This window comes from Psammomys obesus, unplaced genomic scaffold (genome assembly GCF_907164565.1).
Source record: "Psammomys obesus unplaced genomic scaffold, mPsaObe1.curated_primary_1811, whole genome shotgun sequence".
NCBI classification, from domain to species: Eukaryota; Metazoa; Chordata; class Mammalia; order Rodentia; family Muridae; genus Psammomys; species Psammomys obesus.
Genome location: NW_026596256.1, coordinates 12,958,952 through 13,013,881, shown reverse-complemented (window position 1 = coordinate 13,013,881; position 54,930 = coordinate 12,958,952). Strand labels below are relative to the sequence as shown.

Here is a 54,930-nt window from a genome sequence, read left to right as displayed (position 1 = left end):
CCTATCAGGGTCACAGTGATTGCATCCTCCAAGTGCCATAGAAGACAACAAAGATATAGCAAAGGTGACAAAAGTCACCTCTGTTCTCTCGCTTGGGAGTCTCATGAAATGCAGTGATGGATGTTCAATGACTCATTTCCCAGCACACCATCTCAGGCAACTGTTTTTGTTTTCTTCATTTCACAACTGAACAGACATGAGCTCACATGGCAAATGCAGGCTGAGATGTAGGCACCAAAGGCCATGATCTACTTTCGACCTTGTGCAAAGGAAACATGTCAGGTCCAGGAAGTAGATTACTGCAGCCTTCTTCTCAGAAACTGAAGGCCTAATGAACCAGCAATGTTCTGATTGTAGGTGAACTTTTCTAAGGCTCAAACTGAATGACACTTTAATAGTAATGTTGCCATTACTTACAGTGGTAGAGTTGTTTCTTTTATGGTTATTTGAGCCTACACTTAGTTGCCACAGAATTCTGACTCCAAGAACGCTTAGTTCAGAAAAGTTTTGGTGGAAAAATGACCTTGGGTGTTTGATCACATCTGCACAGCCCAGACTCGTGGGTCAAGAGAGTAGCTGTTTTCCCCTCCCAGCCTTGTTTGATCCTTGAAGTTCTGAGGCAGTCAGGCCTCTTTCAAGAATAGTAACAGATTTTGTCTAGACTTGTCTTTGCCTCCAAGCAAAGAAAACACCTGAGCCCATTAAGGCTCTGAAAAACCAACCACATTACCAGCTCAAGTGTGAGTTTGCATGTGAAATGTCCCGTATAAACTCGTACCTCTTCCCCAGCTGGTGGTACTGAGTAAGGTTATAGAACCTTGGGAAGTGAGACCCCAGCTACAGGAGTGGGTAACCAGGGGAGGGTCTCATATCCTGACCCCATTTTCTGTTCTCCTTTGCTTCCTGTCTGCTGTCACAATGTAGCTAACCCTAAGGCTACAAACTCTAGCCACTGGAGTTCTAGGTCAAGAGCTCCAGCCACTGTTTCTCCACCAGGACATTGAACTTTCACCTCTGCCACCATTACAGTCAGCCATTTGTTCCTTTGAGATATGTATAGTTTTGGATAGTCTGAAACTCGCGATATAGGCCTACTCACTAAGTAGCTCTTGATGTTCTTGTACACGCAAAGGTTCATCTACCTTTGACTCCCGAGTGCCTGGACCAAAAGCATGCACTATGACACCAGACTCATAATGGACTCTGAAACTGTAAGCCCAAATAAATTCTTTCTTCTCTATGTTATTTCTGGTCATGGTATTTTTATCGTAAAAGAAGGAAAGTAATTAATATGATAAAGTAAAAAGTTGAAAAACTATCTGGAGATTGCAGTGGTTAAACTTTGCTTCTACAAGGGAATAGATCAGAAGGCATACAGGAATATGAAAATTTTCAGTTAAGAATTACGGCTAGCCATTTTTTTTTTCATTTTTTTTAAATGTTATTCCAAGCCAAGCACTGTAGCACACGCCTTTATTCCCAGCACTAGGGAGACAGAGGCAGGCAGATCTCTGAGGTTTGAAACCAGCCTGGCCTATAAAAGGAGTCCAGGACAGCCAGAGCTACACAGAGAAACCTTGTCACAAAATACAAAACAAAAAAATGTTATTCCAATTATTAAAATGGGAGGGTCATGAATTTGAAAGAGAGCAGAGTATGGGGGGAGAGCTGAGGGGATAAATGTTATAATCTCCAAAGTAACAAGTATGTTATTCTCCACTGGGCTGGATATTAGTAGTTTCCTAGCTTTAATCAGTTATTTACTATGTAACTTTGCACTGGTGGCTCTTGCAAAGTTTGGTTCTCAGTACCCTCACTGGTGGCTCACAACTCCCTGTAACTCTAGCTCAAGGGTCTGACTAACTCCAAGGGCACCCACACTCACACACACATACTTCACAGACAGCCACACATATATTTGCAGCTCTAAAAATATTAAATAACCGTCACAAAAAGAAATTTTGTACTTTCACTCAAAAAAGGGAAATATTTAGGAATCAATCTTCCCAGAACATTTCCCAGTGATTTACACCATTCACCATCTTAGCTCCGCCCCCCCCCTTATATTGCACTGTTCTAAATCTTCTATTTGCTTAAAATTTTTTCAGATTTTTAGAGAAGCTTGTTGAACACTCACTAAATATGTGTGATGTGTGTATATAATCTTTGGTACTTCCCCAATAAAATGCTATAAAAACTAGGTCAATTTATTATGTCTTCACTACTTACAAACAGAAGCTGCATTAGAACAAATCACAACATGGAAATCTCTCGCACTTTGCAATACTTTATTTCACAAACATTTTTCTTAGAGTAAAATGACAGCCATTATAATGCAATTACACAAAGACATCTTGACAAAGGGCTCTTGTGTTTTCTACTACTTCACATAGGCACGTGAAGTGGGAATTTTAAAATGTTTTTCACTAACACTATTTAATTTAAAAAAAAATTTGTACATTTGGCAGTGATGTGTTGTCTAAAAGAACAGTAATGCAGGCAAAGTACTCTAATTTAAAGACAAAATTACTAAGGATTTAACTTAAGATCAAGTTTAGAGAAGGATCCCTAGCTTCCCTTCTTAGGATTTAATCTACATAAACTCTTTAATATAAGTCAAAAATAACTTAAGCAATGAACAACAGCAACAAAACTTGCCCCATGTTAAACAGTATTTTTTATGGAGAAGAGCAGCTTTGATTTATAAACTCTTCAAATTCAAACTCAAAAACATTTTTCACTTTAAGCTGTGGTAAAATAGTAAAAAAAAAAAAAAAAAAAAAAGTTAAAAAGAAAGTTAAATTTGTTTTCTGAGTTAGCAGAAGGCCATCCCAAGTCACTGATTTGAGCACTAACAAGGCGGCACTCATGGTTGTCAATAAATACTGTGTCTCTGCTCATGGTTTCCTCTAGTCTTTTCTAACAGGAGATGGCTTTACTCTTCTTAACACTGTGCCAAAGTAATGAACCCAGTATGAATGTGGATGAATGCTTGCGCATCAGGCAAAACTCACAGCACTAAAAAATACAACCAATTAGTAAGGAAAAAAGCTGAATACTTACATAATATGAATATTCAGAACATCATGCTTGTGGCTAATTTTAGAAGCATACATGCATATACATAGATTTAGCTGATCATTTACTAAAAAGCAATGCGAAGATTCATGTCCACTGTTAACACTGGACACACCTAAGGGAAGTTCACTAAGCTTATTGTCCAGGACCCCTGATAATATATGCAGTTTCTCAAGAATCTGAACATATCCTGTCCTTTTTGCTCTTGCTTCCCTTTTTGATAAGCACCAAGATTTAATGACAATTTATGAAATAATTTCTTCCATTATGTTTACTGAAGACAGATTTTAGTCATTTCATGTTAATTTAGCAAAGCGATTTTACAGTCAAATATTATTGCAACATAAAAGACATGGCAGCATGTCACTAACAAATACACAATTCACAAAATCTAACTACTCATTTCACTTAACAAAGTAGTGCTTTATAAAAAGTATGTTCAGAGAATGTTTACACTTATTTTATTTAAATGTCAAGGCTGTAATAGCCATAGGCGATGTAAAGACAGAACTTACTTAAATGTTCAACGGCATGTGATTCCACTAGATTACTAGGTTTAGATTTCTCAACAATCCTTATTTTAGTGTTTCTGAATGTAGCACATGAAAGAAGCAATCAGCCTCCCTAAAGTGACTTTACTAACTCTAAAAAAGGCCCAAAGCTGCCACAGGCTCAAAGAAACAAAGGCCTTAGTAGGTAAATTACAAGGGTGCTGTTAAATGACTCTAGTTGAGAAGTTATCTCTAGTTTCAATAGCTAATAACAAAATGGCACAGCTCGTGAAGTTTCTTCAGTTGGTGTAGAAATAGCTCAGTCTTAGCTCATCACCTAGGCAATCTCAGAACTGCAGGTGGCTACAACACAGGTGTAGATTTCTCCTCAAGAATAAACAGGAGTAGGAAGAAAGAGGGGGAAATAAGTCCATGTGGCTATAATGATCTCAACATGGGGAGCAATGTTAATTGTCCTACAGATTCCCTACATGGGCTGGTATGTGTACCTTCTGTGGAGCATAAATGGATCCAAAAATCTGGTCCCAGGGTCTGAACTTATAATGAGGATCTCAGCAAGACTCTCCAGTTTATGTTCCTCACCTGTTTGACTAAGACTTTAATTCTAACAAGAGGCCAGGTATATCCCTTAATTATAATTTCTTCCTGCTGAGAAACTTAAAACTGCAAGTGCTAGGGCAGCCCCCACAACACACTAATTTAGTCACATCTGAGTTGTTTTTTTTAATTCCTCAGGAGAAAGCAACCAAGGTTGGGATCCAACTGAAGAGGTGAAGGTTTCCATGGGATATTATTCTTCCATATATACAGCATGTCTACTGTTGAAAGGTGACATCTTTATAATTTGGGAACTCATCTGGCTGTTAAATGTTCATAAATGCTAGAGCTTGGCTGGGAACATAATACAGTATGACCTAGGATGGAATCCCAATTATATCCCCCCACCAGGAAAAACGGAAATGCAGCCGCAGCAAAAGCTACTGCTGCTATGAAGACCTGATGTAGTAAAAGATAGTTTTCCTCTGCCATCTGGAACAGCTACTTCAATAGAGACAAGAGGGAATTCTGAAGTAAAAAACATTTAACCTATATCAGTTTCCAGTTAAATCCAGACTTGGGTCAATTAAAGGAATATCCACCACTGGGCTAAGAATGAAGGCTTGCCTTCCAACATCACTCTGCGGATTCTCAGAGATAGAGGGGGACATCATGCGGCAGAGCAGTGTAAAAGCAGAGTCAGAACAATGGGACTGAGAATGTTGGTACCATTTCTGGAAGGCAATGGGGCCTCCAGAAGTCCCGTAAGAAACAACTCTGGTACAGCATATTTATCCTCGATGAACACAGAGAACTTCAAAACCTACCTCTTCAAACCAGAAACAGGAAGCCTGAATCCAGCTCCTGCTCTGGCAATGGCTAACAGTTATGCATACATATTTGCTGTCAAGACTAAACATATTCTAGCAGCTCTTCCAAAAATACAGAGCAAAGAGTTCACCCTGCATATCTGTAATGAGCATGTTCAAGGATCTCAGATGAACAAATCTCGATGGTATGTTCTTCAGCGGAGGAGGGAGATGTGTACACTTAATATTTTTAAAGAAAAGGATATAAATTATACAGCTTTTCCAATGTCTCCTGCTATGCTTTTTCTTGTTTATAATTAAGAATGTACTTTGGCATGTGACTTGATTGGTAGTATTTGCCAAGCATACTCACGGAGTACAAATCTATAATCCCAGCACTAGGGAGATGGCAAGGGTCAGATGAACTTGAGGCGGGGCTACATATTCCCTGTTTCAAGGAGCTAGATAGAATGAGAGTGAATATTCAGTATTAGGTTTGATGTTGGAACTTCATAACATGAGGTAAATAGATCAAAGGCGACCTGCCCAGGTCCACACATGTACTTAACAGCAAGGCAAACCCCTAAGACACACAAGTGTTTCCTGTTTTACCTGAATACCCTCATTCTCTATATAGAATAGAATTCAGTTATTCCACTGAAAGTGGCCATCAGCAGCTAAGTACCAACACAGTAAGGAAATCAACTCTTATAATTTATGGTTGCATTTACTCCAAGAGTAAGGGAGAAAACAGTATAATTCTGTCACCAAGATGCATCTAAAAACTTGTCCTCAAAAATTATGTTGTTATATCCAGCAGAACTGAGCATCACTGATAGGTCTATTAAAACATGTCTATGATTTATTTATTTGGTTTTAAATATTTTCTGGTCTGCCAATTTTGAAATAAATTACATTTTTCACTAATCTCACTTCTTCTAATACTTACAAAGAAACAAAACACAATTACATAGACAAGTGTCCCCAGTAACAAACGGAGTAAGTCAAAACTGCCCTGGATATCAAGTAATAAATGTTACTGCGCATGAAGCCCAAGCAAAAAGCAAACAGCCTCTAAGGCCAGATGGTTTTAGGGTTGGCATACACAAAATGGAAGGATGACTTCCTCTAAGAAAATCTGGCAGTTGGCTCTTAAAGTCACTGGTAACCATTTCCAAGTTGAACTTGTCTCCTGTAACTCTTTTAGTGGCTCAGATGAACTCCTGTGACATTATCAAGTATACAGTACAAGGCAAAATGACCTCATAGGAAGCTAGACAGTAAACATGGAAATAATCTATGAACCCCTATATCATGTGCAGGTATGTTTTGGAGAGAATTTTTTTTCAGCATTAAGGACTACATAATGGACACTTAACATATTAGAAAAACACTACATCTTTAACTCCAATCTTTCTGAGATTTGATATACCATCAGTATCTAGAATGCAAAGATTACAAACAAGCAGCACTTCTAAAGGTACACAGTGACCTGACCAGTTTGACACTGCGCATGGCAGTGAGCAGTATGTACGCCACAAAACACACTTCAAGGTAAGAACACCTTATATTCTTCCCAGTTCCTGCTGTTTACAGCACAGACATGTTTTGCTTGAACAGGAAGAGTTCGTCATGTCAAGTATTTTCTGACGCCTTGGTAATAAGCACTGTGTACTTGTCAGTTCCTACTTAGAAATAACACAATTCTCAATCTGCTTAAATCTACCACATACTCCTTTTACAAGTCCATCAAGACAACTTTCTCACAAACAATGAGCACTTAACTTTTGGTAAAAAAAAAAAAATACTGTTTCAGATATGGGTATCTGTTGTTACAGGGAGATTTTTTTTCTTCTGGGTTCAGCCAGGAAGACAGTATAAGTCGTTTTGTTTTCATTTAACACACAATCCCAAACAGAAATTGGTACTTGAATAACAGAAAAAAAATTCGTCTCAACTAGGCAACAGACTGCAAGTTAAGGTAAAAGCAGGCGAGAAAAACGTGGTCGTACGTCTTAGAATTAAACTTTTTGGTGCCCGCTTCCTCAGGCTTGTGTGACTGTCATAAAGAACCTGAGGAACTGCAGTCAATGGCATCAAGTCCTGGTCTTAAACCTCCAGAAGTTAGGAGAAAGGGTCTTGGCAAATACCTTGTATCCGTCGAGACTTCTAAGAAAGGAGTGATAAGCCTATCTACAGACCTACGGTGTCCTTTTATAGCCCTTTCCTAAGGGACAGAAACATTTCCTTTCCCACTTGTAGGCTCTGGGCATGTGTAATGGCTTCTGTGACCTAGTCCTCTGACCAGGCAAACATAAATAATGAGTTCCCACCTTAACCTTTTCTGAGACAGCCTGTTTTGGAGAGGGAGTATCTGAGACAGCCTTGGAGAGAGAGTAAGAACTCTGCACAGAGCTGTAGGGACGATAAAGCTCCTTGTTTACAGTAACAAGATGACAGTGAAAAAAGCATGGCATCGGTGTGAAACAAGCTCAAAAGAATGACAGCACTCAGTTCTGCCATAGTTGTGTCTTCATAAAATTAAGTACTTCAATAAAAAATTCCTGGTATTTTACATCTTTGAAGTATCTTATATTTTACTTCTCTAGTATCCTGCCAAAAAATGTCTAAACAGCTTTCTTCTACCTTTCTATGGCATGAATAGGTCTTCCTCCACCTTTGGAGAAATAAATTACTTACAGGAAAATTCAGATTCTCCAAAAAGCACACATAGTGAGTCATACTGGTAATTAAAGGGTGTTTTGTTTCTAACAGTTCCTAGACATAGGCAAGCAGACAGAAGCCACAGTCACCCGTCATCACAGACAGACATCAAGGACTCATACATAATAAGTGAGGCAAAAGCAAAAGCAATCTGTCTGCATGTGGGCAATGGTGCCTTATTCAGCCACACATACTAATGCTTCATTCCCTTCTAACGATCCTCAGCTCTGCACTTACACCGTGTGCTGCTGCTATGAGAACTCAGATATGAATTAGCTGCTTTAGTAACATTTTTCACAGTATTGCATGTCATTAAAAAGTGGTTTCTAATGAGCCTCAACTGCACACAGTTCTTCAATAATAACACATTTATTACTCCCACTCAGTGGTTCCCGGGGGCTTTGATGTTAGGTCATACATAATTCTAGAAATTCCAGGAATCTTCTTTATCTCAGTGACCATCTTTAGCACCACCTGTTGACCAAAACAAGATTACAAGAAAAGTGAGAATCCACGTTCAATAACCTTAAAAGGCTTATGCTTACATTTTAAAACTAAAATATGATCTATTTTGGCTATTACTCTTCACATGAGAGATGTCTCTGATTGTATTTAGATTATCTCTCTCTACAGTGACTTAAGTCAGTATTCCTCAAAGTGTTTGACATTTGCTATAGCATCCAAGCATGTCACTTTATGTGTTAACACAATACTTCATAAATTATCTATGCTTTAATCATATAACCCCAACACTACCAAAACATCACAGGAAGTGCAGCTTGATCACTTGACCAAGGACAGCTTGACTACTGAATGGCCTTGATGATCTGACAAACTTGGCCATAAGGAAAAGATGCTAACCATTCCCACCAGCCAGCCAGCAGACCTTGCCAGAGCCTCACATTAGCACATTAGGAAAGAGCTCCACTAGCCAAAGTCTCAGTTCAACTTTTCACCTACTGCTGCTCAATAACTCCTTTGGCATTCCACTTTGGTGAAAGACAAGAACAGTGGTGGAAAAAAATGAAATTGTACGGTTCAATTGCTACAGTGTTTGCCTAGCATACCCTACTGAACAAGACCCTGGGATCAATTCCCAGCATGGTGGCACATACCTATAATCCCAGCCCTTAGGAGGAAAAGGCAGGAGGATCATAAGTTCAAGATCATTCTCAGCTGGAGGTTCAAGAACAGCCTAAGATACACAAGACTGCATCTTAAAAAAAAATAACTGTAATCGCTGATATATCAAATCTCATTCTTATTTCTTAAAAAACCCAATTCTTGTCCACTCCTAGGATTGTGTCCTTTATATGAGAAAACTAATATTAGTAAGTAAAAGTCAGCATGGTTATGTTCCATGTAGTAATCAGAATATGCAGGCACTTGGAAGTTGTATTAGATTTAAAATCTCTTTCAGCCACATTGTATTAAATAATAAGTGGAGACAGAAAGGGGGAAAAATGAGAGGATCTACCTTATAAACAAAGAACGAATCCTAGAATTATAAATTGTCAGAGCCTATTTCTGTCACTGCACTACATAATATGAGGGATTGGCACACTTGTATATTAGAAGAAGTAATATCAATCACCTCCACAGGAATCTCCTTTCCAGGTGTTGCAGGCACCCCAGTCATGAAGTCACTAGTAATAAATGTTCGAATAACCACAGATCTCTGGCAGGAAGGCTGCTTCTGAAGTGGATCTCGATCGAAATGTAATGGGGTCAAAATCACTGGCATCTGGCTGATTTTACCAGCATACCCTAGAGAAAATAATAATAATAATAATAATAATAATAATAATAATAATAATAATAATAATAATAATAATAATAATTTAGTGCTTATCAACACCACACAGTGGAAAGATACTCTAACGTAACTCAAGGAAATCCTAGCAAAGAATCTCTAGTATCTCTCCTTCTTCCTACCACCACTTTCACAGAGATACTTACTAATCATACTGAATTCAAATACTTCTTCAGCATCAAATGTGGATGCAGCAGAACTTTGTGCAGCTGTAGCAGTTCATACCTGCGCTCTCAGCACATGGAAGGCTGAGACTACAAGGTCTCAAATGTGAGAGCTATCCAGACTATATACTGACAGCCCACAAAAGAAAAGCAGCATCAAGGGAGAGTCAATTTCTGTTATTCGAAGTAGTCCGATTTTCTACACTATGAACACCGACTTAGTGATCAGCAGCCTACTTTTCCCAGGGTAAATACAAGAATAAGCTCCTATAAACCTCTGGTCAAATTTGCTCTTTGCAAAACCAAGCTTTAAATGTATGTCTTTTTAAAGACATCTAATTTAAGACTTATTTTAGATCCATCAACATCAAATCATTATCAGTGGAACCACACTTTTCTAACACCTGGATCTTCACATAAGGTATGCTACAGCTCAGGGGGTTAGCTAGCTTCAACATTAACTTCAGGGTGATTTTTCAATAGGAAATTCATCAATAATTAAAAAAACCAACCCTGAAAATGTTAAAAGTACAACAGCAAACACACTGTGACAAGAACACTTGCCCATAAGCTGAAATGAGAAGAGTGGTTCTGTGATCCACCTCATCTGCTGTGAACACAGCATGACTACGCCCATTTTTTTCTACTCTAAGTGTCTGTAAATGAATGCAAAGATTAAATTAATTTTATTTAAAAAGCAACATTATGGAACCTCCTATAATAAAAAGCAAAAGCTACATCCTACTGCTAAAAATTATTAACTCCAAACTTATAATAATAATAATAAAACAACCTTGCTATACAGAGTGCAGTGATGAACAGAATGAGCCACTTACCAGACTCCCTAAGAATGTTATGGGCCTCAAAATCAGCTTGGCGTAAAGTACTGAGCACCCCTGTTGTCAAAAAAGTTGGAGTAACATCTGTAGGAGGTTCTTTAACTGGTGGGCCAAAGATATAGACGACTCTAGGTGGAAACGGGCAGAGAAAACACGCTGCTCTGAGAAACTGTTTGCGGCTTTGGTTCATCTCAGTACAGTTCACGCTCCAAAGACTCGGAAGTCTGGCTTTCTCAACTCTCCTATGTTTAACACACCAGCTCCTACAGGTTAACACTAATAGGTGCATTTCAAGTATCTGAACTAAAGACAGAAGGAGTCTCAAGCAACTCTTGTTGGTTAAATAAGAAATATTCATTAAAAAAACTAGAAAGACACAATTATGAAACAACATTTAATTAGCAATTCTGGCACTAAACTGAATTTTTTGGTTAGAAGTGTTAAACATCCTTTATTTGACAACATATACCACAGCAAATATAATATTTAGTAATTAATTGATAGTATAAGCCACACTTAACTGCCTTTCTGTAAGTAAAAAGAAGCACTTTGAATTTAGGAAATTTTAACTAAATTGGCACAGTCAAGTACAATACAGACAGATGCTGTCTCGTCTTTAACTACTGCCTGTGACAAGCTAATGATCACATACAGAGGGGAATCCTGCTTAGTTCTGAGACAGTGAGACTTCCTCACTGTCATAACCAATGACATATAATCTATGTATTAATCCAATCTTTGAGGCAGCACTTTCCATCTTTGTGAAGAGGTGAGCACTGGTAGTTAAGTCTAGCCTTATATTGCAAAGCTTAGCAATGACAGTATTTGTGAAAGCAGAATTGCTATACTGAGAGATCATAGTCACCTTACTGTGAGCCAATATAACTTAAATCTGGACTGCCAAAAACTTTCTAGGAGCTTTTCATGATCTGAATTGATTCCTGGTATACAGCTTACATTATGGTAAACAGACATTCGATATTTGTTTTATAATAAACAGACAGCCTATAATAAACAGGCTATTACTCATAAACAGCCTTGTATGATAAGCTATTAAATCTGCATTTTCTCCTTCCTTAATTACAGCAGGATCATTTTTGGTCTCAGGATGCAATGGTGGGATTCTCAAAATTCTCTATTAGTATATCCTCCTTCTCCTGTGTCCCTGTCGGCATCTGCGTAGGAGAACCCAGTGGCCTGACATGTCTTCCTAACCAAACTATGCAGATTCAACGCAGCCTTTCACTTCTCTCCATTCCACACACTGCAGCACAATTCTGAACAAAACATCTTCTTGCCGTCCTCAACACTGGCCAGTTTTGGGAGGGTGAGATTGGGAGGGAAGGAGGGAGGGGGATACAGAGTTAATAAAATGTAACTAATAATAAAAATTTTTAAAAAAATTTGCTTTCCAGTAACTGGCACCACCACAAACATTACTGATCCTAAGCTATAGGACACACCAATCAACTGTTGTCTTAATTAGGATTTCTACTGCTGCAGTAAAACATCATGAGTAAAGGTAACTTAAGGAGGAAAGGGTCTGTTTATTATATTTCCAGGCAACAGTCCATAATCAAAGGAAGGCAAGGCAGGAACTCAAACATAGATAAGATGTACAGTGAATAAATGATGCAGAGGCCATGGAGGAATGCTACTTACTGACATAAGTAGCTCCATGAGGAACACCTCATGGCTTGCTCAGTCTTTCTTTTATCATCTCAGACCACGAGATCAAGGGTGGTACTGCCCTCAATGGGCTGGGACCTCCCACATCAATTAATTAATTAAGAAAATGCATTATAAGCTTGCCTACAGGCCAATCTTATGTAGGCATGTTCTCAGTTGAGACCCCCTCCTCCCAAATGATTCTAGCTTGTGTCATGTTGACATAAAACTAGCCAGCACAAATGTCTTTGACATTTTTGGATACATATGTGTCATATAACATGTGTGGAGATTATAGAGGACAGCTTGGGAAAGTTTCTTCTCTCCTTTTGCCATGAGGGTTCAAGGGATCACTCTGGTCATCAGATTTAGTGGCAATAACCTAGCCACCTAGCTGGCCCCCTAATTTATTTAAAATTATTTTTTCTTAAATAAGCAAAATAATTATACTGTGATAAGGATCAAAATATAGGATAATGTTAAGTATTCCTCTAACCATAAGCAAAGCTCAAAAAAAGAGACAAGTTATCCACAGTACATAATTACAAAGAGCTGTAACTACAGAATCATTCACTCTCACCTACTATCTCTTATTTACATGTACACATTAGTCTTCTGTTAACCACCTTAAAGCATATATCTTCCCTTTACACTTCATCCACACACCCCTCTTGTCCTCTGCCAACTGCAGAACATACCTGTTAATGTTATGACACATTCGAGGTATAAGTCTGGCAAGGAAAATAAGAGATTCCCAGTCAGGTTCATCTTTACTGGAGATTCCGCATACATAACTGTAAGAACGACAGTCACCCTGTAAAAATAAATGCAATCAACTCAACAGTTAAGTCAAAAGATAGGTTAGAAAATACTTTCCACACTGGCACTATTAGTAGTTAATTTGTTTTTTAAAATACATCTGAAAAATATATTCTTGGTATTCATCTGGTGATACAAGTAAGTCATCAATTAAAACAAGCCTCACTAACTAAATCCCACCTGGATCAATTCAGGAATAAAGGAACCATCATGGACATTTCAAAAATTTATATGAAGCATGCCAGTATTCCACTTGAATGCCATTCCAAATGGCTGCCCAACTATGGCAAACCAGCACATTTAGTTTGACAGGCAAGATTTATTAGCTGTAGTTATTGAGTAAAGAAGTCTTTTAGTTAAAAATAAATGAGCAGAAACAACTAGTATTCATTAACTGAACTGATTAAGAAAATGACTATATATACACAATGAAATGCTATTCACCACTCTGAAAATGAAATGCTTTCCTTTGCAACAGTAAGGATAAAGTGAGATCTTTACATGAGGTAAGATGGGCACCAAAAGGAAGTACCACATGATCACACTCATAGAATCTTAAAAAGTTTATCATATGGAAGTTCAGAGTACAATAGTGGTTACCAAAGGCTGGAGAAGAGTTAGGCATGAGGGAGGTACAAAAGATGAGGAAGGGTTGATCAAGAACATAATGTTACAAAGTAGAAGTTGAGCAGTTTGAATACATAGCAATAGCAAACACTTCAAGAGCAGACTTAATGTATACATGCATCACAACATCGAGGGAGCTGGTGTGGAGGCAGGAAGGCAGAGATCTTCATTTGAGAGAACCCCAAACAGAACAGAGAACACCCCAGGGGGTACAATCAGGAGTCTTAAGAGTGGTGGGAGGCCCCATCTAGACCAGGCTGCAAGGCTTAGCTGGTACTACAAAGGCTCTTGGAGGGCAGCAGCTCTGGCCAGCACATTTGCCTGCCAGACCTGTAAAAACAAGAGGCTTCACCAGTGCTCCATCTGTCACGTGCAACTGCCCATCTGCAAGCTGCAGGACCCAGAAAAAAGACAGACATCTATACATCATCTTTCTAAAATTATTTACGTGGGGGGAGGATTTACCCAGAGGCCACCAGAGGCCCTGGAGCTATACTTATAGGGTGTGAACAGCCTGACCCAGGACCTGCTCTGGAGGAGCAAATGTGCCCCCAGGGAACCAAAGCCACATGTGACTAACAACCATCTGTAACTCTAGTTCCAGGGACTCTAACACCCTCAACTGGCCTTTGAGGATAACGCATTCACACAGTGCAAACATAGGCAAGCAAAACATCCATACACATTAACAAATTTTTGAAAAGAAATCACTCATCAAGCAAATGCTTCAAACAAATATTTAACATTAAATTTTTCTTTGAAAAAGTAACCATAATGGGGAACTATTTGAACTCAACTCTGTATCTAGCAGGAGCTGCAAGTACACAAATTTTCTTAGTAGATTCTTAAGAGTTTAATTTTCAGCCTGCTGGTGGTGGCACAGGCCTTTAATCCCAGCACTCGGGAAGCAGAGGCAGGCGGATCTCTTGAATTTGAGGCCACCTTGGTGTACAGAGTAATTCCAGGACAGCCAGGGCTAAGCAGAAAAACCCTTTCTCAAAAAGCCACAAAAAAGTGTAATTTTTTTTTACTACTGTAACTGTGCTGAGACTGACCCCCATGTGTCACGTAAGAACTGAGAAGGGTTTAAAGAAAACCTGTCTATGCTTTTACTTTTATATTTACATACATCTGTCTGAAAATATCAGAGCAAACCCCCAAATAAGCCTAAGTATGATAAGTGAACTTATCCATACGCCACTGAAATAAAGTCCGTCACATAATTCCAAGAATACTTAGTCGTCATTTAAAACCAACATTAAGTTACAGGTGCAGCTTTTTAAAGGAAAGGAAACTAGACAAGTGATCTGTAACCAAAGCTTCTACCTGAGCCACCTTACTGAGCTGTTGTAGCTTAATTTAAAAAAAGAAAAATGTCATCTTAATATGAACACAAATATACATGAATTTTAATCAAGGAGGGATTTAAAATTCAGATCAATGTATTTAAGAGTATGTTTTACCATTAGGCAATCTCTAAACTAGTAAAGTTAATCTGTTCCTATAAATAATTCTACTATAACATTTTTACCTTTCTAAATTAAGAATGTAATTTCACATTTAATATTCCAAAGTAACTTCAAATTCAAGCCTTATGAAAACAAGTAGCAGTTAATCCAGTGAGTGAGCTCCCGTAACTCACCTGCACACCCACAGTCTTGATTGGCAGCAAGAAAGCATTCAGTGAATGAAGACTTGTAATTTGCATGAGCTTCTCCTGGTCCTCTTCTGTTGTGCAGGCTTTGACTCTCTGTAACAGTGTATGAGGCTGAGAAACCAAACAGACATTTTTTAAAATTAGTTTTTAAAAGCAGATGATGTGGAATGTGCTATTTGCTATATATACTAGACCAGAAATTCATTTCTAGGAGAGGAAATATAAATTAAATTTATATACTGAAATATTTACTTTCCTTTCACCTATTTTTTTTTTCTCATCTTATATTTTCCCTTTTTTGCTGTTTTTGAACTGGTGAATCTCCCAAACTCATTTATTTCTCCTTTACTGGTTTGAAGTTAAATCCTTGATTTCTACTCATATAGTTCCCTCTAAGTATAGTGTGGATACTAAGTATAGTGTGTAGAATCAGCCTTTCTGTCCTTTTGGCAACACAAGCATTTTTAATGCTTTGTATTTTATTAGTTTTTGAATAGTAATAAATGTATTGGTAGTTAACTATTTTATGCAGTCTGTTTGAGTCAGTTTTACTCATTTGTAACTAACTTTATTTGCTTACCAATCTCTCTTGTACATCTAAGATCTTCTGTCTCATTGCTATTCTTAAAGCCAGTTTAAGAGTTTCTAAATCACAGCTCCACATTCTAAACTAATGAAGTCAGAAATCCTAGAGGTGGGCAAGGATACACCTCAAAGGCTCCCTTACAGCCAGATGTAGCACACACCTGGAATCCTAGCACTATGGAAAATAAGGTACAAGATCATGACTCTGTCTCAAAAAACAATTACTAGTTATGTGTAGCCTTTCTTGTTCTCTTTGCTACAGAAAAGGCTAAACATTAGGAGATGAAGAAGGACTGAATGTAGGTAATGGACACAAGTAATGAAAGAAGATAAAAAGTTAACTGTTTTCCTAGTTATCCTGAACTTAATTTTTGGTGCTGGATATGTAGACTAAAATATATTCAATAGTGACAGTGTAAAATCCAATGTGAAGCTTCACAACCTTACAACGGCTATTACACTGCTCTAATTACACAGAAGTTCACTGAAGTGTACAGATGTTCGGTCTGGTTAATTTCAGTAGGTATTGTTCATTATTTGCAAATTTTTATAATAAAACTTATTTTTTAAAAAATAAAGAACAAAAAATAAATCACACCCAGTTTACTTCAAAACATTATGAAAAACAACTACCTTAAATTCCTCAAGTCAAGAACTGTTGGGAGAATGCTCTTTTCTAGGAATGACTTTATTTCTATATTTGCTCTAGTTCTTGGAGTGCATCCAGTCATCTTGCTAGGCATTTGAGCACCTGGAGTTTTTGTTTGTTCTGTTTTCATTGTTTAATTCTTCTCTCATATAATATATCCTGACTGCAGGTTTGTCTCCTGCAGTTTCTCCCAGCCATGCTGCTCCACATCTTCCCTCTCCTGCAGATCCACTGCTCCTCCATTTCCCTTCAGAAAAGGCCTCCCAGGGATAGCAACTGACCACTGCATTACAGGTCACAATAGACACAAACTCTCCTATCGGGGCTAGACAAGGCAACCCAGGAGGAGGAAAGGGGTCCTAAGAGCAGGTGAAAGAGTCAGAAACATCCCCCACTTCCACGGTGAATCAGAAACATCCCCCACTTCCACGGTAAAGAGACCCACAAAAACGCTAAGCTAAAAAACTATATTACTTGCAGGGCACCTTGGTTTTGCTATTACTTTTAACAGTCTTGGGTTTGCAGGTATGTTTTTCCCCCCTATGGCTGCTGCTGTTGTTGGCATTGTCTGTTTTCTTGAGTCACTCCCTACTAGGAGTCAAGCAATTTCACTTAGCCAGTGTAACATCTGTCATTTTGCTTAATCAATGCCATTATCTTTCACCAATTTGGAAAAGCTCTTGTCCACTCCTTGGGACATACCTAAAACTGAACTTCTCATTCCACCCTAACTTCTTCAATCCTTCTTTCTGGTAATTTATTCAATTTCTGGAAATTCTTAACGTCTATGCTCACATTCTCGTTTCATGTATATTTCAGTTACTTTCATTTTTAAAATTTAACTCTCTCAGTTTTTAAGTTTCATGAAGCAATTCTGTTAATAGCTTTTCTTACATCATGTTCTCACATATATTGTTTGCAAACTCCAATATCAAGAGTCACTGAAGATGTTCCCTAGTTATTTACATCTTCCTGGGCTTTATGGTTGTGTTTTGTTCTCTGTAAGCTCTTACTTTTTTGGAACTCTGGGAATTCTTTGGGAACAGGGTCAAGACTACTCAACAGAAAACCTATGGTGATACTTGCCTGACTTCTTGGAACCAGTAACAATCCTGGTCTACCTCAAATGAAACTTAATAACTTGCTATTTTAAAACACATAGGTTAAGAGATAACAGCCACAGCTGAAGGACTGGGAGATGGCTACACATTCTCAATTTGTAGCTGAAGTGCTGCTAACTAAGAAGACCTATGATCTAACTGCAGACCCTTCACCTCTCCAAGGTCTCACACTCAGACACCTATGTTCAAGAGGAACTAGCAGAATACTCCCTCAGGGGAGATTAGACTTCTCAACTTGACACCTCTACTTCAGTTAGGACTTACTTTCTTGCGGTAGTGATAAAGAGCATCTTTACCTGGACTTTTAAGGATAGGGAATACCCACTCATTTCCGGTTAGACAGACAGATCTACCTAGTAGTCTGTTTCATGATACTGTTTCTGTTACTTGAGTACTCTAAGAAACTACTGTTCTGAATTTTCAAATGAATGACATCATTTTAAAACAAAATAGCAACCTATTTTGTTTTTTGTATTGACCTCAAATCATTTATTACCTTCTTAACACTTGCAGAAAAATCAGCTACTATTTTCAAAATATTGTTGGTTTCAGGAAAGTCTTTACAAATATAAGGCTCTTCAGCACATATTACTCTGATTGCCAGTCCAGGACCTAAAAATTAACAATTTTTGAACATAAAATTTATAATTACAACTTTAATAGAAAACTGACACTATCTCTAAAACATAAAACCCTTATGAAATTAGGTTCTAACTGCCATCACATGGGGTTTTGTCTTCTTAATTTAGGCCCTAGGTGGTATAAAACTTGATATGTAGACCAGGTTAGCCTTCAACTCATAGAGATCTGCCTGCCTCTGCCTCCGAAGAGGTGGGATTGAAGGAATCCCACACCATGCTGGGGAATTACTATATTTTTAATTAATTAGACCAATGTTCCAACTACTCATCTATTACAGAAAACTAAAACAGGTTTACATTTTAAACCCTCTCAGAATAAAACAGATGAAATGTCAAGACATTACCTTTAAATATCACTATTTTTTTGTTCCAGCAAATAACTACTTAAAACTTTGTTGATATTCATGAATTAATTACATAAAACAAACAGTTCAAAAAGTGCTAAACATATGAAGTGCATATGAAAACTTAAAAGATTGGCAGAGGCTACATGAGAGGCTGAGGTAGAAGAACCACTTGACCCCTGGGCATCCAAGGCAATCTAGAGGTAGAGGTGAGGGGAAATCTAACCTTTATTCTTATCTTTAAAAACATAAATTTTTAAATATTTTTTCCATGAAATACATGACATACACACACACACACACACACACACACACAAACACACACACATACACACACATTTATAGCATAAAAATCCTAGATCTACAACTAAGAATTATGGAGAAATGTTATTAAAATATCTTTATATTTATATTTATATTCCATTTTCATCTGGCATCAACATTATGTCAAACTCCTGGGAATCATATAGCATGTAAATAAAAATGCAAAAGAGAACGAGTCACGTAATGGCATAAATACAATAGACATTTCAAAGAATTTGTTCCCTATCATTCTCTCTCTTCTGTCATGTCACATATTCCCTAAAAAGACAAATAAACTGTACACACACGAAGGTCAGTCTACAGACAAACAAAACCCAAGTGTATTTTTACCTGGAAAAGGATGCCTGGAAACCAATTCTTCTGGCAGGTCAAGCTCTCTGCCTAAAACCCTCACTTCATCTTTATGAAAATCTTTCAGAGGCTCTATTATTTTTCCCTATAAGGAAAAAAAGGGGCCAATTAAGAGTTTAGACTTTATAATTTAAAATATTTTCTTTGAGGCTCAAAATTAGATGAATATTCAGTGGTATTCGTATTCTTTGTTGAAATACATTTTACATATAATCCCTGTAAGTCCTGTAAGTAAAAACAAATGTGGGTGGGAGAGATGCTCACTGACTAGGAGCCCTGGCCACTCCCTCCTAGGAAGCACAATCAATTCCTAGCACACGTACAATTGTTCATAAGCTCTGCCCCAAGGGATCCAATACCTTCTTTCTAACCTCCACCGACACCAGGCACACACAGACCTACATGTAGGCAAAACACCAAACACATAAAGAAAATTAAAAAAAAAAAAAAACAAAAAAAAAACAAACCTGGGCCGACAAACCCACCAGGTCTCACCTGTTTCTCATAGGACACAAGGAAGGCAATTGGAAAAAATGTTAGTGCTCATTTTTCCAAATGAGCTAGGTGTGGGTGCAAACCTCTAATCAGAGCACATGGGAGGAGGAGTTGCGCAGATCTCTGTGAGTTCTGGCCTAGCCTGGTCTACACAGAGACCCTGTCTAAAAAGAAAACAAAACAATAACAACAACAAAAAACTGTTCCAAATGGTACCAAAAATAAAAGAATAAGTCACAAAATTTGAAGAAATAAAAACACTTTATTTTAAGTTAGGGTACTCTGTCCGCATGTATGTATGTGCGCCGCTGGCATGCACATCTGAAGCCTGGAACTGGAGTTCCAGTGGACTGTGACTGCGAACAACTTCAGCCTTCTGAAAGCAGCCAAGTTCTTAACTGCTGAGCCATTTCTCAGCCCCAGTAAAAATAATTCTAGCTCAAACTAAAGCTCAGATATAAACAAAGAATATGAGCAGACATTCTCTCTAAAATATACAAATGACCAATAAGTATTTGAAAAGATTCTAGATATTACTATAGTGAAATAAAAAAACCTCAACGAGCTTAGTGTGGCAGTGCACATTTGCAAGCACAGTGCGGGGAAGGTAAGAAGACAGCAAGTTCAAGAACCATATGGAGATCCTGACTCAGAGGACAAAAAATAACAGAGATATCACTTCTCAAGAAACAGTGACACATCTATTAGGATGGCTATTAAAGACAAAGACAAAACAACAAATAATGATCAGAATATACATAAACTGGAACTTCTGTAGTACTTTTGGTTTAAAAGTAAATTGGGGGCGGGAGAGATGGCTCAGAGGTTAAGAGCACTGCCTGCTCTTCCAGAGGTCCTGAATTCAATCCCCAGAAATCACATGGTGGCTCACAACCATCTATAATGTGATTGGATGCCCTCTTCTGGCATGCAGGTGCACATAAAATAAATAAGTAGCTAAAAGAAGAAAAACTACAACAAAACAACTAAATTAAAAAAAAATAAATGGTACAACTGCTATGGAAGATGGAACAGAGGTTCCACAAAACAAACAAACAAATAAAAATAGAACAATAGAAAAAACTGAACAGCAATCTTGCTTCTAAATATGTATACTGAAGGACTGAAAGACTCTTGAAGCATTAAATGTATACCTACGTTCACAGTTAAACTCATAATATCCAAATGACAAATGTATCACAAATGTCCACTGATGAATAATTAGTAGTAGAAATATGCAATGCTCCTTTGAAAAGAAGGAAATCCGGTCGTATAGTACAACATTAAACTTTAAGGACATTATGCTAATAACATAAAGGCAATACTGAAGAGGAAATAAAGAGAAGACACTTTTGTATGATACCACTTGCAACAAGTATACAAGGTCGTCAAACAAATTTAAAGTGGAAGGCCGGTTATCAGGCAGTAGGGTAGGGACCAAAGGAAGATGTCTGATGGCTAAGTTTCAATTCTGCAAGCAGAGAAGGTTACAGAGATTCTGTTATTCTATTCCAGATGGTGGGATTTATTTTGTTTTATACAATTTTTAAAAAAAAAGATAAGTCTTGATAAGTTATAGAAAATGGGAACTTCAATCTTTCCCATGGGAATGTATAAATTCAACATTTTAGGCTACAGTCTGGAAGGAAATCAAAATGTTAGAGTCATGAAATTTGGAAATTATTTCTTATTTCTGAGACAGGGTGACCTGTCTAATCCTGGATTTTAACTTGGTATGCAGCTGGGGATGACCATAAAACACCAGCTCCTCCTGCCCAGACTTCCTAAGTGATGGGTTTACAGGAATGCACCACAGTGTGCTAGTTTAGCAATTCTATACCTAGGTATCTACTACAAGAAAACACAACTTTACAAGAATTCGTAATATCATTACTAACAGCCAAAAGAAGAGCTGTTTACCATCTGCAAAATGTGAGCACATATACACAATGAAATATTACTGGGCTATAAAGAGGAATAAGTTCTGACAATAGTTTATACCATAGATGAATGCTAAAAAAACATAAGAACTTAAGCTACTAGCCAGGCATTAGGCCATGTCTGTAATCACAACACTCAGGGAGTCGAAGCTAGAGATCGCCAAGGTCAACCTCAGCTATGGAACAAGTCAGGGCCATGAGTTACGTGAGACTATGCCATCTTTTAAAAAACAAAGTAAAAAAGTGAATGATTAAAGGCCAGGTATTTTATGATAAAGTGACATAAGGTGTCCAAAACAAGCAAAACTACAGAAGCAGAAATTAGTGGTTTGAAGGGAATGGTGGCCTTTAATCCCAGCATGTGAGAGGCAGAGGTAGGCAGATCTCTGTGAGTTTGAGGCCAGCCTGGTCTCCATAGCAAATTCCAAGACAGGCAGGAGCATATACAGAGACCATGTCTCTGAAAAGAGACAGTGGATATCAATTATCTAGGGACAGGAGGAGAGGAGTATGGCACAGACTGAATGAAGAGTGACTAACTGCTAGCGAACATGAGACACACTGGGCTCCTTGTGAGGATGATATGAATGTTCTACACTTTGTCTGTGGCCGTCAGTCAGCCTGGAAGCACTGGCAAGAAGAAAGGATGTACACAGTTTATGGAAAAGTTTGCACAAGCCTTTACCTCTTCTCTCAACTTCCTGATAAGTTCCGTGTCATTGTGGTGGGTTTTGATGAGTTCAGCTTTGCCACTAGCAACAAGGGATGCACTTTCGATTAGATCAGGCCGTAAAGTGCCTTGGGCAAGGAAAACCTCCTCTGGCTTCAGACTCATTTCTCCAATCACTTCATTGGCAATCTGTTACCACAAAAGCAGAACAGTCTTCTCAGAAATGAATCTTAAATAAAGTTACAATGAAATTTAAGTATTCCTGCAGTACCAACCAGGAAAACAGATCTATCAAACTACCAAAATTAAATTTCTGAAAACATGTATATTGTATGATTCAAAACTCCCTGAAATCTGACCACTGGTAAACTCAACAAAAGTGCAGTATCAGCTGAAAGGTCCATTCCTAAAATGTCTGCAACAGCAACTTAGCAACATGCCTGCTTTTTAAACCAAGAGTTTCTACCTGTTAGTAAGACAAACAGACAGACAGATACACATACCCATAGTGTATATTAAAAAAAAAAAAAAAGAGTAATAAGCAAGTTTTGTTATTTGATATAATGGTAAAAGCACTAAAGTTCACATAAAACAGTATATACTGAACATGTTAAAAGAAAGGTACCTTAACAAAAGTATCACCAATAATTTTTCTTTTCTCCTCAGGACTTGTAGTCATATTTAATGTTTTGCTAATTCTTTTTCGTGGGGTCCTGTCTTCATCTGAGATTGGCAGAGTAGTTGTTCCATTGTAGAAGGAATGAGCAGCATTAATCACTAGAAAAGATGGGAGAAGTATTTTAAACTAATGTATTTCTTTATATCATAAATATGTCAAAGCACAGAAAGAAAACCAAGATGTACCCTCCCTTTGATGTTCATTACATCTTCCTGACATCTTAAATAAACCAGCAGTAAGAGTTCAGATCTCGGAATTCATTCAGAGAACTCTGTAACATTTAGATACAAAGTCGCAACACTGCCAATGATGCTAGTTGCTTTCCCTCTGCTCAATGTTCCACTAGAACAAGCCACTAAATACATAGAGGCCAAGAATTCAAAGACAGTGGCTCTTCTACAGAAAACCAAAGTTCTCAGAACAGTACACTGACCAGTTTCTTCAGGAACTTGTATTCACACATTTACAAATACCTGGGTAATTTACTACTACCTAAGAGAAAGAAATTGAAGCTGAGCAGGTGCAGGCTTGAAACCCAGCACCCAGGAAGGCAGAGGCAGATGGATCTCTGTGAGTTCGAGGACAGCCTGGTCTACAAAGTGAGTCCAGGACAGCCAAGGCTAAAAAGAGAAACCTTGTCGGGGAGTTGGGGGAGATGGTGTAGGACCAATAACAACAAAAAGGAGCAAGAAATCATGCTAGGTCAGTTACAAAGTGTTTGGCTACAGGCCATGAGTTTGAATCCAAGCACTGTCAAAAATGAGAAGCAGGTAATGAGTAAAAAACTATGGCAACAGGTGTGGTAGCACACACCTTTAATCCCAGCACTCAGGAGGCAGTGGCAGGTGGATCTCTGTGAGTTTGAGGCCAGGCTGGTCTACAAATCAAGTCCAGGACAGCCAGGGATGTCAACACAAGGGAAACCTTGTCTTATAAAACACACAGACACAAAAACAAAAACAGAAACACACACACACACACACAAAACCCAAAACTATGATGACTATTTGGTCATAGAGCATAACTCCTGATACGCTTCAGCAGGAGATGATGAAGTATTTCAATCAGGATCCATCCTGTAGGTCCTTCTCTTAACCTGGCCAGTAGTAATCCTTCCAAGCTCTTGCCTATCAACATTTGTGCAGTTCAACAGAGCAAGGGATGAAAGGAAGGAATCACCATTTAAAGTCGCTCAGTTGTGTTCCTACTATAGAATCCACCATCTAACTTCAACTATGCCTGGTGGCAGTGTTAAAAGTCAAGGCCTCTTAGGAAACCATCAGCTTTCTCAAGGTGAGGACAGAAGTTGCTGTTCTGCATTAAGGAAAAGGATCTGCTTTCCATGTTTTCAAGTAAATCCTGCTTTAAGCACACCCAGAAACGTGTTTCTCCCAAAATCCAACGTTCCCATTTCCTGAGCCTCCCTCCCCAAAAAGTCTGCAGACCAAGTCAGCTTGCTTCTTATTGGCTTCTATCCCACTTTAGCCCCAAGACTTTGAACTCCGATATTCTACCTATCCAAGCTTTTGTGCCACTGAAATTTCTCTAATCTAAAGACTCCCTTAGGAAACAGAATAATATAGCTTTAAAAGTAAGTGGGGTGGCTAACAAGAAGGTAACTAAACAAAAATGGTTATTACAAATAACAGTAAACTAAAACTAAAGGCATCTCCAAGGCCACTTTTTCTTGGCCTGACCTCAGAATGTTCACAGTAAATCCCACATAACAGACAACTAGACTAGAAAGAGAAAATTAAAGCTATCAGCCTCTACTTGCATTTAAATATATACTTACAAATTTGCAGTATGTGTGTGTGTGTGTATGTATGTATAGACACTGCTGGGATCCTGCTGGGACTTTGGAAGAAGACTGACTAGTGAGGCCCTACCAAAGTTATATTGTATTCTCTTATCAGAGAAAATCCTCCTCAGACACTTGCATTTTACTACCTAGTGTTCTCTAAACTACGCTTATTCCTTCTCCTTTTATCTCTGTACCTTTTTATGCCTCTGCTGTCAGTCATTCTTCAAAAAGGAAAGTGCTTATGTAGGAGTCATCACTTTATACTCAGCCTTTTAGCACTGATTCCAATTAAACTGATAATCTGATAATATAACTGTGCATAATTACACTTTTAATCTATTATACCATTTCAGTATAGTCGTAAGTTATACCTTTTTCAGAGAATAAAAAATATTCATTAACGTAAATGTCACTAAAAAAATAAGTTTATCAGTGGTTATCACTGTCCTTTACAGTAACAGTAACTGAGAATGTCTTCTTTTGAATATTTTGTCTGTATGCAAGCGTTCAGCTGCACATGACAGATATTATGTGTTCTCCTCTACCATACTCCACCAATTTTTTATAGAGTCTCTCACTAAAAGCAGAGCTACCTAGTTCAGCCAGACCAGCTGGCCAGCAAGTCCCAGGGATTCTTCCCCGTTTGAGGGATTACACGTATTCAGACACATTCGGCTTTTTATATGGGTCCTAGAGATAAATCCAGGTCCTCATGCTCCTGTGGGAAGTACTTTGCCAGCTGAGGTGCCTACATGACCTGCCTTACTTTTTGAAGTCTTGCTATGCTACCTAAGTTAATTCTAAACTCCTGGTATCAAACAATTCTACCTTGGTCTCCTAAGTAGCTAGGATTACAGATGCACACAACAAACATGCCTGGCAAATTATAGACTTTTAGCCTACTTTCTCTGTATGGGCTTGACTACTAAAAACTTATATTTGTAGGAGGGCTTAGATACTCACTAAATAAATAATATCATGAAATAAGGAAGAGAAGGGAGATTTTGAGAGGACCAGAAGAGGATAGATTGGAAGATGCAAAATGGTAACAGTAAATTTTATCGAAGTTTCACACCTGGACTTTTCTTGAAACAGAGGAAATTACACACATATATACTTATTTACTTCACATATATCTGAAGTAAAAAATATTTTCAGTATTGAGTTTATAATGAAAACTACATGTTTAAGTCTGGGCTCAACTTAATCACAAGGCTTGAAAGAAATAACCCCTGATGTAAATAAACTTCTCCTTGATTAATTAATACCTTTGACCTGAATTCCAAGCTTTTTGAGGGCTTCTTCAACAGACTGACTTTCTCGTTTTCTCATAAAGCCATTATCAATATGTACAGCAATGACTTGATCTTGGTTCAAAGCACGATTTAGCAAAGCTGTACAAACAGTTGAATCTACACCACCACTGAGTAAAACCTATAAATAAAATGAAGAGAAAAAAATTAACCAAAATAAACAAGAAATAAACATTACCACATTGTGTAATTACTTAAAAATGTTGTATATTTCAAGATATGTACAGTAACTGAAAAACAACTCTCAGGTGAGGCAACACACAAATTATATATGTACTCTTGTCAAAGTTACTCAATCCAACTCTGGATTCTAATATTTCTAACCCAGACCACCAGGAGATCACTACTTACCAATACTTTTGATGTGCCTACTTTCTCTTTGATCTCTCGAATGCATTCAACTTCTCGGTTCTGCACAGTAAAGGTCCCACTGCATCCAGCTATATCATACAGGAAATTCTTCAAAATTACTTTCCCATTTTCTGTAAGGCCGACTTCGGGGTGGAACTGTACACCATATAGCTTTTTAGTTTCATTAGCGATACCTTCATGGAGAAACAGTCACAAAGCAATTTTATGTCGAAGACACAACTAATATTCACAATTCACTCCTCAATCTTTTTCTATAAATGTTAAATGTATATGCCCTATTCAACTTTTAATTACAAAGAAAGAAACATAATAAGTAAAGATATGTTACTATAATCTTTATAAAGTATACAGCAAAATATGAGCTATTGGACGGGGCAGATACCTTCACAACAGTCTCACTTCTCTACCACTACTTCAATTTTTATGTCCATTTAATATTAAAAAACAACTCAATGTTGGTTCTCAGTCCTAGTAGTTTCCATATACACTTGGCAACCCCCAAATGCTAACATTAAAAAAACTTCATACAAGAAACTTTTCAGTATTTTCTAATATTTCCTTTTTAAGCTCCATTAACTACAAATACAGGTTGAATAACCCTACTCTGGGTTCAGAAATATTTAAAATGTCATAGTGTAAGTTTCCAAGATTGAAACATTCCATCCTTCAGGATGTTCCCTAAGCAAGAGGGTAAACAAACAACTCAAACAGCTTCAGGAAGTCCCTGAAATTGATCAGATTCACTAGGACCACCAGAGTAAGCAATAAAAGCCTAGAGTCCATCAGGGATGGGAGAAGCTGAGCTACAAATATGACTCTTGGAGAGGAATAGCAGCAAAGATGACAGAGACCAGACCAGCTTGCCTAGAAGAGGTTTAAACAAATTCTGCCACCTAGAAAAGATACTACACAACCTGTTGAGATACCAATAAGCAGTGCAATGCGCTCCAGGTTCCCACCTTTTTTTTTTTTCCCAGATGTCATTCATGTTGGGGTAGGCTTTGGTGATGCAGCGGAGTCATTTCTGGCATCACTGGCAAGTAACTTCTCATATTCCTGTAGTAACCCCAATGAAATTCACTGGTTCACTAAATTAGACTTTGATTGTATCTATACTTAGGTCTGTCATGGGTTCCCTAGCAATTGTTGTGTTGTGTGTTGTCTCCCCATAAAAAGTCACAAGGTATTGGTATTGGTTCTTTCACCTCAGTAGGCCTGTTCCCCTTTTCTTCCACCTCTGGCTGGCCCCATCAGTGGCCTGCACAGAGCCCTCGCCACCAACAGGCATGTGCGCTTTTGGTGTGGCTGCCCTCTCTCACACTCAAGGGCTCAGTGTGCCTGCAGGAGGTGTGGCCTTTTCATGTGTCCTGGGCCAGCCCGCAGGATTCTTCTTGCAGCAGAGTGCAGAGTCCGACATGGCTGGACAAGCTTTCAGACACTTTCGTCTGTGCTTTGAGTATTGGTTGAATGGCACGCCACCAAAACTGTAACCAAAGGTGGCAGTATGCTTCCAGAAAAGTCTCAAGGGAAATATTGTAAGCAACAGTAGTAGCTGTGGGATCGGGAGCAATAGGAAAAGGTGGAGAGATTTGACCAGTCAGCGTGAAGGTTGAAGATCAAGTTCTTCTCCCAGAGTATGGAGGCACCAGAGTAGTTCTAGACAACAAGAATTATTTATTTAGAGATGGTGTCATTCTTGGAAAGTATGTGGATTGATATCACTGCTGAAAAGGTGTCACATGAAGCTGGCCGTTCCACCAATATTCTAAACTATTTCATCATGTCGATAATTTCATTACCTTTTTTTTTATAATAAACTGATGATGCCTAAACTAATGATATCCATTGTCTGTGGAGTCTAGTTTCGCTGTAATGTTATAAGCATTTCCAAATAAAAAATGTAAATGAAAAAAAAAAAGACACTGGTATTGACTTTCAGATTGAGATGCAAGTGCAAACATGAAATTTATTGACACATATCATAGACAAGTAGTCTAAAATTACACAGTATTTCAGGTGTCCTTGAATTTTCACTACAACTTCTCATTTGGAGGTACTCAAAGAATCTGCAACTGTGACTTCAAGTTAGTAATCAAATAGTTTTGGATTTTGTGAACAATTTTAGATATTCAAATTAGGGATATTTACTATATGATTGTATGGGACCCTTCTATTAAGGCTGAAGTCTGGCATTTCCAGATAGCCTCTGAGTTCTGTATAAGAGGATCAGGCGGAGAGGGAACCCAGCTGAGAGGTCTGTTATCTTATACAGAGCCCAGAAGATATCTGAAAATGCCAGGCTTCAACTTTAACAGAAGGGTCCAACATCATTGCACCTACTCCACCAAAGTGATAAAAAGGTTATCTGTTAAACCGGGGCTGAGCTAGGGGCTTTACGTGGGCATCATTGCCTTTATTTTATAGTTCATGCATCAAGAAATATGTCTCTCAAGTAACTAACTTGTGCCTAGCAGGCTCAAGATCTAAGACACTTTATACTTTATTTTGTTTCCAAGATAACTCTCTCAGTTTACTTATTTCATTGTTCCTTCTTACTCTTCACTGCTTGTCTCTCTTCACCTGGCCTATCTCTACATATGGAAGTTGCCAGAACTCAGCCTTTAAATGTCTTCTTCATAAACTCTTAAGTGACCTCACATTCTAATGATCTTAATATTCCATACTGAGGCCCATCTGTTTACGTCCAGCCTAGGATTCTCCTCTGAATTCAAGATGTTTAACTGCCTATAGACACCTTCATTTTGATGTTATTTAATAAAGCACCTTGAATTTTGTATGTAATCCCAAATCCCTGAGATATTTTCCATTAGGTAAACAGAAATTCCACACATCTGTTAGTCAGGAAAAAAAAATTTTTTTTTTCCAATATTTAAAACTTGATTGCTTTGGGCTAGAGAGGGCTCAGAGGTTAAGAGCACTGTCTGCTCTTCCGGAGGTCCTGAGTTCAATTCCCAGCAACCACATGGTGACTCACAGCCAACTATAATGAAATCTGATGCCCTCTTCTGGCCTACAGGTATACATGTTGACTGAACACTGAATATATAATAAATAAATAAATCTAAAAAAGAAAAAGAAAAAAAACTTGATCATTTTACCTTTGCCACTCCACACTCAATCCATTAACAATTTTTTGTCTCATCATTCAGAGCATTATCACAATCCAAAGATGTGACTAGTTCACTGCTACTATCCTGCTCTAAACTTTACTTTTTCTCCCCCATCAACAGCATATACAGCCTTCCTGTTTCTGGACTAAGTCTATTTTCTTCTCATTATAATATAATCCTGAAATTAGACTACACCTATCCTTTATTCAAATACCACCTACCTATAAATAAAGCCACAGATTTGCAATCACTCAAAAGCCCCCAACGTCTCTCTCTCATGTTATACTTACTCTTGCTCAAATCATGTATATTTTACTTGCATTTCTCACTGTAGCGCCAGCTCAGGACCTGTTTGCAATTCCCTCTTCTCTCAACGTCCAGATGAAACAGGAGCATCTCTAATCACACTAAGGCTCACAACTTCTGCTTGCCGTTTCAGTGTAAGTAACACCCGACGTCAGATGGGGTCTCTATGTATCTAGCCTCACGCATCATCCATGTTAAACAGACTTTGTTTTGAATTCTGCCTAACATATTAGGCACTCAAATATTTCTTCAAAGAATTTTTTTCTGATTTCTGTTTTTGTTTATCACACAAAGGGATTAGTGTGGATGATACAAAGTGACTAACAGCTCACAAAGCAGGACAGACATCAGTTCTCTCCCTCTCCAGGGTCTCCTTCATCCCCGTGGTTTTCCGACGTACACAGGGGGATATTCTCCTGAGCAGCTGCATGATCAGGGTGCTGTCTTTCCAAGACTCTTCATTCGGGTACCCAGTTCAGCAATTGCTTCATCAAATGCTGGGATGGCCAGGCTGCAGGCCTTTTCGGGAGAGTTTAGAATCTCATAGTAAAAGACTGGGAAATTCAGTGCCAGGCCAAGTAGAATTGTATGTGTAGGCTGCATTTCTTTCTTGCTAAGTTCACATGCTTCTTGGTAAGCCTACAGGGAGTTTGACCCGGTGGTTTATTATCTCCAGATGCAGCCTCACAAAAATACCTAAAATAGTCTCCTTTCATTTTCCAGTAGAGCACTTTGCTTTCCGGCTGTGTAGTGCTGGGAATGAGATACTTGTTCCACAGCTCAGCCTCTGTATTCTCACACTACTCTTTGCCCATCCGCTGCTGCTTATTCCTCTCTGTTTTCTGTTCCAAGTTGGAGGTCACAAGCCAGGAAGAACAGTGGCAAGCACCTACCACATTCTTGTAGGTAATAGAGAGATTTCTCTCTTCATTGGAGAGATCATGTCCCTCCACTATTACAGCCTTCATGGCTGCAGCTATATCATCATAGCACTCAGCAAGTTTGGCTTTCTGTACCAGTTCAGTTCTGTCCATGGTCATTGTCCCGGAGGACTGTGGGGACCAAAGGTGCTTCTAGGAAGCTTGGAGAGTGTCAACTGCATCCTTCCCAGGCTCAGTCTTCAGGTGATGGTGGTGGCGGCTACCCGGTTCCTCCTCCATTGCAGCAGCTGCACTTCCAGTCCAGCCCGCCACCACTTTCATTCCAGCCCAAGTTCTCGTCAAAGAATTTTTTTTGTCTATTTTATTTGTTCTTTTTAATTAATTTATTTATTATTTATTATAATTTATTCACTTTGTATCCTGGCTGTAGGCGCCCACCCTGGTCTTCTCCCACCATCCTCTTCTCCCACTATGACCCTCTCCGAGTCCACTGATAGAGAACGACCTTCTCCCCTTCTATCTGACCCTAGCCTATTAGGTCTCATCAGGACTGCCTGCATCATCTTCCTGTGTAGCCTGGCAAGGCTATACTCCCCAAGGGGAGGTGATCAAAGAGCTGGCTACTGAATTCATGGCAGAGAATTTTAATACTGTATCTTCTCATTACAGTTAGTCTTTTAAATGAAGTAAAGATCTTCCAAAATAAAATATTTTTTTTTATCTACTAATGTGTTATAGTCTTTTATGTCATGGAGGCAGGTTACTTCATCCATGACAAGTCTTTTGCTAACTTACTATTCATTCAGCCTTGTTATCTCAAACAAACAAACAAACAAAAAAAAAAAACTCTTAGTGATAAAGGTACTTTTTTCTCTTACTAATTTCTAGGGCTATGAGTGACAATCCATATTACAGATATTAAGGTTAAACAAGGATAAAACCAACCTGTCAAGAAAACAATTCCTCATCCTCTAGAAAATACAGAATCAAAATAATTTTTGTAAAAGGGCTAGACAGGAAATACTTTGTCATCACAGACACACTTACTCATTGTGCTTAAATGCAAAATACAGGCTAAAGATCCTGAGGGCCTACTCTAGTATTTTCCAGATCTTTAAAAAAGGCAGTAACGACATCGAAAAAGGAAAAGTAGCATGGTGGGAAGATGGCAGTCTCCCAAATTTTTGTGCGTTAAAAGGAGTATACCCATCTGTGTTGAAAACTCACAGACACAAATACTTTTAAGTCCTATCTGGTAGCTCACACTTGTAATTTCAATACTCAGGAAGCTGAGGCAGAAGGATCACCACGAGTCTGAGGCCAGCCTCAGCTACATGGTAAATTGCATGCCAGCCTGTCTCAATAAGAAAAATTAAGTATGTTGGGCCCAGGAAATGGACCTTCGTTCAATTCCCAGCACCCACATCAGGCAGCTCCCAACTGCCTGGAGCTCCAGCCTCAGGAAGCCGCACCACTCCCACCATCTTGGGGACATACGGACACATGCATTCTCATGGGTAAATTAACTGCTTTTTTAATTTAAATGTTTGAAAGCACTGTGTAACTACTGAATAATTCCCTTGGTTAGTAATGGATCCTACCACATTTACAACAGCTATTGATTTTTTTTAAACCCACAGATCTTCAATGTGGCAAAGGCACTGCTGACAAGCCTGACAAACTAAGTTCGATCAATGGGCTCCAAATAGGAGGAGGAAACCCTTTCCAGTCTTCTGCCCCTACACACAATACACAAAAGTAAATAAACATTTTAAATGAAAACTTAAGAGTACCTCATACACAATCATGATTACTCCGAAAAAAAATGTTTAAATGAAATCTGCAAATTTAGAATTTTTACCTGCTATGATGTTCCCAGAACGTGCTACAACCTTGAATCCATCAGCTACTTTGTCTACACTGTCTCCATGTGTAAGTAAAACGATTTCTTCCTTCTGAAGGCCCCTAAACATTTAAAAGGTAGGATTTTTAAATTCACACACATCTCAACGAGAACCATGATTAATTGTAACCACTGTACTGGCTAATTTTATGACAACTTGATCTAAACTAGAGACATCAGAGAGGAAGGAGCCTCAACTGAGAAAATGCCCATAAAATTGGGCTCTTGGCAAGCCTGTTGGACATTTTATTAATCAGTGATTGATAAAAGAGAGCCCAGCCCGTGGTGGGTGTTGCTACCCCCGGGCTAGTAGTCCTGGGTCCTGTAAGAAAACAGGCTTAGTAAGCCATGAAGAGGAAGTCAGTAAGCAACACTCCACCATGGCCTCTGTATCTGCTCTTGCCTCTAGGTTGCAGCCCTGCTTGAGCTGCTGTCCTGACTTCCTTTTATGATAAACACTGATGTAGGAATGAAAGCTAAAGAAATCCTATCCAAGTTTCTTTGATCATAGAGTTTCATCAAAGCAACAGTAACCCTAACGAAGACAGTCATTTTGTTTAGAAATACAAATTTGCAATATGAAAGAATAAGAAAAGTCAGGGGGTAAAAGCTTCATAGCAATGTAACACTTGTAATTTATATAGATTTATATACAGACATACACACACTACTGTAAATAAAGCCAATAAAGAATATTAAATCTGAAAAAGGAGGCAACTAACAAAAATTTGTAACTAGGGGCTCTACTGATGGCTCAGTGGCTTAAAACAAGTATGAGGATCCAAGTTCAAATCCCCAGTATCCACATAAAAAGCCAGTTGTAACTCCAATGGGACCTGTAACCCCAATCCTGTGGGCTAACAAAACAAGAAGGTCACAGGTACTTCCAGGTGGCAAGGTTAGCGCCAGGTTCAGTCGGAGAATGTGCTTCAAGAGAATGAGGCAGAGAGCAAGACGAGGGTGGCCAACATCTTCTGTAGCTTCTGTGATATATGCCCAATGTGCATCTCACACACACACACACACACACACACACACACCATAAACCACACACACCACACACACACCCAAAAAATAACCTTTCAACTTGAATATAACATTATTATAATATTAATTTATGTTTATATATTTATTTATATATTATTATTGTAAATAAAAATAATAAATCTGTGAAGTTGGTACTCTAATTAGGCCAAAAGAGAAAATGTATATTAAACAGATAATAAAACAGTAATGTCAACATTTCATTTCTGAGATTTTTATCTTTAAAACAGATATTTCACAATTCACTATCATCTGCGTTTAATCAGTGGGACACAAACAGTGAAAGGAAAAAACTCTTTAGCAGTCTTCTGACCCACAAATGCAATACATATATAAAATAAATATAAAAACATTTTAAATGAGAATTTAATAATAATTCTGTTATTCTACAGCTATATGCACAGTATAGACACATATAAAGTGCAGTATATTATATAATCAGTGAAGAAGATTTTTCAGATGAAGATTTAAGAGATATGGGACTGGTTGGAGTGATGGCTTCATTGTTTAGGGTGCTTAGAGAGGACCCACATTTGGTTCCCAGTGCCACATTAAATGGCTCACAACCACTTATAACTTCAGTTACAGGAGATCCTACACCCTCTTAAGATCTCAACGGCAATGCATATACACAGGACTAACACACATATAGAGAGGGATGGAAGGAGGGAGTTAGCGAGAGAGGAAGGAAGGAAGGAAGGAAAGCAAGCAAGAGTGAGAGGTATTAAAATCAAAGCAGAGCTGGGCATGGTGGCACATGCCTGTAATGCCAGCACTCTGGGAGGAAGAGGCAGGTAGATCTCTATGAGTTCGAGGCCAGCCTGGTCTACAAAGCAAGGACAGCCAAGGATAGAGAGAAACCCTGTCTCAAAACAAACAAACAAACAAGTGCTGCCGGAAAGAAATCCTATAAACATTTACATTAACTAAAAATAATAATATACTGATAGTATCCTATTTAAAAACAAAAGAAAAAACACAAACATACTGCCTAAGTGTTCACAAAACACCTGGAAATAAGCATAACCCGGCAGGCAAGGGTGGAGATCTAGTGCCAAACAGTTACTTATGAAAGGGAAGCGGTTGGTACCTGGGACCCACACGGGGTAGGTACAGAGCCAACTCTCAAAATTAGTCTCTGACCTCCACACATGCCTATGGCATGAGCACATAAAACAGAAAAAAATAAAACTCCCACAAGCTGTCCTCTGACTTAAAAAAGACACACAAACACACACACACACACACACACCATACATGCCACACACATGCTGTGGCATACACATGACTAAACACAAAATTAAATAAATGTAATTTTAAAATACCTGAATAATGAGCATGTATTATCTATACTAATGCTGAAAACGCCATCTTCTCTAACATTTTTTTTATGCACAGTGCCTCCAAAAACCTTATTCATCATCTGTTCAAAGAAAAAATACGTTAATATGAATGCTAAAATTAATTTTTTATAACTTTACTTTCAAAATGTTTTGTTTGTATAAAACATACCTGAGTAAACAAATGTTTAATAAAGGTGGGTAACTGTTGTTACTAAATATAAAGTTATTAAGAGGCATACACTTGTATCAAAACTCGACTAGGAACACTGACACACTTTCTATTTCATATACCTTTAATTCACATTAAAAAAAGAAAATTCACCCAGGCATGGTGGCACACGCCTATAATCCCAGCAATCAGGGAGGCAGAGGCAGTTTAAGACCAGTCTGGTCTATAAAGTGAATCCAGGGCAGCCAAGGCCGCAAAGAGAAACCCTGTCTCAAAAAAACCAACAAAAAGAGTGATCCACTTTGATAATTATACAAGTCTGAATGGTTGAATTAGAGAATAAGAAGAAAGATGAGAGGCTAAAGCAGACATTAGATAAAGGCAGTGCAATGAAATTCTCCTGTTTATACAAACAGCATGTGGGCATGGTGGTGCATGCCTTTAATCCCAGCACTGGAGAGGCAGAGGCAGGCAGATCCCTGAGTTCAAGGCCAGCCTGATCTACAAAGCAAGTTGCTAAATCTTAAGATTTACATATAATTTATATAACATATAATTATTTTCTATATATATGTATATATATTCTTGAGTTTAAAAGCAAACCAGGGAGGGGTATGATGGCTATTCTTGCTTGTCAACTTGACTACAACTAAAATTAACTAAAGACTGAGTTGTTGGGCACACCTGTAATGAACTTTTAGTTGATTGGCTCATTATACACAGGAAGATCTGCCTTTAAATCTAGATTGTGTCCCCACAATCTGGACCACACTTTCTCCTGGCAGCCAGGACAAGAGAAAGAAACTTTTGCCTTTGCCTGCTGACCCCTGCTCTTGATTAACTGGCATTAGCGCCTACTTCTTTGGGATTCTGATGTATACTAAAGTTCTGGTAGGATATCAACCTCATGGACTGAATACTAGTGGATCCTGAGATGTTCCATCAGGAGATAGTCAATGTTAGACTTCCTGGACCACAGCCTATAAGCCACTCTAATAAATTCCATATATATGTATATATGTATATTTTGTTCCTCTAGAGAATGCTGACTGATATGGGGGGAGGAGTGGTGAGAGGAAGATTTTTTTTTTTCTAAGTGAAAATGTTACAGTACTCAATGGGCTTTCAACAGGATTACCCATTTGTGGGTAGTTTGGATTATGTAGCAAAAAGTTCTGTATCTAAGCAAGATGAGAGAGAGAAAGGGAGAAGAGGAGAGGGAAGGGAAAAGAGAAGGAAAGGACACAGTAGGCACATAAAATGTGCTAATATGCAACTACTAGTAATACGTTATTCAGGAACACTTTCTAGCTGTTTCCAGATGATCCAATCAAGTAACACAATGTTTAAATGTTGGCTTGTAGCATAAAAGAGAACTTTTAAAAACATTTATGGTCTGTGTTTCTATTCCCTTACATCTTGTTTAATGAAACTATTTTTGATAAGTGAGATTTTAGCATTTTTGGCTTAACATTATCTATCATCATATTCAATGACACTGAATACTTGTCTGGCAAATAGCTAAAATGGCCACAATGGAGAATACAACCAATAAAAGTGGCTAAGAGAAACAACAGGAACTCTCACTGTTTAAAAGTGGACGGTGTTGGGCACAGAGGCACATACCTTTAATCCCACCACTGGGGAGGCATAGGCAGGAGAAGATCTGTGAGTGTAAGGCTAGCCTAAGTTAACTTACATAACATGTTTCAGGCTGGCCAGTGCTACATTGTGAGGCCTTGTCTCAAATAATTAAATAGATATATGGGTGGATAAATGAATAAATGGGAGTTTGTTAAGTAGAATGATCTAGTTTATTTATGAACATGTTGCCCTATAAGGCCAGCTCCATCATAGGATAGCAATTAAAACTCAGTAGTAACATGGCCAGACTATCTTAAATAGACAGTGTTTAAATCACAAAAATAAAACATTAAGTCAACTCTCAAACTCAATTTGTAGCTGTACCTGCATGCCATAGCAAATTCCTAGAACAGGCTTGCCAATGGTAAATATTGCTGGATCAAACCAGGGAGCATCCTCTGCATACACAGAATTAGGTCCTCCAGATATGATAATAGCCCTGTGGATTGAGTAAAAGAGGAGTCAGTAAATAATGTGACTGCTACTCTTTAAATATAACAATATATGGTACTGTAACGTGCATAAAGATTGAAGAAAAATACAAGTACAAACACAGATCTTCCAATACTAAGTTGTTTTCCACATTCAACACATTCGGAAGATTATCTGTCTCATTTTACCCTATATGCCCAGTCCTAAGGTCAATACTGTCATCTAACTCAGCTAAGTCACAATTTACAACAAAACATTCTTTCTTCCTTACTTCTTTCTTTTTTAAACCTGGGTCTAGGGGGCATAACCCTTTCATTTCAGGACAAGTAGAGCCGAGACAGGAATATCTTTCTGGGGATCACCTGGACTATATTTAGTTCTAGGCTACCAGGAATAAGGAGTGAGACCTTGTAAAGGGGAGGGAGGGAGAGAGGGAGAAAGAGAAGAATGGGAGGAAAGACAGCACGAAGCTGGGCATGTGGCTCAGCTGGTCAGTACTTACCTAGCATTCAGAGCCCTGGGCCCGATTTCCAGCACCACACAGACTACATATGATGGCACACACCTGTAATCCTAGCACTCAAGGCAGAAAAGTCAGGAGTTCAACCTTATCCTCAGGTTACATCCCAAGTTCAAGGCCAGTCTAAACTATATAAAGACCTTATCTCAAAAAAAGAAAAGAAAAAGAAAAAGAAAAAACAACAAACCACAAAGTTAGGCCTTATAGTGCATGCCTCTGACTAATTTCGGAAGGAGGTTGATCCAAGAAAATCACCACAAATCTGTGGCCAGGACAGAGCTACAATATTAAATTCAGCGACAGCCAAAGAGACTACAAAGCAAGAGTCTGTTTTGTTTTGTTTTTAAAGAAAAAGGGAAATATGGAAATATACATGTGGCCAGTGACATGGCAGCACTTGCTACCAAGCCTGATGATGACATGAGTTTGATCCCTGAAATTCAAGTGGCAGAAGGTGAGAACCAACTCCTACAAACTGTCTAACTTCTTCAAGCTCACACATATATGTATATGCACACACACACACACAGTACAATTTTTAAAAATAAAACATATTGGAGGAGAAAGACAGCACACTTAGTGTTAGGTCTGAAACTCCAGACAACTGCGCACAATAACATATCTGGGAACATATCGAGGTGGACACTGGCCACTGGCCACCAAGTTTGCAGGCCTCCCTGAGTCCCTCAGTCCCTACCTGTTACATGCTATGGCTGACATATTCCAACCCCTACCCTACACTTCTCCAGCCCAGCCCTTCTTTACATAATCCAACCATTTTGGTTACCTGCCCCTTTGGTCTATCCCTTAATCTTTTTTCCAAGATTGCATCTCTAGGTGGGCAGCTCTTTCCCCTTCCCTCTCTCCATAAGACCTAGCTCAAGGTCATGTTCATTCTAGGCTCTCCCATGTCCCTGCCTCTGGCTATGCTCTCCCCTTTATCCACGATAAACTTTGTCCTCCTCGGAGCAGTCATGTCCTTCCTTTTTTGTTTGGAGGGGGCATTCAAGACAGGGTTTCTCTGTGTAACAGTCCTGGCTGTTACAAAGCAAGTCCTGGACTTGCTTTGTAGACCAGGCTAGCCTTGAACTCACAGAGATCCTCCTGCCTCTGCCTCCCAAGTGCTGAGATTAAAGGCATGAACCACCATGCCAGATGTCCTTTCTTACTTCTTTACTTTCATTCACCTAGTGTAAAAGTCTGAGACTCAATTAAGGATGGCCACTGCAATCCATAGGAAAAGGCAGAACATATATTGAACCAAAAAGTCTCATATAACTTGGCTGTTTTGACTGGTAGGAAGATGAGTTACTGGAATTAGCCTTATTTGATTTGGGATTTTTTTTTCTTTTAGCAACTAGTTTTTCAAGGTTGGAAATGAAAGGGACATATAAATAAGTACTTCTTCCCTTTCAGCTACTCTACCCAACTATTTGTACATTTTTCCTTTGATTAAGTACAATTAAGACCAATGAACAAATGATCACTATAAGCACATTTAACTCTGACCCACAAATCATATATGATATAAACTACTCAAACAAGGTGGTTAGCAGTATAATGAAAATCAAGGTAACAGCCCCGGCATCATCAAAACAAACAAAAAATCAAAACATCAACATAATCTTTCTGACTGAGAGTAAAATTATTCCTTCTAAATTCCAAATCAGATATAGGAAATTTGTTTTAAAAAACTATGTTAGGTTTAATTAGAAAAATTCAATGCCCAAGTAAACTAATCATAAAATATCCCAAAATCTATATTCAATCTAATAGAGGACATATCAGCCAAAAGCTACCGAAATCCTTGTTCCTTTATGGCAAAGGCTGGTGTTTCCAAGGGGAAGATTTCCGACTGCACAAAAAGCTCCCGCACTCTTCTGTCAATGACTTTGCCATATTGAGCCCCAGCATCCAGAATGACAACAGCTCCTTCGTAGTGGTAACAGCCATCCTTAAGGTCTCCTCCAGCATTTTCTGGCTACAAGCAAAACAAACATAAGTTCTTATTTTCAAAGTCTGCATTACTCAGGGCTAATGAGATGGGTAATCAGGAAAAGACGCACAGCCAATCCTGAAGACCTGAGTTTGATCCCTGAGGCCTACACAGCAGAATAGAGAAGCAATTTCTGTAAGCTGTCCTCTGTCCTCCACATGCATGCTGTGGCACACAGTGTCTCCACACACACACACAAAAGTTTTCACTTACACTATTTTAAAAAATAGAAGGCCATGGAGGGGACTGGAGCTCCACAAGGAGAGCAACAGAACCAAAATATGTGGGCACAGGGATCTTTTCTGAGACTGATACTCCAACCAAGGACCATGCATGGAGATAACCTAGAACCCCAGCACAGATGTAGCCCATGGCAGGTCAGTGTCCAAGTGGGTTCTCTGGAAATGTGAGCAGGGACTGTCTCTGACAGTGGCTCACTCTTTGGTCACCTTCTCGGGAGGGGTAGCCTTACCAGGCCACAGAGAAAGACAATGCAGCCAATCCTGATGAGACCTGATAGGCTAGAGTCAGAGGGAAGGGGAGGGGGTAGGAGGAGAAGAGGGAGGGAGGGCAGGATTGGGAGGGGGCTACAGCTGGGATACAAAGTGAATAAATTGTAATAAATTTTAAAAAATTTTTTAAAAATCCAAGCGGTTAACTTACACTGCATTTCTAAGCTATGGACTCAGAAGTTCTTTTAAGATGTTAGTATATACTCACACGTGACACATGAACATGCGAGTACAAGCTGTTGTGGTCACTACTGCTAATGTGCTTTATAGACACCATCAAGCAGTGGGACAGGCAAACAACCCTGTTCTGCTAGCAGCTCTGATTCCTGCCTGGTATGCCAGCATTCACGTTACTTGCGCCTCTTCTGGACAATAAGTCCCCAAGACAGGGTTTCTCTGTGTAGCCTTGGCTATCCTGGACTCACTTTGTAGACCAAGCTAGCCTGGAACTCAAAATGATCTCCTGCCCCTGCCTCCCTGAGTACTGAGATTATAGGTGTGCCACACCTGTAATCCCAGCACCACACCTGGGGGACCGGTCTTTTTTAAGAATTTATTTTTAAGATTATAATTATATCATTTCCTCTTTCCCTTCCAAACCTTCCCATCTACCCACCCCTTGCTCTCTTATATATTAAAGGTCTTTTTCTTATTACATATATATGTGTGTGTGGCTGTGTGTGAGTAAACATATCCCCTAAAATATGAATACAACCTGTTTAATCTATACAATGTAATTTGTATGCACATGTTTTAGGGCCATTTTGTGTACTCTTCTCTAAGGAAGGCTTTCCTCCTACTTTCAGAATTCCTTAGTTGCCTAGGAACTAAACAAGCAAGCATCATGAATTAGCCTGTCTATTGGTGTTTTCCTTGTTCAGGTTTTGTTTAGGCAGTCATGTGAGTGACCCTTTCTGGGTACAGCTTTTGACATTTCTAGGAAGTACAATCTGTAACCTAGTCTTTATGATATACATCACTCTGAATTATTTTTTCCCAGGTGTATCAGAGTGTTGCCTGCATGTACCCCATGTGCAAGCATGCCTGGTGCCTGAGGAGGTCAGAAGAGGCCCTCAGAACCCCTGAAAATGGAGTTACCGCTGGTTTTAAGACGCCATGTGGGTATGGGAATAGAACTCGGTCCTCTAGAACAGCAGCAAGTGCTCTTGAGAGCTGAGCTGTCTCTCTAGCCCACTACATGATTCTTTTGCTTTGGACATTAAAATATAATGCATACTTTAGCTTCTCTCTTTCTTAATAAGAAGCTAACTAAGGAAAGAAAGACACCAGAAAGGAGAAATCACTTAGAGGTACTCTAGAGGTAAGCCTAATAATAATAAACCCAGGATATCTCACACTCCGTAGGGTAATAAGCTCACAGATAAACTGAGAGAAATGCTCACATTTAATTGAAAACAGCTTTTATTTGACTTTTTAAAAAACCCAACCTAGCTTGGCTAGGATGTGGCTTAGTTGGTAGAGCTCTTGCCTGGAATGCAGAAACTTGGGTTTAATCTCCAATACAGCATAATCCCCAGTTTGACATAAACAGAACTTTGTGATGCACAGGGTGATGGAGGTTAAGGGGCTCAGTGCTTCAAGGTCATCCTCAGCTATATAGCAGGAGTCTATCCTGGACTACATGAAACCTTGTTTCAAAATAAAAACAAAATACAATTCCAACCTTATTGAATCCAAAATCTACATGCTGAGATTATGTGCCTGATCATCACCATGCCCAGCTTCAAAGCTCTTTTTGTTTTTTTTACATCTTGTTTTAGCCACATGTGGTCATATACATCTATAAATAATCCTAGCAATAGGAAAGAAGAACGGAGTTCTAAACTAAAGTCATCTACAAAAAAACAACCTACGATGGTGAGATTTAAACTAAAACTACAACCAACCTATATTGTACTGCTGTATGCCAAGATTTACACCTTTTAAGCACTGTAACCTATATATCCCAACCTGGGAAATGGGAAATATCTCAACTTTTGGCATTAATGAGGGAGGGAAGGAGGGAAGAGGGAAGGAGAGAGGGAGGGAGGGAAGGAGGGAGGGAAGGAGGAAGGAAGGAAGGAGAAAAGAATTCCTATAGCCATAAAACTAAGTTAAAAAAAAAATCACAGGGCTATTAAATTATGAGGGATAGACAAGATAAATTCTGAGATATATATACAATGCAAAAACCAAAATAAGAAAAAGGAACAGAGGCTGAAGAGATGGCTCAGCAATTAAGAGCACTGGCTGTCTCTTCACAGGACCCAGGTTCAATTCCCAGCACCCACATGGCAGCTCACAACCAGCTTCAAGTCTAGTTTCTGGGAACCCAACACCCTCTTCTGGCCTCCTTGGCCACCAGGCATACATGTGGTGCAGATACTTTTACAGGCAAACCACCCATACATATAAAATAACAAACCCAACCACTGGCATGTACATCACCACAGTTACCAATGCACTGCTGCAGCCACTGCATGACTGACTGCCAGGGTGTGAGGAACTTCAGAAGTGATGGAAACACCTACCTGTGGCCGGCTGCTTACACGTCCTGTCAAGAGTCAAGCCGTGTACTTGAGTATCTGTACAGGTTACTATACAGTACATCTAATCTTTTTTAATTTTTCTATTATTATTATTATTATTATTATTATTATTATTATTATTATTATTATTATTATTATTAGCTTTGAATCCCAGTTGTAGGCACCTCTCTCATCTCCTCACAGCCCCACCCTCCCTCCCTTTTCTTCCCCAATCTCTTTTCCCCAGTCAATTAACAGGAGAAGTCCTCCTCCCCTACTGTCTGACCCTAGCCTATCAGGCCCCATCAGGACTGCTTGGCTCTTCCTCCACTGTGGGCGGGCTAGGTTGTCCCATCAGGGAAACGTGATCAAGAAGCAGGCAACCAAGTTCATGTCAGAGAGTGTCTCTTCTCCCCTTACTAGGAAAACCATGTGGAAACTGAGCTGCCTATGGGCTACATCTGAGTAGGGGGTCTAGGTCCTCTCTAGGCATGGTCTTTGGTTGATGCATCAGTCTCTGCAGACTCCCGGGGCCCAGGTTTTTTGTTTTTGTTTTTGTTTTGTTTTTTTCTTTGTTGATCTCCTTGTATGGCTCCTGTCCCCTCTAGGCTAGGTCCTTTTATATCCCCCTTCTTCATAACACTTCCTATGTTCTGGCCAAAGTTTGGCTGTGAGTCCGCATCTGCTTCCACGCCCTACTGGGTGCAGTCTTTTAGAGGACATCTGTGGTAGGCTCCCATCCTGTTCCCTCTCTCTACCACTTCTGGTGTCTATCCTATTTTCCCTTCTGAATGAGTATTAAGCATCTTCCTTAGGGTCCTCCTTGTTAATTAGCTTCTTGTCTTCTTGCCTGTAGATTTCTGTATGTTTATCCTGTATTATATGGCTAATCCCCACTTATCAGTGAGTGTATACCATGTGTGTATGGTATAGTTCTGGTTCTGGGTTACCTCAAGATAATCTTTTTTAGTTCCATCCATTTGCCTGCAAATTTCATGATTTCCTTGTTTTTAATAGTTTAATAGTGTTCCCAACAAAATGACAGCCTACAGACTGGGAAAAGATCTTCACCAACCCTACATCTGCTGGGGGCCAATATCCAGAATATACAAAGAACTCAAGAAATTAAACACCAACAAACCAAATAATCCAATTTTAAATGGGTTACAGAGCTAAACAGAGAATTCAACAAAAAAATACTGAATGGCGGAAACACTTAAAGAAATGCTCAACATCCTTAGTCATCTGGGAAATGCAAATTAAAATGATCCTGAGATTTCACCCTACACCCATCAGAATGGCTAAGATCAGAAACTCAAGGGACAACACATGCTGGAGAGGATGTGGAGAAAGGGGAACCCTCCTCCATTGCTAGTGGGAATGCAATCTTGCATAACCACTTTGAAAATCAATCTGGTGCTTTCTCAGAAAACTGGGAATACTGCTACCTCAAGAACCAGCTATACTACTCCTGGGCGTAGATATGAAAGATGCTCCACCATACAACAAGGACATTTGCTCAGCTATGTTCATAGGAGCTTTATTCGTAATAACCAGAATCTGAAAACAACCTAGATGTCCCTCAACCAAAGAATGGATACAGAAATTGTAGTACATCTATTCTTAATAAAAACTTAAATTTAAAAAAATCCAAACTATCACCTATTTCCACAAACCAAAAGATGCTGTCACAATGAGTAACGGTCACCATCAGTCTTGCAGAGCATTAGATAGTAATACTCTATGCCGCATCACTAATGCTAAGTCTCAAAACTAAGAGGCAGTTTGCTTGCTACAAAATCACAAGTCTAGGCTAAGGTAGTAGGGTACCTGACTAGTATGTACAAGACCTAAGATTGGGGAGAGGAAACAAGAAGGAAGACATAGTTCGATAGACAGTACCTGCCTGGTCTTGCATATATACACACAGTAAAACATAACATTTCACTAAGCACATGTGGCCAGGTGTTGTTACCTGTGCTAAAATCAGTAGATCTGCTGTAGGTAAATAGCAAATTATTCAAACATGTTTTTAAAGTTTGGGGAGGACATCTAGAACAATTATCCAAAGAACTGCAGATTTGTAATTCCAGCACTCAGGAAATGAAGGTGGGAGAAATTTAGGAAAAACCTGAAATACATGAGACCTTCTCTTCTCATAACCCTCCAGAGTAAAAAGTCTTCACCATATTACAATGCATCAATTTAAAAAAAAGAAAAACTGAAATGGAAAAGGAGGAGAAGGAGGAGGAAAAGAAGGGAGAGAGAGGAGGAGGAAAAAGAAGAAAAGCAGTAGGGAAAGGTACATGCCTCTAATCCCAGCATTCAGGAGGGAAAGGGAGGCAGATCTCTGAGTTCAAGGCCAACCTGGTCTACATAGCAAGCTCCAGAACAGCCAGGGCAACGTAAAGAAATATTGTCTAGAGGAAACAAAACCAAAGATCATCAGCTATGTACATGAATTAGAAAAAAAATTCAGATAGTAAAAAGAAAAATCTGTCCCACTCCAAAGACACTCCCACTTGGTTCCTAGAAGGCTTTTTGGAACCTAAGCCCATATTACAAAAGTATTCTTTTTGTTTATTGCAAGTATATTAAAAAATTATGAAAGGCAAACTGAGCATTGTGGCTCACAGTCCTAATCCAGAAGACTGGAGCTGGAGGAATGCCATGATTTCCAAGCAAGACTCTTCTATAATGTGAAAACCTGTCTCCAAAACCATATACACTGGGGTTGGAGAAATGTCTCTGCCATCAGAAGCACTGGCTGCTCCTCCAGAAGATTCCAGGCTCAGTTCCCAGAAACCACATGGGGGATTACAACCATACATAATTCCAGTTACAAGGGTATAATACCTTCTTTTGGTTGCCACTAGCACCAGCCACCTACACATACACTCAGGCAAAATATCACTTTCTTAGTCTTTTAAGGCCAATGATAAGTACGGCCAAAAGCAACCTGGAAAGGAAAAGGTATAGTTGTGGTCCATCATCAGAGAAGTCAGGGCAGGAGCGCAATGCAGGAACACGGAGGCTGGAACTGAAGCAGAACCATAGAGGAAGGATGCCTGCTGGCTTGCTCCCCATGTTTTCTTATACAACCCAGCACCACCTACCCACATCAAGAAAATGCCCTATTGACTTGTCTACAGGCAATCTGGGAGGAATTTTCTCAACTACTTTCCTATCTCCCAGATAACAAAAAGCCAGACAGACACCCATCTACATAAAATAACATAATTTTTAAAAGTTTTAAAAACAGGCCGGAGATGGCTCAGTAATGAGCACTGGCTGCTCTTCCAGAGGATTCAGATTTCAGTTCTTAGCATCCACATGGCAGCTCACAACTGTCTGTAATTCCAGTCCCACAGGATCTGATGTGCTTTTCTGGCCTCCATGGGCACACAGACACATACATGTGGTACCCAGAAACACAAGCCGGCACACTCATAAACGTGTAGGTGTTTGTGTGCGTGAGTGCGTGTGTACTGAGGCTGGCCTTGGACTGATGCTCTAGTTTCCACCTTGAAGGTGCTGGAATAGCATCTGTGATGGCTAATTCTAATTGCCCAGTTTAAGAATTAGTTTATTTTGTATCAAGCTTTTTCATTTAAATTTTGTATAATTCTGTTTCGCCTGCATGCATGTCTTCACCATGTGCATGCAGTCCCCACAGGGTCCAGATGAGGGCGTTAGATCACCTGGGACTGGAGTTACAGACAGCTTTGAGTTTCTCACCTCCCCTACATGACCTTGAAATGAAGTTCAGCTAATTCGCCTTGAACTCAAGTATATTACAATGATCAAATTTCTCATCTTAAAAAAAAAACTATGCTCATTCTCTTTGAGATAATTTGAAAGCTGGAATTGTAACTTTCTGGTGTGGCTTAATTTTGTGAAAACACTTTTCTCACTCGCAGTATGTTCTAACACCGCATCGGATTCATCCATCAAGATGAATCAGTGAGTTATAAGATTCAAAATTAAAAACAAGTGTACATAAGTGTGTGGTGAGATTATTCTTCAGAGTGCGACAGGCGCCTAGGTTTGGGAATATAGGTGCTACCTCACAATATTCATTCGTTCAATACTGGTTCTGAATGACAACTACCAAACAGCCATTCACCAAGTTGAGACACTTAAGCTCCATGTCTGTAAGTGCTGAAATTATGCCTGGCTGTAGGGTTTGGAGTTCCAGACACCGAAAGAGTAATAAGTTAGCCAGTTTCCTAAAGCTAGGCCACAACAATGCACCGGGTGATACACACCTCGCTAAAGTAAATGACATTTCGGCACTGCAGTTTCCCGCCGACAACTGAATTTGTGTAAGTCATAAAGATCTCCAGGGAAAAGACGACTTTAACTCGGAAGGGAAAGGGGGCCAATTATGAGGCCCGGCGAGAAAGAAAGGTCTAAGGCTGGGAGTTGAGGGCGTCAAAAAGCGCCTCAACGGCCCAACGCTCTAGTGTCGTGGCTTACGCAGTCAGCCAACTTTTTCCAGCAGACCTCGGCTCCCAGGGAGAGACCCCAAAGGCAGGAATACGCATCCCCCAAAACTAGCATGTGAATCATGAGGCAGGGTGTTGAGGAGCAGAACCTGGCCACACTCTTCCCCTCCGAGGACGGCGGGAGAACCGATACAGAGCACACCTGGGAGCAGCAACAGAGGCTGCGGTCGGCGTGTTCTTCAGGGCCCCTCGGCAGCGGGGCGACAGAGGCCCTCACCGACCAGGTGAAAACACCAAAGGCCTGCTCGGTGCGACCGCCGCACGCGAGGCTCCGACCCCTGCGGCTGAAGGGCGCCGGTGCCCCTAAAAACCGCGGCCCACGGCCAGGTGGCCTCTGCGCTGGAACTCGGCGCCCTCGGCCCGGGGGCAGCTGCCGCCACTCAGATCTACAAACTAGCAAAGCCAACAAAGCGCCTCCGATACCGGAAAGCCGCGCCGCAGGCCGGGCTGGGTCTCGCCGAGCGCCAAAGCCCTGGCGGAGGGACGCGGTCGGACCCCCAAGGCCTTGCTCACGCTGCCGGAGGGCGGCAGGGGCCGCAAGCACACACTGACCTTGGAATCTCCGTTGCACAGGGCCATCGGGGATCGGCGCCGGAGGCGGAGACCGCTAGCGAGGCCTGGATGGGAGAGCAGCACAGCGCCGGGACCGGCTGACGGTGGCAAGCGTGCAGCACGGCAGCAGCTCAGAACGTGGCCGCAGGCCCGGGGCACAGAAGCTGCGCTCCGCTCCCGCCTCCAGCTTCCGCCTGGCCGCCTCCAACTGGCCCGCCCTCAGAGGCGGGGCCGCGCAAGCCCCTCCCTCGCCGTCGCTCGGGGAAGGGAGGCCCCAGCCTACTGGAAAGGAAAGCATTAACCGCGCAGCTGAGGCCAGGATCGCCTTACTGAAAGGAGGAGCCCACGCGCTGGAATTGTCTCTCCCCCAAAGCCAACTTCCCCCCCCCAAAAAAAAAAAACAGTCGGAGGCCCCTTGCGCTGGAGGGACACCTGACTTCTGTGGCAGCTAAAGGCTGGAGGCACAAGGGAGCAAGCCTCCGGGACCCTCTGGGGTAGAGGAGTTCCAGTTGAGGGATGGAGAGGCAAGGTTTAGGTTCATCAAGTCTGTGGGATTTCAAAAAACAAACAAAAAAGTGGGGTTGAGAGCAAAGTTGATTGGCAGCTCTAGCAGGCTGCTCCTGGAGCTCAGTATAGCAAACTGCTTTCAAAGGACTGTTTTCAGAAAAGGAACTGTAGTGCCTCCAGGTAGCTTCTTGGCAGCCATCAGGGCAAATATTACGAGACTGGTTATCTGAAAGCCTGAATCTGGGTTGGGAGAAAAACAATAACAGAATCTGTAGCAAAGCTTCCTGGTTTACTCCTGAATATCTACATCAAGGAAGCTGAGGCAAGAGAATTGCCACGACTTTGAGGCTCCAAGACCTTGTCTCAACAAAACAAAACGACTTTGAATAGTCACTTCTTTAAACAATTATCCATCTATTATAAAACATAACATTTGCTCTGCTGTGAGACTGTAGTTCAGGTATTGGGGAGTGACAGGCAAACTAGAACCGCCACAACTTATTTTAAGGGTGTCCTGATCTTGAGAATAGTGGAGGAGGACTGTTCTCACACATCTTTTACAAACCAGAAAACTAAGATGCAATAAAATAATTTGCCACTCAGGTAGTCCTATTTTGGGGAGGGGGGGTAGGAGGTTAGTTGAAAAAATGAGTTGAATTTTCCAATGCCATGATACTGGGTTATCTTGGTGGGTCTGTATGAACAATCCAGAATGTAGTTAGCTGATAGAACAGCCTCAACTTACATAAACATCCACCCACCACCACCCAAAACCCCCAGGCAGGGCAACAGAATGGGATATGATAACTGCCATTAAGTATTGGCTACATACCATGACAACCTCAAATCTTTGTAAGCTGCAAAATACATTTCGACCAGGTTTGGGCGTGGGGTGGTACACACCTTTAGTCCCATCACCCAGGAGGTAGAGACAGGTGGATCTCTGTGAGTTCTAGGCCAGCCTGATCTACAGAACAAGTTCCAAGACAGCCTGGGCTACACAGAGAAACCCCTGTCTCAAAACAAAAACAAACAAATAATGGATTCATAGTGTTACAATCAGTGTGGCTCAGGCTTTTTTGTTTTACTCTTCCAGATAGGGTTGCTCTGCAGACCAGGCTGACCTTGAATTTGGATCCACCTGCCAGTGCCTCCCAAGGGCTGGGATTTAAAGCATATACCACCACCTCAGTTTTTCACAATAAGCTGTAATTTCTCATACAGCCTACCTTACTGAAGAAATTACTTTCTATTTACTTGCTTATCTGTTTGTTGTTGTTGTTTTAAGAATGGATGGTAGCCAGCCACCATCTTTGAACCCAGTACTTGGGAAGCCAAGGCACACACATCTAAGTTCCAGGACAGCCAAGGCTATACAGGGAAACCTTGGTGGGGGTGGAGAGATGACTCAGCAGGTAAGAACAAACCAATCATAAGGACATGAGTTCAATTCCCAGCACATCAAACCCAGGTGTGGCCACATTCACCTATAAACCCAAAAATGTGAGGGCAGAGATAAAAGAAGCACATGGGTTACTGGCAACCAGCCTAGCCTCAGACTCAGTGAGAGAACTTGTGTTCAAGAGAATAAGGTGGAGGTTGATAGAGCAGAACACCCAACATTCACCCATGGCCTCTGTGCCTATAAACACGTGTGCACACAGAACACCACACACACACACACACACAGAAATAAGAACTTCTAAAACTGTCAACAAAAAAGAATGGATAATGTGACTGAAGAAGCCCTACACTTTCTCAGGCATCCATGGCAGTTGGAGGCCAGCCTAGGGTACACAGTGAGTTCCAAGATAATCTGGCCTACAAAACTAAGAAAAGGAAGTAAATGAAAGAAAAATGTTCAAAGGCTCTTGAGATATCTTTTTTGAGCTCTAGATTCCTGTTAGGGGGTGATGGTTAATCTTGGCTCTCTGGAATCAACTAAGAGATAAGCCACCGGCCACAAGTGTAATAGATTTTCTTTTTTTTTTTTTTTTTTAATTTTTTTATTTTTATTTTATTTTTCTTTTTAGTTACATTTTGTTAACTCTGTGTCCCAGCTGTATCCCGCTCCCTCATTCCCTCCCCAACCCCACACTCCCTCCCTGGTCTCCTCCCTGCCCCTTTCCAAGTCCCCTGATACGGGAGGACCTCCTCCCCTTTCATCTGACCCTGTTTTATCAGGTATCTTCAGGGCTGGCTGCAAAGTCCTCCTCTGTGGCCTAACAGACTGCTCCTCCCCTGGGGTGGGGGTCAAACAGCCTGCCCTTGAGATCCTATTAGAAATAGTCCGTGTTCCCCTTACTTTGGAAAACTACTTGGTTACTGAGCTACCACGGGCCACATCCGAGCAGAAGTTCTAGGTTATATCCATAGATGGTCCTTGGTTGAGTTTCAGTCTCAGAAAAGACCCTGTGCCCAGATATATTTGGTCCTTGTAGAGCTCCTATCCTTTCCATATCATACTAACTTCCCTTCTTTCATATGATTCCCTGCACTCTGCCGAGGGTTTGGTTATGAGTCTTAGTGTCTGCTTTGAAACACTGCTAGGTAGAGTCTTTCAGATGCCTTTTGTGATAGACTCCTGTCATAAGTTCAATGCACATCCCATTTGTCTTTCTAAATGAGGATTAATCACCTTCGCCTGTGTCCACTTTCTTGATTATCTTCTTTAGGTGTGTAGATTTCATTATGTTTATCATGTCTTGTAGGTCTATATAAGCGAGTATATACCAAGTTTGTCTTTCTCCTTCTGGGATACTTCACTCAGAATGATCTTTTCTAGATCCCACCACTTGCCTGCAAATTTCATGATTTCTTCCTTTTTGATTGCTGAGTAGTATTCCATTGTGTAAAAATACCACAGTTTCTGTATCCATTCCTCCGTTGACGGACATCTGGGTTGTTTCCAAGTTCTGGCTATTACAAATAAAGCTGCTATGAACATGGTTGAACAAATGTCCTTGTTGTGTACTTGAGCAAATTTTGGGTATATACCTAGGAGTGGTATAGCTGGGTCTTGAGGTAGCACTACTCCTAGTTGTCTGAGAAAGCGCCAGATTGACTTCCAGAGTGGTTGAACCAGTTTACATTCCCACCAGCAATGGAGGAGGGTTCCCTTTTCTCCACAACCTCTCCAGCATGTGCTATCACTTGAGTTTTTCATCTTGGCCATTCTGATGGGTGTAAGGTGATATCTCAGGGTCGTTTTGATTTGCATTTCCCTAATGGCTAATGAGGATAAGCATTTCTTTAAGTGTTTCTCTGCCATTCGACGTTCCTCTTTCGAGAATTCTCTGTTTAGCTCTGTTCCCCATTTTTTAAGTGGATTACTTGGTTTGTTGCTTTTCTGCTTCTTTAGTTCTTTATATATACTGGATATTAGCCCTCTGTCAGATAAAGGGTTGGTGAAGATTCTTTCCCAATCTGTAGGCTGTCTATTTGTTTTGATGACAGTGTCTTTTGCTTTACAGAAGCTTTTCAGTTTCATGAGGTCCCATTTATTGATTGTTGCTCTTAGAGCCTGTGCTGTTGGTGTTCTGTTCAGGAAGTTGTCTCCTGTGCCAATGAATTCTAGGCTGTTTCCCACTTTTTTTTCCAGCTGATTTAGAGTATCTGGTTTTATGTTGAGGTCCTTGATCCACTTGGACTTTAGTTTTGTGCAGGGTGATAAATATGGGTCTATTTTCATTTTTCTGCATGTAGACATCCAGTTGGTCCAGCACCATTTGTTGAAGATGCTGTCTTTTTTCCATTGAATGGATTTGGCTTCTTTGTCAAATATTGAGAATTCATAGGTGTGTGGGTTTATTTCTGGGTCTTCTATGCGATTCCATTGATCCTCCTTTCTGTTTCTATGCCAATACCATGCAGTTTTTATTACTGTTGCCCTGTAGTACAGCTTGAGATCGGGAATGGAGATACCTCCAGATGATCTGTTGTTGTACAGGATCGTTTTGGAGATTCTGGGTTTTTTGTTTCTCCATATGAAGCTGAGAATCTTTTTTTCAAGGTCTGTAAAGAATTGAGTTGGTATTTTGATGGGAATTGCATTGAATCTGTAGATTGCTTTTGGCAGGATGGCCATTTTCACAATGTTAATCCTACCAATCCATGAGCACGGGAGATCTTTCCATCTTCTGAGATCTTCTTCAATTTCTTTCTTCAAAGACTTGAAGTTTTTCTCAAATAGGTCTTTCACTTGCTTGGTTAGAGTCACACCAAGGTACTTTATGTTGTTAGTGGCTATTGTGAAGGGTGTTGTTTCCCTAATTTCTTTCTCAGCCTTTTTGTCTTTGGTATACAAGAGGGCCTCTGATTTTTTTGAGTTGATTTTGTATCCTGCCACTTTGCTGAAGGTGTTTATCAGCTGAAGAAGTTCTCTGGTTGAATCTTTGGGGTCGCTCATGTATACTATCATATCATCTGCAAATAGTGACACTTTGACCTCTTCCTTTCCGATTTGTATCCCCTTGATCTCCTTTAGTTGTCTTATTGCTCTGGCTAGGATTTTCTTGATCAGTTTACATGTTAGCACCATGTTCCCATGACACCTAGATAAACGGAGGCTCAAAGAGAAAAGTTTGCTTTTTTGATTATTTGAGTGCTGGTTGCCTTTCTGTCTTGCCCTGTTGCTGCTGCTAATATTCTTCTTCACTGATGGGCACAGTTTTTCAACCTTCTAGCGTAGACTGAAAGCCAGTGGCCCTCCAGGAATCCTCTAGGTCCTCAGCATAAGACTGGAACTATTAAACCAGGCTTAGTGGTGCATACTTTTAATCCCAGTACTCCGGAGGCAGAGGCAGGCAGATCTCTGAGTTTCAAGGCCAACCTGGTCTACAAAGCGAATCCATCTCAGCCAAGACTACACAGAGAAACCCATTCTTGAAAAACCAAAAATGAAAAAAAAAAAATTCTTAACCACTGAGCAATCATCTCTTCAACTCAGCACTCACATTTTATGTAATATCATGGTGTTTTTAAACGTTGATGTAATCTCAGTAAGGACATTTTCCTTTCAGAGTGCCTCATCAATCAAGATGCCACAAAAGAATTGCCTCAAAAGGAGCAGCGTGACCCTGCTTTCCCTAGGGACTGCTTCAGGGCTAGATGCTTTTCCTCAAACGGAAATGTCGTCTTCCCAGACCTCCTCTTTTATCTGAGATACTCTCAATAACTGATACTGCCCTGATAAACGAAAGTTTAAAAGTCCAAGTAATGTATTATGATACAGTTCAGATGACAGTGAACTGATAAGAAATCCACAAACATCAAATTACAGGAAGGAGCCACTAGATGGTGGAATTTATGAAAATGGAACCCAGGAAAAAGAACCAGAGGCCACAAGCCTGGCAGTAAATCACTCTTGTGCTTTTGAAAAATACTCTGTAAACCACAGCTGCAACTTCTTGCTATCTAAAATCTCAATGATCTTTGCTTCTCTAAGCCTAGTGCCCCGGCCCATAGGACACCACAATATCTTTTTTTATAAAATCCTCCAGTAAACTAAATATAACCTTATTAGGATTTCTAGTAGTTAATAAAGAGCTGGGGGGTGGGGGGCAACATACATTTTTTTTAAACATTTCATCCCAGATTCATTCTAAACTGAAACATAATCATCCTGATGATAAGAAGTTAATAGATTCCAGTGTGCTGTTTAAAATAATCCAAGCTAACTCAATTGTATTTGGTTATTTACAGGATGGCCAAGGGAGTCCTATCATATCAAACATTTCAGTGATCAAAACAAAAACAAAGTGGAGTAATCAATATTTTGGTAGAAGCTGTGTGGTTAACTAAATTGATCAAACTGATCCTTGGGATTTATTCTGGTTAGGCAAAGGATGACTAGAAAGTTAAAGATAGGATCATACCCATGATCATGGTGACCCATACCTAGATTACCAGCACTCAGGAGACTGCGGCAAAGTTGTCCGGAGTTTCCAGACCAGCCTAGGCTACATAGCGAGGTCCAGACCAGCCTGGGTCACAATATTAGATGCTGTCTCAAACAGCAATACTATCAACAAAAAAATTAATCAGATAATGACCGAACCTACCAAACAAGAAATCTGCAGTAATATGACCAAAGGACAGGTTATATTTCAGAAGCCAAGCAAACTGGTACAAACCTGTAATCCTGCTACTTGGAAAGCAGAGGCAGAAGTGATCACTGTAATGCAAACATCTGGTCAATATAGTGATTTTCAGGCCAGCCAGGGCTGCACAGTTAGACTGCATCTCAGTGTCCCTTTCCCATACAGACTTCTATTGACATGGTAGCCTAGAAGCTGCCTCCATGTTAGTTAGTGAAATAATCAGAATAAGAAAAAAAAAAAAAAACTTTATCCCAGGGAGAAAAAGTATAGAAATCCTTGAAGGAAGTGAAAAAAAAATACAAGAAATAGAGATAACAC

At 39.9% G+C, this 54,930-nt stretch overlaps 1 protein-coding gene and 2 pseudogenes across 1 annotated transcript; 1 reads left to right on the top strand and 2 right to left on the bottom strand.

The window, feature by feature from the left end:
* Positions 1 to 2,267: 2,267 nt before the first annotated feature.
* Positions 2,268 to 48,203, bottom strand: Gmps (guanine monophosphate synthase). Its single transcript, XM_055596802.1, has 16 exons — positions 48,005 to 48,203; positions 39,708 to 39,889; positions 37,281 to 37,395; positions 35,126 to 35,223; positions 32,715 to 32,818; positions 26,515 to 26,708; positions 26,119 to 26,284; positions 22,993 to 23,144; positions 22,383 to 22,556; positions 19,242 to 19,347; positions 18,099 to 18,214; positions 15,233 to 15,358; positions 12,843 to 12,958; positions 10,474 to 10,604; positions 9,255 to 9,427; positions 2,268 to 8,134 (listed from the first exon to the last, which is right to left on the bottom strand). The coding sequence occupies exons 1-16, from the start codon at positions 48,029 to 48,031 to the stop codon at positions 8,033 to 8,035; spliced, it is 2,082 nt and encodes a 693-aa protein (XP_055452777.1). The 5' UTR covers positions 48,032 to 48,203; the 3' UTR covers positions 2,268 to 8,032.
* LOC129668724 (10 kDa heat shock protein, mitochondrial-like) lies at positions 27,951 to 28,251 on the top strand (annotated as a pseudogene).
* Positions 30,161 to 31,173, bottom strand: LOC129668723 (14-3-3 protein beta/alpha-like; annotated as a pseudogene).
* Positions 48,204 to 54,930: the final 6,727 nt, after the last annotated feature.

Excerpts from the sequence above, each read along its gene's own strand:
- Gmps (XM_055596802.1), bottom strand. The coding sequence starts at position 48,031 with ATGGCCCTGTGCAACGGAGATTCCAAG. Across the intron at positions 15,359-18,098 it reads TTTCTGCAAGTGTTAAGAAG|CCTCATACACTGTTACAGAG; the intron begins GTAATAAATGAT and ends TTGGTTTCTCAG. Across the intron at positions 9,428-10,473 it reads TAACATTCTTAGGGAGTCTG|GGTATGCTGGTAAAATCAGC; the intron begins GTAAGTGGCTCA and ends TATTTTCTCTAG.